At 40.8% G+C, this 53,352-nt stretch overlaps 2 protein-coding genes across 3 annotated transcripts; one reads left to right on the forward strand and one right to left on the reverse strand.

Moving 5' to 3' along the window:
• Window positions 1–1,420: 1,420 nt before the first annotated feature.
• Window positions 1,421–32,586, forward strand: LOC110530928 (protein crumbs homolog 1-like). The gene is made up of 8 exons (XM_090183052.1): window positions 1,421–1,484; window positions 3,888–4,910; window positions 6,245–6,798; window positions 19,065–19,230; window positions 27,300–28,221; window positions 28,438–28,479; window positions 28,673–28,795; window positions 32,298–32,586. The coding sequence occupies exons 1-8, from the start codon at window positions 1,436–1,438 to the stop codon at window positions 32,584–32,586; spliced, it is 3,168 nt and encodes a 1,055-aa protein (XP_090039178.1). The 5' UTR covers window positions 1,421–1,435.
• Window positions 32,587–42,447: 9,861 nt separating this feature from the next.
• Window positions 42,448–49,122, reverse strand: LOC110530043 (profilin-2). 2 transcript variants are annotated; one of them, XM_021612815.3, is made up of 3 exons: window positions 48,721–49,122; window positions 46,389–46,581; window positions 42,448–44,569 (listed from the first exon to the last, which is right to left on the reverse strand). In XM_021612815.3, the coding sequence occupies exons 1-3, from the start codon at window positions 48,847–48,849 to the stop codon at window positions 44,472–44,474; spliced, it is 420 nt and encodes a 139-aa protein (XP_021468490.1). In that variant the 5' UTR covers window positions 48,850–49,122; the 3' UTR covers window positions 42,448–44,471. The 2 variants fall into 2 exon arrangements, with proteins under 2 accessions (XP_021468490.1, XP_021468491.1); XM_021612816.3 differs by having other exon boundaries at window positions 42,448–44,245; window positions 48,721–49,082.
• Between the last annotated feature and the right edge of the window lie 4,230 nt (window positions 49,123–53,352).

A 53,352-nucleotide genomic window follows, 5' to 3' on the forward strand; every position in this document is an offset into this window, starting at 1 on the left:
TAAGAACACATTTTTATTTACAATGACAGCCTACCCCAGATGTGATACAGCCTGGATTCAAACCAGGGAATGTAGTGACACCACTTGCACTGAGATGCAGTGTCTTAGACCACTGCGCCACTCGGGAGCCCCTATGTCGTTGAAAGAGCAGATGTTCTTCATTTTTTGCATACTCAGTGTTCATGCCATTTCACTTGTTAAGATCAACATAATATCCCAGTGTGAAATCTCTTTTTATCAATGTTTTGTATACTCAGTGTAGAGACACATCAGGGGCCCCCGAGTGGTACAGTGGTCGTGTGCCACTAGAGATCCTGGTTCAAGTCCATGCTCTGTCGATGCCGGTGATGACTGGGAGACCCATGGGGCCGTGCACAATTGGAGCAGCGTTGTCCGGGTTAGGGGAGGGTTTGGCCGGCAGGGATGTCCTTTAGAAACAGGTTAGGAAAACTCCTCTAACCTGCTGGGTAAGTTAACTTAGCAGGTTTGGATAATTAGATTATGGTTAGGGAAAGGTTTAGGTATAGCTAGAGTGCTCTCCTGACCTACTACAAAAAGTAACTTCCAGTCGTAGCTGTACTCTTTTGACAATCGTGGTGACTGCATTCTTCATCTCATCCCCATTCGTCCTTCTCCATGTCTTCTTTGGGCAGCAAACCTTCCTTTTACTTCAACAGTATAGACCCCTTTACTGTTCTGCCCTTATTCTCCCTCATTTCAGACCCACTTGCAATTTGTATTTTGATTATGACATGCTATTTACATACAGTACATTAGGCAACTCAGTATGTCAGCATCAACAAATATGAATTAATCAGCATAAACGTAAAAACAAGGCCTCAGTTAGATTTAATGACGTCATGCAAATTGGCTCCCTATGTACAGTGCGCTACCGCTGTGTTTTACTGTACAGTAGGTTTGATTCAACGCCTGTAACAGTGTTGCATTATGGAACATGTTTTGGTGACAGAAGTGCCACAGCGAGACAGACTCGAGCCATATTGCCTCCGCTGGCCTCTGGCCAATGCAGATGCTGCCTCAACTGGCTAAACGCACACTGCTTTTAACAACTAGGTAAGAGACGGGTCCTCCTACTCCTAAATATATGTGAGGTAGGTTCCAGTCTATTATGTAAGCTTTCGTGTTGCTAGAATGGAGATGTTCACCATTGCTCAAATTAGTCCTGTAAACTCCTCCCTGGACAACACTCGATTTGTAAGACATTTTAAGTGCATTAACTTAATCCAGAATAGGCTATATGGCTTGTAGTGATCCCAGCATTAGACTGGACTGGGCAGCCATTCATGTATGGGGGAAACACAAGGGAAGAAGCTGATATCTGTTGTTATGGTTTCCAAACCACTTCTATGAAATGCAATGGAGTCATATGTCGATATTTCAATTTTCTTCTGATTAGGAGGACTTGGCAAGGACCATGTTGAGAATCAACGTGTGTGTTTGGATTTTGTGGTTGTGCTACACAGGTAATTTTGCTCTCTTGTTCATGCCCACTGGACACAGACGTCAGTTCTGATTTACATCTAGCTTTGATTTACATTTGGTTGAGTTGTCAACTAACGTGAATTCAAGGTTAAAAGTTGGGTGAAAAAAAGAAAAATCCCCTTACCTTGATGACTTTTAAAAAATCCAATCAGTTTTCCACATTGATTCAGCATATTTTTTTTAATGATATGGAAACAATGTTGACTCAATTAGTTGTTGCCCAGTGGATGTTGTTTGTTGTTTGTTCTGTGAGGTCCCATGCTATATAGTTTGCACTGAATGTTACAATGAGCATATACAATTGTGTCATCATGCTAATGTTTACATTTACAGTTGAAGTGGGAAGTTTACATACGCTTAGGTTGGAGTCATTAAAACTCTTTTCACTCCACAAATGTCTTATTAAAAAAATATAGTTTTGGCAAACAATATTTTTAGGACATCTACTTTGTGCATGACACAAGTAATTCTTCCAACAATTGTTTACAGACAGATTTTTTCACTTATAATGCACTGTATCACAATTCCAGTGGGTCAGAAGTTTACATACACTAAGTTGACTGTGACTTTAAACAGCTTGGAAAATTCCAAAAAATGATGTCATGGCTTTAGAAGCTTCTGATAGGCTAATTGACATCATTTGAGACAATTGTAGGTGTACCTGTGGATGTATTTCAAGGCCTACCTTCAAACTCAGTGCCTCTTTGCTTGACATCATGGGAAAATCAAAAGAAAACAGCCAAGACCTCAGAAAAACAATTGTAGACCTCCACAAGTATGGTTCATCTTTGGGAGCAATTTCCAAATGCCTGAAGGTACCAGGTTCATCTCTACAAACAATAGTACGCAAGTATAAACACCATGGGACCACACAGCCATCATACTGCTCAGGAAGGAGACGCGTTCTGTCTCTATGAGATGAACGTACTTTGGTGTGAAAAGTGCAAATCAATCCCAGAACAACAGAAAATGACGTTGTGAAGATGCTGGAGGAAACAGGTACAAAAGTATCTATATCCACAGTGAAACAAGTCCTATATCGACATAACCTGAAAGGCCACTCGGCAAGGAAGAAGCCACTGCTCCAAAACCGCCATAAAAAAGCCAGACTACGGTTTGCAACTGCACATGGGGACAAAGATCATACTTTTTGGAGGAATGTCCTCTGGTCTGATGAAACAAAAATGGAACTGTTTGGCCATAATGGCCATTGTTATGTTTGGAGGAAAAAGGGGGAGGCTTGCAAGCCGAAGAACACCATCCCAACCGTGGCGGCATCATGTTGTGCGGGTGCTTTGCTGCAGGAGGGACAGTTGTACTTCACAAAATTAGAAGGCATGAGGAAGTAAAAGGGGAAAGAAAAGTATGTAAAAGTCTTCCTTCATGAGGAAGTAAAAGTATGTGTATATATTGAAGCAACATCGCAAAACATCAGGAAGTTAAAGCTTGGTCGCAAATGGGTCTTAAGGACAACAAAGTCAAGGTACTGGAGTGGCCATCACAAAGCCCTGACCTCAACCCTATAGAACATTTGTGGGTAGAACTGAAAAAGCGTGTGCGAGCAAGGAGGCCTACAAACCTGACTCAGTCACACCAGCTCTGTCAGGAGGAATGGGCCAAAATTCACCAAATTTATTGTGGGAAGCTTGTGGAAGGCTACCCGAAATGTTTGACCCAAGTTAAACAATTTAAAGGCAAAGCTACCAAATTCTAATTGAGTGTATGTAAACTTCTGACCCACTGGAAATGTGATGAAAGAAATAAAATATGACATAAATCATTCTCTCTACTATTATTCTGACATTTCACATTCTTAAGACGGTGAATTTTTACAAGGATGTATTTGGCTATTTTTACAATGTATTTGGCTAAGGTGTGTGTGTGTAAACTTCCGACTTCAACTGTACCTTTTTAACCTAATGATGTATTTTCTATCATGTTGAAACTAAATGTAACAAAATAAATTACAAGTATCTATTTCCAGAATTAAAGTTATATTTATTGTTTGATATCGAACAAGTAATGAACGTGTGCAAGTACGTGAACATGTTTTACCAACCAATAGTGTCATACTTCCCTAGATGAAGTAATTAACTAGTTAAGTGTGAATATGGATATAATATATGGATATATTATGAATGAATATGGATATATTGGACAATAATGATGGATGAAGATTTGTTTACAACAAACTAGTAATCACTGGCATGTCATGGGCCAAACCTTTGGATTAATGTTTCTTAGTATGGCCAAATTCACATGCAAAAAAATATATAGAATTTGTCCATTTCCAATATAATATGAATGACATATCAATTCCAAATAGATGCAAAATGAATTGCCAACTGGTTATGTTATCTGATTATGTTTACCTATCTACACAGGTGGTCTCTGTGAGGAGGACACTTATGCATGTGAACTGCAACCGTGTCAGAATGGTGGCGTCTGCGAAAGCCAACATGGCGGCTACAGGTGCCTCTGCTCTCAACAGAGCCAAGATGGCTTACTGTACGGAGGCGAGAATTGCACAGTCGCCCTCCTGGGCTGTGACGGCAACCGCTGCAAGAATGGTGGCATCTGCTCTCCCTTCTTCCTGAACTACCGCCACACCTACACCTGCGCCTGCCGCGCAGGCTTCACCGGCTCCATGTGTCAGACGTCAACCATCTTCTCCTTCGAGTCCAGCGGCTACATGTATGTGGAGACCCAGATATCGGACCCTGAAGTCCCTCTCAACGTCACCTTTAGCTTCAAGACGGACCGGCCTGTCGGCACCCTCCTCCAGCGCCGGGTCGACGACCTGCTGCTCACCATCGAGCTGGTAGACAGCCGCTTACGCCTCAGCATGCTAAGAGCTCAAGGGACAAGAACCCCAGTATTTCTGGAGCTACCGCCGAGTGTGGCGGACAGTCAGTGGCACACGGTGGAGGCCTGGCTGGGCTGTGAGGAGGAGGGGAGCAGTGTGAGGCTGCTTCACTCCCCCTGCGCTGAGGTGGGCTGCACCAGGGAGTTCCCCGCCACTGAGACACCCCTGCTGGAGCAAGGCTCCGGCCTACGAGAGCCCAGCTCGGTTCGCCACAGCCTCTCTCTAGGAGGGGTGGGACTGGGCTGGGGCTCCGGTGGGGTGGTAGGGGAAAGGGATGCTGAGGCTGCAGACGCGCCTGATCCACCTGGTCTAGCTGCTTACTTCCTGGGCTGTTTCCGGGACGTGTTTGTGGAGTCACGGCTGGTAGTGCCCGCTGTCGCCAACTCACCAGCTCAGGTCAACGTCACAGCCGGGTGCAACGACAGGGACAAGTGTGACGACAGCCCGTGTCAGAACCGGGGGCATTGCATAAACCAGGGATGGAGGAGCTATGTGTGCGAGTGCTACAGACCGTACGAGGGGACAACGGACTGCGCTGAGGGTAAGGCCTGAGGGATGTGGTGTTGCGCTTGCATGTCTGAAAACACTGTAAATGTAGCAGCAAAACACTTGAACAGTGCAACATATGAAAACAATGGGCATAACGAAGCAGTAAAATGATACAATATGATATCTATTCCATTTCAATGCAATAATCTCACATATCCTATTAGAGCCAGTGTGCTTATCATGGAGCTCTGATAAATGTAGCTTACGACAAAACGTTCAAACACAGAAAGTAGGGATCATTTTGGACTTCACTAAGGACTCTGGTATGAGTTTCATAAACTAATCACCTGAGGTCAACAGTTCAGCCTCAATAGAATCACTCCAAAATCTAAATGGCTGACATCCTCCTGTGGCACATAAGAGGTGGATAAAAGTAGCCTGTGGTAGACTGCAAAGGAGCTTAGAGAACTAGCTAAAATAGCATGTATAATACACACACAACCATGTAAACACACACTTACACACACGTACACCTGACTCTAGGATTAAGGAAATGTTTAGGGATTAAGGACCGCCTTCACCTGACGTAAAACAGGGTTTCCCAAGGACTCTCACAACAATCCTCTAACGCAGGGGTGTCAAACTCATTCCATGGAAGGCCTAGGTTTTTATTTTGTATTTTCAATTAAGACATAGACAACCAGGTGAGGGGAGTTCCTTACTAATTACTGAATTTATTTCATCAATCAAGTACAAGGGAGGAGCGAAAACCCGCAGACACTCGACCCTCCGTGGAATGAGTTTGTCACGTGCTCTAACATGATAGGTGGAAATAACAGTTCTGCGAACAGGTCCACTTCACCTAGAATCAGGGATGGGCAACTGCTCGGGACCGGATTGCCCCAGCTAACACAACTGACTCTAATAATCAACTAATCATGGTCTTAAGTTTAGAATGCAATTTGTTTAATCAGGTGTGTTGGTTGGTATCACTTTTTACCTAATCTGGCCCTTGAGGACTGGAATTGCCCATCCCTGTGACTTGAAGGAGTGATATAAACATATCAGGGTGATACCAAGTCAAAGTTTGGGGCAATTTAATTTAAATTCATGATTTGAAAACTTTGAATTCACTTCCTGATTTGACTCAGTTGAAATGGAATTGGCACCAACTCTTTTACCCAGGCCAGTAAACAAAACCAAAAAAAGGCACTAGCACACAGTAGTTCACCCGGAGATCGAAAGGTAGTGGAAATCATGCTATTGTATTTTGACTCTCTCTCTCTCTCTCTCTGTTAGTTCTTCATCTATCCATTTAGTAATTGGTAGGATAGTGTATGGAACTTTATTAATTGTTAAACTCTCTCTCTTTCTGTACCAACACAGAGTATAACCCGGCCAGGTTCGGCAACGAGGATGCGGCGAGCTATGCCGTCTTCTCCTTGGATGACCCCCCGGGTCCAGGCACCATCACCATATCCATGTTTGTGCGCACGCGGCGCTCGAACGGCCTCCTCCTGGTCCTGGCCAACAGCACCAGCCAGTACCTCCACCTGTGGCTGGACGATGGCCGGATAAAATTTCAGGTGAACAACTTAGAGAGCCTGTCGGGTCGAGTCGTGGTCAGCGACGGCCACTTTCACTTGGTGACGGTGCGGCTGGAGGGCGACTTTGTGACCCTGTTCCAGTCAGCCCATAGCCAGGGAACCATTCCCGTCCGGCCCGTGGTGGCTCAGCCAGGGGACCTGGTCTACGTCGGGGGCCTGGCCGACCAAAGAGCCTCGGCCTCCTTTGGGGGTTACCTGAAAGGCTGTGTCCAGGACTTGAGGATTAACAGTAAACGGTTGCAGTTCTTCCCCATACCAACCCCAGTGGCCTCGTATGGCCTGGTGGAGCTGGTCAATGTCACACAGGGATGTACCAGTGACGACGCCTGTAGCGTGAGTAGCTGAATATACAGTATACTATACACATACAGGTATTTTGCCACAACATAGTTGCGCCATGAAAATACGCGTTTTTAAACCCAGAGTTCCAAGTGGCCAATATTTCCGGGGATGCCCGCAAAGCAGACCAAACAGAACAGACTGGGATTTGGGAAGCCAAAGGGAGCGTGAAAAATAACTTCCTTAGTGTGAAGGCCACATCTAGTCGTACAGCTAAATGTCCCTATGCTTTTTTTGTGGGAGGGGGTTGTATCAATGTCAATCAAACAAGAGATAGCGGTCACATGATTTGCACAGAAACAAAACATGAGCATGAAGGGGGGATTGACAAGCAGTTCAAGATACAACAATTGAGAGATAATATTACATGAGGGGTACCTAACAAATGTCTTTGATTTAACCTGCCCACTAGAGTTGTAGCTGTGCCATGCAGTTTAGCTGTGGATTTCTCTAGAATAAGAATGTCCAAAATGTACATTTTCCAGCAAGATTTCAAATAAGTATTTGGGTCAACAACAAAACATGTATTGCCTTTTTGGCAGCAGTTAGGGCACACATTAACAATTTCAATTTCATCTAATCCAATAGAATGTCAAATATTTCCTAGTAGAAACAGACCAGGGGACATAGGTACATTTACCTTTTATCAAGGTGCGAAAAAGGTATTTAACGTACTGTATGTCCAGAGGTCAGAGACCACTGGGCATTCCCGAAGCGTATGTACATAGCTCCGGACTGAACTAAGAGTGCAACCGTTGCAGAGATTATTGCCAGAGAGTTTAATCTGTTAAACTAATCCAATCATTTAGTTAGAATTTTTGCACCCGTTATTGAAATGGTTGTTTCAGTTTAAATGGTTTCGTAGACTGTTCCTAACCCTAGCAATCATTATGAATGCAGGTTACAGGTGAATACAAATTTCAACTGTTGGATATCCTAATTCTGGCTGTGTTCCAATATGAACTACATATCGCTTTACAATCTAGCATAATGTGACATGCAGGTAGGGTTGCAAAATTCTTTAAAATCTCCCAGGTTTTTCAGAAATCCCGATTGGAAGATTGGAAATCCTTCAACCTAGAATTTTGGAAAGTTTGGGAAAGGTACTGGAATTTTGCAACACTACTTGCAGGGCTGATGTGGCCTGTTACTTTGAGTTTCAGGCCACTGTATTAGGGTAAAGCTAGGCTTCAAAATGAGGTCTTATGAGATATATAATAATAATGATAATATTCACCTGGGAACTCACTTGGTGAAGGCCACAGGATTGAAAATGAACAAATTCAACAACCATGACTGTCACTATCAAATACAGTCATGGGTGGTACTACAATTCACTCAAGGTGTGGCTTAGTGGGGGCGGCAGATTTTTTTTTCACGCTGATACAACTCAAACCCTACAGGATCACAGTGGGCATGTTTACATGCTCAGTAATCATTTGGTATTAAACTGATTATGGAAGTAGGCAGATTATGCAATAGTCATTTAAACAGCTTACTCTGCTTAACTTAATTGGTGTAAAGGCAAAATCGAAGTAAGCATACACTGATAAAAACATCTAGTTTTCCGAGCAATTTTTTAAAATTATTAGGACAGGCGGGGAACTCCAGTACAGTTGGTGGCGTTAATGCACAATAAGATTGGATGCCAGCTGCCCATAAACTCCACAAAATGAAGGGGCGAGGGCGACAATGGTAGCTAGCTAGCCGTACACCGGTAGACAGTGTCCTTTGTCCCCACCTGTCGGGCACTGTTTTCCAGCAGTTATGTTTACGATGGCGAGGGAAGGTGTTCCTCAGGCAGGAGTGAAGAACACTGTGTACTAACTTAGCCAGCTAGTCCAGTACACAGAAGGTGGGTGCGAGTTAGTTAGCTAACTAACATGCTAGCTAGCTAGCTAGCACACAGTATAGCAAGCTAGCTAGTTAGCTACCACACTGTCGCCTCAGCGTCCCACCTGCTGTGTTAGCGGGAGGCAGGGGCGGCCGGTAGTGTCCTTTGCCCCTGGCTGTCGGGCACTGTTTTCCCTCAGTTCTGTTAATGATGGTGAGAGCAGGTGTTCGGCAGGTGGGAGCGAAGGACGCTGTCTACTGCTTTCGCTCCTACTAGTTAGCAAGGGAGACTCCAGAGACGAGAGCAAAATAACTTAGATAATACTTTTATTTCCCTTTTGACCTACAGTACCAGTCAAAAGTTTGGACACACTTACTCATTCAAGGGTTTTTCTTTATTTGACTATTTTCTACATTGTAGAAAAACTATGAAATAACACATATGGAATCATGTTGTCACCAAAAAAGTGTTAAACAAATAGATGTTTTATTTTAAATGTGATTCTTCAAAGTAGCCACCCCTTTGCCTTGATTTGTTTAACACTGTTTTGGTTACTACATGATTCCATATGTGTTATTTCATCGTTTTGATGTGTTCACTATTATTCTACAATGTAGAAAATAGGAAAAATAAAGAAAAACACTTGAATGAGAAGTTGTCCAAACTTTCGACTGGTACTGTACATTCAAAAGTGTCACAAGCATGAAGACGTTGTGCGTATACCCACATGCAGGAACGCCCCTGCACACTATTCATTTGATCTGTGCTTGTGCTAGCACTAGCCGAGCGAGCCTACCTCTTTAGCTTGAGTGAAGTGAGTTCAAAACAACTGAATGTATGTGTCTTAGTAGTAGTTTTCACATACAAACTTTACATGTCCGAACTTAGAATCAAATATGCTTCCCAAAAATAACATGGCCGCTGTGGTAGAACGTTTATTTTGATTGCCAATATTCTGCATTGAATAGAGTGCCATCAGGTAGCCTGATTTCATGTGTCCATGTAACAGGATTATAAGGGAAATCGTTCTTCTTGCAAAGCACGTAAACATTTTAATCAAACTATTATATTAATCTAACTATTCACAATAATCACATTATTGTGTGCATGTAACAGTACTCAGTAGCTGCTATTGGTTTGAGTAATGACTAAAAAATCACTTAATGTAACTGTACTCAGATATATTTAGTGAAACAGGTTTCTTGAATGGTTTTGAGTAATGACAGGGCCGATAACTACTACACGTGTGTCTCAGGTCTCAACCGCTCTCTTTGAGCTCTAGGCTAAAGTCAACACAGAGGAAGAAAGAATGCTTCTGAATTTTTGCTTTGAGTGTAGTTAACTGTTTTGCATTTACTGATTTATATTTGAGTTAAGGCTAATTGATACAATTGAGGTAATCCCTTTCCTACATTTAAAGTGAAGTTAGTCATTTCTATATTGGATAAACAGTTCTCGATCATGTAAGATTTTTACTTCACTCACCAAGAAAGTGTATTTGTTATATCTCAATGACCAATGTTAATATATTGAGTCTGAACACCAAAGGCCTTTCAAGAGATTATGGTAAGAGTTGCGCATGATGACGGGTAGCCTGGGAGGGGGAGCGGGAGTAGGCGTGACAATTACATCCCGTTGACCGCTTCAATTTACTTCCAATCATTCCTAAAGGAGCTCAACATTGTTGACAGGTGGCGACTAAAAAAAAATCTGCAAAGATTACACCTTCTCTGCAAAGCGAAAGACCTGCTCTCGCATGGATTACATCTTTATTTCCATACATTTATTTCAAATAGAATTACAGAATTTTTAGACCTAAACTCTGAAACAACAAATAATCCTCATAGCCTTTGGGGAGTCACTAAATGTTTCAGGAGCTTGTACTTCATTCTCCAATTTCAATAGACACTGTTATTCTGAAATTGCTTGTTTGGAGAAAGAAATAGCACATCTAGAACCATTACAAAAATCACAATTCCAAATAGACAGAACTAAACAACTAGCCTCTCTAAAACCAGAATATGAAACATTCCCAAATGCTAAATGTGAATTCTTATACTTACAAACTAGACAATCAAATTATGAAAATGCAGATAGACCTAGCAGGCTCTTGGAGCTAAAACAATCTGAATGTCTAGCCTCTATCGACGCCATCAAAGACTCTAATGCTCTTCACCCTCCCAAATTAATCAGGTGTTAATCTCTACACATCCAAATCTTCTTAAGATCCTGATTTACTAACCTCATCTGAACTACTTGAGATTTCCATCTCGTTACAACAAGCGGAAGAAGATGAATGTCCCATTTCAATCCATGAACTGAAATTGGCCACCTTAACTATGCAGAAAAATAATAAACCCCAGGCCTGGAGGTATACCTCTAAAACTCCTGTTAGCACTTTGGTATTTAAATAGCCCATTATTTTTAAATTCAATAAACTACTCTTTACAAATGGGTTCTTTCCACTGAGACCAAAAAACAGCTCTAATTTCCCTATTTCTTCCCTCTTGAATGCTCAAGCTATAGGTAGGCCTATTGCACTTTTGAACAGCGATTTTAAAATCTATTCTAAGGTGCTGACAAAGAGATTGGAGAAGCAGGTGCATGGTTTGATCCATTTTGATCACATTTTATGAGAGGCAGACTCGTCTGAGATAATATCCAATGTCACTTTCATGTTATCGACTCAGCTCCTGTGCATAATCTTCCTGTGCAGTGCTGTTCCTCGGTGCTGTCCCTTGGCTGCTTAGAATGGACATACTTATGGGTTGTGTTAAAGTGTTTTGGGTTGGGATCCTCTGTCATTCACAGGACTCTCTACAACAAGCCTTTTGCTCGAGTTCTCACCGGTTGATCCACTTCTCCGCAGTTTAGGGTGCAAAGAGGCTCAAGACCAGGTTGTCCATTATCCCCAATTTTATTTGCCTTGTCTCTTGAGCCTCTTGCCCAGGCTGTGCGACAAAGTCCAGAGACCTATTATTATTAAAGGTACTGTCCAGCATATTTCCTTGTATGCAGATGATCTAGTTTTCTTATCAGATATTTCTAACTCCATGTCATTCTCTTAAAATGGCAATCAGCAGTTGAAACAATAACAGAGCGCCCCTGTTTCTGTAAAAAGCTGAGGGATGGGGCTAAGAAATGTAAGCACTCTCATATTCATAGACGGAGCTATGGATGCAAAGACTGGCCATCCCTGTTATCAAGATTATAGTTTTAACCATGTTTTTATAGTGTTTGTTTACATTTACGTTGCTTACAAACATTGGAGTAAAATATATTTTTGGTTCTGATGGGCTTTGACAGTTGAACTAAGCTCATGAGGCAATTATGAATTATATTCTTCAAGAATCAATGGGTGGGTGCACATTGTTAATTCACAAGTCCCCACATTGTTAATTCACAAGTCCCGAAAATGGCTGTAGCAATTGCAGATTGCACCTTTAAATTATTTGAACCTTTTGGTTTCTTTTCAGGATATAATATAAATTGGTCCATTTTATAGCCCCTAAATCCTGCAGCTGAGGAGTATTCTCTCCCCACAACACACACTCTCCAATTAAATCCAATAGGTTTCACCTATCTGGGGATCAAATTCTAGCCCACTTTCCAACTAATGGTACAAGACAATTACTCAGCTACTATTGGGAAAATTAAAGAGGACTTGGCCCACTTGTCTCCCTTACATATTACACTTCAGGGTAAAATGTCAGTGATTAAGATGAACATTCTTCGTTGCTTTAATTTTGTATTTTCTATTCTTCCCAATTCACCCCTCTTCAATTTTTCAAAGAATTGAATATATTGTGCAGGAATTTCATCTGGAAAGACAAACGACCCAGAATACCCTGCAGCGCCCCAAACCGTTTGGTGGACTGGCTCTACCTAACTTTAAATAATTACTTTTCTTTCCATTTGAGATTTCTGAAAATCTGTCTAGATCCCGCTAATCAAGCCACATTGGGACCCAATGAAGAGGCTTTAATAAAACCTATTAGACTACAAGTATTCTCTGGCTGTAAACAAAAATCTACATGTCTCAGAATGGGTCCAATAATTGCTAATGCAGTTAAAGTGTGGCGACAGGCCAATGCCCATCTTATGATCTCATTCCATTTTCACAGTCCTCTTCACTTATGAAACAATAACATAATCTTATCAGGCTTAAAACCATTTGATTTTCCTCAATGCTCTAGTAGAAATATTTTAACCCTCAGTGACATCTTTAACAATTCAGGTCTTCAAACTTTTTAAGACCTCAAAGAATCATCTTCTCCGAAGGCTTTTAGAGCCGAGCAGAGCCTGGGATTCTCTGATTCTGGTTAAGACTTTTGAATATTCCCAAATCTATTGGCCTGGTCTCCACTCTCTACTCCAAATGTAACTCTACCGACAAGAGTGCAACTGCGGTCACTTCCATCTGGAACAGAGAACTTCTAGGTTGTTCTGAGAACATTTGAACTGAAAGGTGATATGGAACAATGATTTCTCATCAGAATACTTATCTCACCAGTTAATTCATTTAAAATGTATTCACAAATATTATACACCATATCGCCGCTTCCAGATTGATCCGTTTAAAAACATATATACACTGCTCAAAAAATAAAGGGAACACTTAAACAACACAATGTAACTCCAAGTCAATCACACTTCTGTGAAATCAAACTGTCCACTTAGGAAGCAACACTGATTGACAATAAATGTCACATGCTGTTGTGCAAATGGAATAGACAACAGGTGGAAATTATAGGCAATTAGCAAGACACCCCCAATAAAGGAGTGGTTCTGCAGGTGGTAACCACAGACCACTTCTCAGTTCCTATGCTTCCTGGCTGATGTTTTGGTCACTATTGAATGCTGGCGGTGCTTTCACTCTAGTGGTAGCATGAGACAGAGTCTACAACCCACACAAGTGGCTGAGGTAGTGCAGCTCATCCAGGATGACACATCAATGCGAGCTGTTGCAAGAAGGTTTGCTGTGTCTGTTAGCGTAGTGTCCAGAGCATGGAGGCGCTACCAGGAGACAGGCCAGTACATCAGGAGACGTGGAGGAGGCCGTAGGAGGGCAACAACCCAGCAGCAGGACAGCTACCTCCGCCTTTGTGCAAGGAGGAGCAGGAGGAGCACTGCCAGAGCCCTGCAAAATGACCTCCAGCAGGCCACAAATGTGCATGTGTCTGCTCAAACGGTCAGAAACAGACTCCATGAGGGTGGTATGAGGGCCCGACGTCCACAGGTGGGGGTTGTGCTTACAGGACGTTTGGCATTTGCCAGAGAACACCAAGATTGGAAAATTTGCCACTGGCGCCCTGTGCTCTTCACAGATGAAAGCAGGTTCACACTGAGCACGTGACAGACGTGACAGAGTCTGGAGACGCCGTGGAGAACGTTCTGCTGCCTGCAACATCCTCCAGCATGACCGGTTTGGCGGTGGGTCAGTCATGGTGTGGGGTGGCATTTCTTTGGGGGGCCGCACAGCCCTCCATGTGCTCGCCAGAGGTAGCCTGACTGCCATTAGGTACCGAGAGGAGATCCTCAGACCCCTTGTGAGACCATATGCTGGTGCGGTTGGCCCTGGGTTCCTCCTAATGCAAGACAATGCTAGACCTCATGTGGCTGGAGTGTGTCAGCAGTTCCTGCAAGAGGAAGGCATTGATGCTATGGACTGGCCCGCCCGTTCCCCAGACCTGAATCCAATTGAGCACATCTGGGACATCATGTCTCGCTCCATCCACCAACGCCACGTTGCACCACAGACTGTCCAGGAGTTGGCGGATGCTTTAATCCAGGTCTGGGAGGAGATACCTCAGGAGACCATCCGCCACCTCATCAGGAGCATGCCCAGGCATTGTAGGGAGGTCATACAGGCACGTGGAGGCCACACACACTACTGAGCCTCATTTTGACTTGTTTTAAGGACATTACATCAAAGTTGGATCAACCTGTAGTGTGGTTTTCCACTTTAATTTTGAGTGTCACTCCAAATCCAGACCTCCATGGGTTGATAAATTTGATTTCCATTGATAATATTTGTGTGATTTTGTTGTCAGCACATTCAACTATGTAAAGAAAAAAGTATTTAATAAGAATATTTCATTCATTCAGATCGAGGATGTGTTATTTTAGTGTTCCCTTTATTTTTTTGAGCAGTGTATATATAATTTATCTTTGTTTAGCATACGATTGATTGATTAATCACTCAATGTACATGTAAAAAAAAAAATCTACCTGCAGTGGAGCATGCTGGGAAAAATACTTTAAAAAGAGAGTTGGTGTAACTTCTCATTTAGTTTTGAGTCAGTACCACAAACATTTTAAGTAATAATGTATTTTCATTGACTTGGGTTCAACTTACTAGAAGTATTTGTATAAAAAATGCCTTGGAGTTTAGTGGCATAATACAAATATTCATTGACATTTTGGAGAGGTGCAATTTAATAAGAAAAAAATATTACACGGGTTTGAGTGAGAGGTCTAAGTGGTGTTTCCTAGTGGCCACACACCTCTCCAAACTGTGCACAGTTCAGGCTAATAATTTCAATGCACTTTTATGACCTAAGGAAAGAGCCTCAACTATAAGGTGCATTTTTTTTGCCATTAAGGAACTGAAGCAAGCACCCTTGTAGTTTTTTGTTTGGAACACAGCCCTGCCACTGGGCACTAAAGTCAATTCAACATCTATTCCACGTTGGTTTAACGTCATGTCATTGAAATGACTTGGAAACCATGTTGATTCAACCAGTGTGTGCCCAGTGTGATGCGTCACCACCATCACACAATTACTGTTGTTGTTTACGCAATCCAAAAATGTTCCATTATTAAATGTTCCAACATGACTAGCTAAGTTATAAAATACAATCTTACAGTTTTTGGCTTTCAAAAGGCACCTCAGACAGACAGATTGTAATGTTGGTGTGCATAGAAAGGAGTCATGAGTGCATTCAAGTGGGTGTTCCGTGACAAATTTTCTTCACAACATGACAAACAGGCTCATTGTGTTCAAGACAACCCAGGGTATAACGCATGTTATCCTTGCAACTGTGTATCAAACATGGTGATCATAAATGTTGATAACGACAATGACATGAGTTTTCAAATATTGGAAATGTGAAGTGCACATTTGGATTCATGGGTGTGTGGATTGCTTGTATGACATCAAAGTGGTATTCATTATAATCCTCAACCTCTCATCTTTCAGAACACATTTCCCTCACTCAGACAACAAATGTGCAAATGTAGCGGGAGGGAAAGGGGGCATATTCTTGTGGCGCACGGTGCTGAAGTTTATAGCGGCTGTCAGTCAAAACCCATACAGCGCTGTGAAGCAGAGCCCTGACTTCATGTATAGCATGTTACTGTACAGCTACTACGTTTCAAGTCAGGCGCTTCTCAATGACCAAATCTGACACTTTAAACCCGTATGTATACAGGATGACTGGCTGAGAGTGGAAAGGGCTACACAATAAAAACAAATGTACCAACTTTTCCGAAAATGGATATAGCGCATTTCGTAATGAAACTCTTCATTTGTTACATCCTCGCAGCTCTTTTTTGGTGTGGTGCCATGTCTGCAGCATGTTTGCCAGGTTTTCTTGTTAGAGGGCGTGTCCCTCATTGTCACTTCCTATTATCCTGAATCAAGGGGTGTCGGGTGATACCACCTCCATCCAGCATGTAGGGGAAATGGATTTCCCCATCTCAAAATATGCTAGAATGCACTATTTAAAATGGATGTAATTAAAACAAATCGTGTTAATGATAATGCATAACTAAAATCATATTTATGGTAAAAATGTTAAAAGATTAGATCCTTGGATGAAATGTGTGTGAATCTTCACAGCCTACCCGCCTCATATTTTTGGAACTGTCCGAAAGGCTTTCGTTAAACCCTTCATTTGAGTTGCTCCTGGTCTGCTATTTGTATCTGTATTTATTATGGATCCCTATTAGCAGCAGCTACTCTTCCTGAGGTCCGGCAAAATTAAGGAAGTTATACAATTTTAAAAACATTACAATACATTCATTCATTAGAGAATTCACATCACACTAAGTGTGTGCCCTCAGGCCCATACTCCACTACCACATACCTACAACACAAAATCCATATGTGTGTGTGTATGCATGTGTCTGTGCCTATGTTTGTGTTGCTTCACAGTCCCTGCTGTTCCATAAGGTGTATTTTTATCCTTTTTTTAGAATCTGATTCTACTGTTTGCATCAGTTACCTGATGTGGAATAGAGTTCCATGTAGTTATGGCTCTATGTAGTACTGTGTGCCTCCCGTAGTCTGGTCTGAACTTGGGGACTGCAAAGAGACCTCTGGTGGCATGTCTTGTGGGGTATGCATTGATGTCAGAGCTGTGTGCTAGTTGTTTAAACAGACAGCTCTGTGATGAAGTCAATATCTCCTCTACTTTGAGCCAGGAGAGATTGACATGCATATTATTAATGATTGATCTCTGTGGCTGGCCCTGTTCTGAGCCAATTGAACATAAGTCCCTCTTTGTGGCACCTGACCACACGACTGAACAGTAATTCCAGGTGCAACAAAACTAGAGCCTGTAGGACCTGCCTTGTTGATAGTGCTGTTAAGAAGGTAGAGCAGTGCTTTATTATGGACAGACTTCTCTCCATCTTAGCTACTGTTACATCAATATGTTTTGACCATGACGGTTTACAATCCAGGGTTACTCAAAGCAGTTTAGTCACCTCAACTTGCTCAATTTACACATTATTTATTACAAGATTTAGTTGAGGTTTAGGGTTTAGTGAATTATTTGTCCCAAATACAAATGACTTTTGCAGAATGACTTTTGCTATGTAAACCTCAGTTAAGCTTAAGATCAGTTCACTTGTATTTATTTACAGACATTATACTGTATGTATTCTATTTTATGCACATTATGGTTTTGATTATCTTACTTTGTAAATACACTATATACAAAAAAGTATGTGGACACCCCTTCAAATTAGTGAATTCAGCTATTTCAGCACACCCATTGCTGATAAGTGTATAAAATCAAGCACACCATCATGCAATCTCCATAAACAAACATTGGCAGTAGAATAACCTTACTGAAAAAATCAGTGACTTTCAACATGGCACAATCATAGCATGCCACCTTTCCAACAAGTCAGTTTGTCAAATGTCTAAACTGCTATAGCTGCACCGGTCAACTGTAAATGCTGTTATTGTGAAGTGGAAACGTCTAGTAGCAGCAAAGGCTCAGCCGCGAAGTGGTAGGCCACACAAGCTCACAGAATGGGACCACCGAGTGCTGAAGCGCACAGCTCGTAAAAATTGTCTGTCCTTGGTTGCAACACTCACTGCTGAGTTCCAAACTGCCTCTAGAAGCAACATCGGCACAATAACTCTTTGTGGGGCGCTTCATGAAAAATGGGTTTCCATGGCCGATCAGCCTAAGATCCCGATGCGCAATGCCAAGAGTAGTCTGGAGTGAAGTAAAGCTCGCCTTCATTGGTCTCTGGAGCAGTGGAAACGTTCTCCGGAGTGATGAATCACTCTTCACCATCTGGCAGTCCGACAGATGAATCTGGGTTTGGCGGATGCCAGGAGAACACTACCTGCCCAAATGCATAGTGCCAACTGTAAAGTTTGGTGGAGGAGGAATAATGGCCTGGGGCTGTTTTTCATGGTTCAGTCTAGGCCCCTTAGTTCCAGTGAAGGGAAATCTTAATGCTACAGCGTACAATGACATTCTAGATGATTCTAGAATGTCACTTGCCAACTTTGTGGCAAGTTTTGGGGAGGCCCTTTCCTGTTTCAGCATGACAATGCCCCCTGCTCAAAGCGAGGTCCATACAGAAATGGTTTGTTGAGATCGGTGTGGAAGAACTTGACTGGCCAGCACAGAGCCCTGACCTCAGCCCCTTCGAACACCTTTGGGATGAATTGAAATGCCGACTTCACTAATACTCTTGTGGCTGAATGGAAGCAAGTCACCGCAGCACTTTTCCAACAACTAGTGGAAAGCCTTTCCAGAAGAGTGAAGGCTGTTATAGAAGCAAAGGGGGGGACCAACTCCATATTAATGCACACGATTCTGTAATAAGATTTGTTCAACAAGCAGGTGTCTACATACTTTTGGTCATGTAGAGTAATTTAAGGTTTAGGAAAATAAACCCTCTAATATTTCTACCATACTCAGTTCAGTCTTTCGTTGCCTGCTTGGTCTGTCCCTTTTCTCTCATTTCTGAGCATGAGCTTAGCTTGCTAATGACATCACTTATAAGTGTGATTTAAGGATGTCTATTGGAGAAGCAGATCCTGGAACTCTTCATTCATATTCTCTTTGACAACATATTTGCCCCATGACACAGCACAGTTGCCCCATGACCCAACACAGTTGCCCCGCCATGACAAAGTCAACTGCTTGACAGAGTTATTGTTTGTCTCCTACAGAAAAACCCGTGTCTGAACAGCGGAGTGTGCTACTCCATGTGGGACGACTTCATCTGCAATTGTCCTCCCAACACTGGAGGGCGTTGCTGTGAGGAGGTCAAGTGGTGTGAGCGGTCTCCATGCCCCTCGACTGCAGCCTGCCAGTCCCTCTCCCAGGGCTTTGAGTGTGAGTTGTTAGTTCGAGAATCCCTTCCTCAACAGATTATAAAGAGATTATCAATCAAATTCCATTCTGCAGAATTCACTATTACTGACAGCAATGTTTCCAAAACCTCTCCTTGAATACCTCCAGAGAGTTCAAACTAATTGACCTAATCCAGTATCATCACACGTGATTCAATTACCGGTAGCTCACTAATCATCAAACCCTTTATTAGCTGAATGGGTCTGCTTGATTAGTTGAATTAGGTCTGCTTAATTAGTTGGATCAAGTGTGCAGTACATGAATAGATCAAATACGTGAAACTGTCTGGGGGTTCTCAAAGACGGGTTAGGAAATACAGACATAAAGCAATTGCTTCTCTGTATTTGGCATATTGTGTATAGAGTAGGCTATTATGTCGGCCTATTCATACTGTCAGTGTGTATCCATTGAATGGACTGTTGGCTATTCTGCCTTTATAGACTTATTTGATGGAGTGATTGTGAGACCCAAACATTTTTGCAAATGCGTTTTTCCAACACTGACAAAATACATCTAGCTCTGGCTCTGTTTCTCTGTTTCTTTTTGTCTACATAATCACTACAACACAAGCAAATAGAGGATACGTCTAGGTTTAAGGAGAATAACTATGTAGTGCATGGATCAACTAGATTCAGCCGGGGGGCGATTTTCTTCTTGAGCAGATGGTCAGGGGGACAAATTGACTGCAGAGGCCCAAACAGATATAATACTTGACTAAAACAGTTGAGTTCAGGTGCATCCTGTTTCCATTCATCACCCTTAAGATGTTTCCACAGCTTGATTGGAGTGTACCTGTGGTAAATTCAATTCATTGAACATGATCTGGAAAAGCACACACCTGTCTAAATAAGGTCCCACAGTTGACAGTGCATGTTAGAGCAAAAACCAAGCCATGAGGTTGTAGATTTGTCCGTAGAGCTCCGAGACAGGATTGTGTCGAGACACAGATCTGGGGAAGGGTATCAAAACATTTCTTCAGCATTGAAGGTCCCCGAGAACACAGTTTGGCCAAACTGGCCGCCAGGCCAAACTGAGCAATCGGGGGAGAAGGACCTTGGTCAGGGAGGTGACCAATAACCCGATGGTCACTCTGACAAAGCTCCAGAGTTCCTCTGTGGAGATTGGAGAACTTTCCAGAAGGACAACCATCTCTTCAGAACTCCACCAATCAGTCCTTTATGGTAGAGCGGCCAGACGGAAGCCACTCCTCAGTAAAAGGCACATGTTAGCCCGCTTGTAGTTTGCCAAAAGACACCAAAAGGAATCTGACCATAAGAAACAAGATTATCTGGTCTGATTAAACCAAGATTGAACTCTTTGGCCTGAATGCCAAGCGTCTTGTCTGGAGAAAACATGGCACCATCCCTATGGTGAAACATGGTGGTGGCAGAATCATGCTGTGGGGATGTTTTTCAGCGGCAGGGAATGGGAGACTAGTCAGGATCGAGGGAAAGATGAACGAAGCAAACTACAGAGATCCTCGATGAAAACCTGCTCCAGAGCACTTAGGACCTCAGACTGGGGTGAAGATTCACCTTCCAACAGGACAACAACCTTAAGCACACAGCAAAGACAATGCATGTATGGCTTCAGGTGTTCTTGAGTGTCCAGAGCCCGGACTTAAACCCGATCTCTGGAGAGACCTGAAAATAGCTGTGCAGTGACGCCCCCCTCATCCAACCTGAAAGAACTTGAGAGGATCTGCAGAGAAGAATGGGAGAAACTCCCCAAATACAGATGTGCCAAGCTTGTAGCGTCATACCCAAGAAGACTGGAGGCTGTAGTCGCTGCCAAAGGTGCTTCTACAAAGTACTGAGTGAAGGGTCTGAATACTTATGTAAATGTGATATTTCAGTTTTGTGATTATGGTGTATTGTGCATAGATTAATTTAATTTTAGAAAAAGGCTGTAACGTAACAAAATGAGGAAAAAGTCAAGGGCTCTGAATACTTTCCGAAGGCAGCGTATATGGTTCCTTACCCTGAAAGTAGTCTATGGGCCAGGAGAGACTGTAATCCATGGCTCTGATTTCTTTAAACAGCCACTAACAACTTCAGACAACTTTAGCTAAGGCTAACCAAAAAAATCAGTTGGAGAGATGCAACAACCATTCAATGTTCAAAATGTCATAGTCCTAACTGAAAGGTGATTTGGCCCAGTTGTTGAACATTGCACTTGCACCCATCTCTCTCATAGATTTTTGGTTGGCAGTGGCTAAAATTAGCTGAATAGAATGTTAATAGAATCCATTATAATGAATTCAAACCATGGTTTACAGTCTTTCCTGGCAGATACATCTACTGACTAAGGTCTAAAATAGAGAACTTATCCTTTAATTCCCAATTAAACAACCTGTCTCAATCTGGAAGTACTGCAACCTTTGCACCTGGTGCAACCACTTAGTAAATCCAGACCATATGGATGGATAACGCTGATAACGTGTCATGTAAGGTTCCCCCCATCCAGTAGAGCTTACTGATGTGTACTGTAACATACAATGTATATAGGTGCAATCTGTAATTTGATTTCCAGTCAACAGCCCACTTGTTGTGTCTTAACAAATTGTTTGCAATTTCAACCTGTTCTATTTTCAAATCCTAGTGCCAAGAGTGGTAATTTACCTGTCATATGAGCTTTGAGGTTGGGGGGGGGTAGCAATATTTGAGTTGTGTCCTTAAAAACGTGTGCCAATTTCAGTATGTGCTGGTGAGGATATTTAAGACCAACCAAAAGCTGATTTTAGCAGTTGCCTATGGCATGGATTTTGACAGCGGAAGCGCAGCCTATCCAGCCGTGACGCACAGTGCCCATATGCACAGGGAACAAGAGAGATGTGCCTTTAATTGTTTAATTTGATTAAAAACCAAGCATAGCCTCCATTCCTCTCAATGAAGGCAGTTGATTTTGTCCTGCCCAAAGCATTCGCCAAGTAGTCAAGACTATCAATACAGGGTTTGGCTTGTGAGACTGCTTTGAAATAAACCTTAATCACCAAAGCTTTATTAAAATATCAAGTTTGGGAGCAGCAAAACAATTGTTGTACATTATTTTAGCCAGCTCCTGTTATTATTTTGGATGTTTGTCAAATGGAAGAAGAGATGGATAATAAAATAATCCAGTGACACTCCTATTTAGAAACATTTAAGTTATTTTCCTGTAACAATTGCTTGTTTTACGTTTAGTTTGATGCCTCTGGTGTCTTTCTTATCCTGACCATAAATTAGGCAAGTAGCCTATCCATTAAAGGTTTCTAAAGGGTCTACTCAAGGCTCTTGCCATCATGCTTTTGCATTATTCACATAGGAGGTGGCAATTTTTAGCATGTAAATCTTGGTGGGGCAAACAAACAAAAAAATGTGGGATGCATGCCAGCAACACAACAAAACACTAAACAATACTTTAATTGCACTATAACGGTGACAAACGGTGCCCACAAACTGTTAGGGCCTACATAAAGCTGTCCCAACAGCAGTCCCCACATCTTACGACTACTACACCTGACTATCAGAGGAGCCTTGTCTGGCAGCGAAACAGTTAATTCAGGCTCAATTACTTTAAAATAATATATATAGCTGATATGCCTGACTTGCTTTAAACAAATGTGGTTTCTACTGACAATTGAGATTTACAAACTATGGCATAAGGAGACGACAAGCGGACAGAGCAATCCGTAATTTCAATTAAGACATTAATGAGCGAGCTAGGACGGACGTAGTCAATATAGCTATTTGGTTAGAAATGTCCAGCGACATAAATCAGAACATGGGCCATTCTTACAGTGTTCTCCCTGTACACCAAGTCAGAACCGTAGGATAAATAAAGGGGGCATATAAGCAGACAATGAGAACTCTTACAATATTTGATTGCATTTCTCAAAAATAGGTTATAGGCTACATGTGCACCACCAGGTCAGAACAGTAGACGAAATTAAGAGGGATAAATAGACCAAATTATTAGGGTGAGGCACATGGGCTACTAACATCTTACTACACAATATACATTTAATGTTAGTTTCTTAGCTACAGAATACATATCTCCCTAGCATATTACATCATTGATGCAGCAGCATACAATACATTTTTGGACTCACCTTGCTGTGCTGTGCTCACATGAACAGGAAGGTGTCGCGGCGGTACTTCGTGGGCAAATTCTGTGATCAAAGTCTGGCATTCTTTAGATTTATGGTGCTTTCAAAACTGGGAACTTTGAAAAAAACAAGGTTGAATCATGATGACGTCATTGCTCTTCAGGTCGTAGCTCTAGAAAGAGGCTGGATTTACAATTCCGATTTGGATGACCGTTCAAAATGTATTTTCCCAGTCGGAGCTCGTTTATTCCCGACTTCCCAGTTGTCTTGAACTCACTGAAGTCAAGTTTTCGAGGTCTGAGTTAATATGTTTTGAGAGCGACACGAATCATGCTTCATTGACAGCATGGCCAATGTTGAATGTTTATCATTTTAAACTTGGAAAAGAGTCCCTTAATCCCAAATTTGAGACCACACAGCCACTGTCACGGATTCCTTCCAAACCACTCATTGTTAAATTTGCTATTTCCAACTTCTGTAATGTTTATGGCCAATGAGCAACATTTTATCTATAATTTCTCGTCATTATTTATCTTCATATAAAAAGGATTAAAAAGGATTGCTAGCTAATATATTTGATTTAACCAGCTAGGCAAGTTGAGAACAAGTTCTCATTTACAATTGCGACCTGGCCAAGATAAAGCAAAGCAGTTCGACACATACAACAACAAAGTTACACATGGAGTAAAACAAACATACAGTCAATAATACATTAGAAAAATAGGTCTATATACAATGTGAGCAAGTGAGGTGAGATAAGGGAGGTAAAGGCAAAAAAGGCCATGGTGGCGAAGTACAGTGCCTTGCGAAAGTATTCGGCCCCCTTGAACTTTGCGACCTTTTGCCACATTTCAGGCTTCAAACATAAAGATATAAAACTGTATTTTTGTGAAGAATCAACAAGTGGGACACAATCATGAAGTGGAACAACATTTATTGGATATTTCAAACTTTTTTAACAAATCAAAAACTGAAAAATTGGGCGTGCAAAATTATTCAGCCCCTTTACTTTCAGTGCAGCAAACTCTCTCCAGAAGTTCAGTGAGGATCTCTGAATGATCCAATGTTGACCTAAATGACTAATGATGATAAATACAATCCACCTGTGTGTAATCAAGTCTCCGTATAAATGCACCTGCACTGTGATAGTCTCAGAGGTCCGTTAAATGCGCAGAGAGCATCATGAAGAACAAGGAACACACCAGGCAGGTCCGAGATACTGTTGTGAAGAAGTTTAAAGCCGGATTTGGATACAAAAAGATTTCCCAAGCTTTAAACATCCCAAGGAGCACTGTGCAAGCGATAATATTGAAATGGAAGGAGTATCAGACCACTGCAAATCTACCAAGACCTGGCCGTCCCTCTAAACTTTCAGCTCATACAAGGAGAAGACTGATCAGAGATGCAGCCAAGAGGCCCATGATCACTCTGGATGAACTGCAGAGATATACAGCTGAGGTGGGAGACTCTGTCCATAGGACAACAATCAGTCGTATATTGCACAAATCTGGCCTTTATGGAAGAGTGGCAAGAAGAAAGCCATTTCTTAAAGATATCCATAAAAAGTGTCGTTTAAAGTTTGCCACAAGCCACCTGGGAGACACACCAAACATGTGGAAGAAGGTGCTCTGGTCAGATGAAACCAAAATTGAACTTTTTGGCAACAATGCAAAACGTTATGTTTGGCGTAAAAGCAACACAGCTGAACACACCATCCCCACTGTCAAACATGGTGGTGGCAGCATCATGGTTTGGGCCTGCTTTTCTTCTGCAGGGACAGGGAAGATGGTTAAAATTGATGGGAAGATGGATGGAGCCAAATACAGGACCATTCTGGAAGAAAACCTGATGGAGTCTGCAAAAGACCTGAGACTGGGACGGAGATTTGTCTTCCAACAAGACAATGATCCAAAACATAAAGCAAAATCTACAATGAATGGTTCAAAAATAAACATATCCAGGTGTTAGAATGGCCAAGTCAAAGTCCAGACCTGAATCCAATCGAGAATCTGTGGAAAGAACTGAAAACTGCTGTTCACAAATGCTCTCCATCCAACCTCACTGAGCTCGAGCTGTTTTGCAAGGAGGAATGGGAAAAAAATTCAGTCTCTCGATGTGCAAAACTGATAGAGACATACCCCAAGAGACTTACAGCTGTAATCGCAGCAAAAGGTGGCGCTACAAAGTATTAACTTAAGGGGGCTGAATAATTTTGCACGCCCAATTTTTCAGTTTTTGATTTGTTAAAAAAGTTTGAAATATCCAAAAAATGTCGTTCCACTTCATGATTGTGTCCCACTTGTTGTTGATTCTTCACAAAAAAATACAGTTTTATATCTTTATGTTTGAAGCCTGAAATGTGGCAAAAGGTCGCAAAGTTCAAGGTGGCCGAATACTTTCGCAAGGCACTGTACCTGCTGGAGCGCGTGCTACAGGTGCGTGCTGCTATGGTGACCAGCGAGCTGAGATAAGAGGGGACTTTACCTAGCAGGGTCTTGTAGTTGACCTGGAGCCAGTGGGCTTGGCGACGAGTATGAAGCGAGGGCCAGCCAACGAGAGCGTACAGGTCGCAGTGGTGGGTAGTATATGGGGCTTTGGTGACAAAACGGGTGGCACTGTGATAGACTGCACCCAATTTATTGAGTAGGGTATTGGAGGCTATTTTGTAAATGACATCGCCGAAGTCGAGGATTGGTAGGATGGTCAGTTTTACAAGGGTATGTTTGGCAGCATGAGTGAAGGATGCTTTGTTGTGAAATAGGAAGCCAATTCTAGATTTAACTTTGGATTGGAGATGTTTGATGTGAGCCTGGAAGGAGAGTTTACAGTCTAACCAGACACCTAGGTATTTGTAGTTGTTCACATATTCTAAGTCAGAGCCGTCCAAAGTAGTGATGTTGGACAGGCGGGCAGGTGCAGGCAGCGATCGGTAATGTTGACATGATCAGGCCAATCAAACTACTGTACATATAATGTGATTTGATGTCATTTTAGCTGTGGCCAATGACCTTGAGCCTTCTTGAATGGCCACTTCTGATGTAGCACCCAAGGGGCTAGAATTTTCGAAGTCTACCCTTAGACTTGGCAGTGACGTAGTGTCACCATGAGTGACCCACCACCACAGAAAGCATTGAGCTAGGCTGAAACACCTACATTTTGGAGCTGCCTTTCTCAAGAAAACAAACAAGAGACCATGTTTGTGTGCGGCTTTATTAACTGAATGAAATATATTATTTTTTTACATTGTTTTCCAACTGATATCTGACGTATTAATGCCAAAATAACATGCAAAACAGGCATTTTTTGCTGAAAATGTGAGTCTACCCCACCTGCCCTGAATGACGGGTCGCCACTGCACATAGGACAGTGCATACTCCATTCGGCTTGTATCCATCCCCATTTCCAAAGAGTGCGTCTTATCCAGTTACCAAAGACGCACTCCTCCAAACATATTCAAATTTTTCAGTCAAAAAACATCATTAACGGTAGGCTTAGCCTCGTTGAAGCCAATTACAACAATGTTGATTGTCAACACTTCAAACATATTGATCAAATGCTGGATGTTGCCATCACTCATTACTGTAACCTATGCTCTTTAATACATCTTAGTATAAATCCACAATGGACTAGGACAAGAATATTCCGTGTCCCCGGCCGAATTAGAGTTTATAACGGCGCAAAACCGTCAATAACTTACACAACCTGAGATAAATGCATGCAGTATGAAGCCAAGGAATGCCTTGATTGGCAAACCCTCATCATACCTACAACTTGTTTATTCATCAAAACCCAGCCATTTCATGCCACCGCCAGCTATTGCGCTCATAATTCCGGCTGTGAAAATAGAACAATTATTTCTGACACACCCGGGGCCTATAGCGCTACCGGCAGCACTAGGTTTATGTTAAGTTTGTTAAAATAGAACCCTACGTCTTAATTAACCCTCTGCTGTTTTGCATTCCAGGTGTGTCCAACGTGACCCTCTGGAATGACAGCATACTGTCCTACAGAGGCAATGAGAAGATCAGCCGCCACCTCAGCAGCATCCTCCTCAGTGTGCGAACCAGGCAAACGGACACCACGCTACTACATGCCGAGAAAGGCTCTGAGTTCCTCACAATCTCCCTCCAAGACTCTCGCCTGGTGCTGGAGCTACAGGCAGGCAGTGGCGAGGCCTCCCCCAAGCTGACTGTCCAGAGCCAAGGCCTTCTCAGCAACGGCCAGTGGCACACAGTGGAGATCTCCATGGAAGCTCCGGATCTACAGACCTCCAGGTGGATCATGGTCCTGGACGGGGGAAGAGAGGGAGGAGAGAAGGAGGTGTCTGAAGCCACCTCTGGGAGCCTGGACTTCCTCAGGGAGGGAGTGGACATCCTCTTGGGGGGTTTGGGGCCTGAGGCTGGGGGGAACCTGGCTGGATGTTTGGGCCCCGTCCAGATCGGTGGGCTCCCGCTGCCCTACTATGGTGACACCGACCTGAACCTTCCCAGGCCTCAAGAGGAGCAGTTTGTGAGGATCCCCGGTGTCGCCATCCCACGATATGGCTGCTGGGGAGCCAGTGTGTGCTCGCCCAACCCCTGTCTGAACCAGGGGGTATGTGAGGACCTCTTTGACCTCTCTCTCTGCAGGTGCCCGTCTGAGTGGATTGGGCCACAATGCCAGAATGATGCGAACACCTGCGCTGTCAAGCCCTGCGTACATGGAAACTGCACTGTCCTAGGGGAGGGTTACGTATGTGCATGTGAGCCAGGGTACGAAGGGGCCAGGTGTGATAAAGATGTGGATACGTGTGAGAACAACAAGTGCGGCCCAGGGGCCACCTGTCTCAGGGGCCTCCAAAACAACACCTGCCTCTGCCCTAGGAACATGACCGGGCCCCTCTGCAAGTGAGTCTCAAACACTCCCCATTTTGCCCTTAAACCCTAACCTATCTACAATCCCCATTCAGCTAACATAAGGCTAAACGCTAAGAGAACATGTCCAGAGACAAATATGCAAAGCACAACAAAACCATCCAAAGCTATGATTCAATTGTGTGTGTGACATATTACATAAAAGGGTGATGTGAACACAAAATGACCCTTAAAATCATTCTCTTTCAGTGAGAAAGTTCCAGAAGTCCCGTGGTACATTGAAAAGATACCGTAAGAAATTTTTAAGTTCTTTCAAGTCATTTGTAAAAAATAATCTTGTCTCAAGCCAATACAGGTTCACGCAGAGTGACTAGACACATCAACTGAGTCAACTAGATAACAATCCTGTTTGAACCATGATGCCAGCTATCAGACTCTTAACTGTCATATCTCATTCTTATACATTTGTGTCGCTCTACTCTAGATACCCCAACCTGCCCGCATCCATGTGTCCTGGCCACAGATGGAACTACAGCTGCTTCAACGGGGGGAATTGCTCTAAACTGGACAACACCTGTGATTGTCTGCCAGGTTTTATAGGGCAATGGTAAGCCATGGCTGTAAACAATAGTACATCTGTAGTAAACGCTTGCATCAATGAATCTTAATGAAGCCGAAGTGTAATTTAAATGTAATTCAAGCATTCTTGAAGATAAAGACAATCCTTGTCCTGAGCAGAGGATCCCAATTTCAATCTCCAAAACTCCCCCCAAAACTGTAACTGGCAAAAAAATACGAAAACGGTTCTTATATAGTTCATTGCACTAACCCCCTGTGACTTTAAACTGTGACTCCTTAAAGATGTGTCCCGTGGTTTGGTCAATGATTTTTCTTAAAATCCTAAATGACTGAGGAATGAACAGGGTCAACTATATCATGAGGACCCCATCTTCATTTCCTGATTGCATATAGTGTAACAAGACGAGACCTCATAGGGTCAGATAAGTTCTCTACTTGTGATAGATTTAAACAAACCATATTGATATCACCATGGTCAAAACCATAACCTGTCAACTCCATCTCCCTTGAAGATTAAGATAAAATATGAATTATCAACAGAATTAGCACTGGAGCATTATATAGTGGTATAAGTCAAACAAAAATAAGTTTGGAGATTTGCATTGCATACATTTGTATGACATATTTGGATAATCTAATATTAGAATTAAACAATCAAGGCCTTTAAACACATTTATTGTTGGACAATAAATGTGAAAATGAAATGCCTTTTATGGTGTCTGAAAGAGTTTACATAAATCCAGGTAGGTGCATTTTATAAAAACATTTTAATTGGGAGATTGTTACCTTACACAGTGGGATAGCTGATACTTCTGGTCTAATTGGTCTATTGCACCAATGTATATTAATAATAATAATCTTATTATTAAAATATAAAAGTAATAGAGTTATATTTCATGAAATCCCCCGTCTGCAACAGGTGTGAGGTAGACTTTGATGAGTGTGCGTCGTGTCCCTGTGAATACGGAGGCTACTGCCACAACCTCGTCAACAACTTCCGCTGTGATTGTGAGATCAACTTTACAGGTGACCAGTGCCAGATCGATGTCAATGATTTCTACCTGTATCTGGCCCTGCTGCTGTGGCAATACATGTTCCAGCTCACATCCTACCTCCTCTTGCACCTCGACGATGCCCCCGAGATTGATTGGGTACACCAGCTGATGGACGGCAACTAAGGGCCCATTGGGAGCCAACATGTGCTACGAAGAGTTGATTGAGTTTTCTGGGTAGATGTTACCCCCACCTCCTAGACACAGTTCTAGGATCAGTACACCCTTCCCAAATCCTTACCTTCACCATTAAGGGGTACATAGAAATCCTATCCTCAGTATTTCCTGGGGCATCCCACTCCCAATTAGCTAATCTGGACAATTTAGAGGTGAAGTGATACTGTACATATTTCTGTACTGTATGGTGTATCAACATGGCTTGCGTTAAACAAGTCAGCCAAAGAAGGTGACGTGATTAGAACAGATTAAAGTTAACGCTTCTAATTAAGTGACCTGCAGCTCTTCCTATTACCATAGAGTATGCTCATTTTAATGTCTATATCCATCCAGATCTGACTTTCATACTGAAAGCCCATCATGGTAGAAGGCTGTTTTTCTGTGCCTTACAACAAGAAAATATTTGTGGGAACAATGTTTTTTCTAAAGGTGTTTATGTTTTCTAATTTAAGAAGATGAATGTTAATAGAACCCCATTTGTTTGTTTGTTTGTTTGTTTGTTTGTTTGTATGTATGCATGCATGCATGGATGTATAACTTGTGTATATATTTTGTACATACTGTACCTATTCTTTTGAGTTGCGCGCCGGTAAAACAGTGAGAACATCTATAGTTGTGAAATGTTGTTACTAGCAGGTCATTTATAATAAGAAACAGAATATTTGACACAAAAGCAGAAAGCTATAATCCCAATATGTACTGTACATACATAATATGTAAAGGTGAAAATATGCATAATAATAATAAAAAATAATAAATAATAATAATAATTAAAAAAACTGAAACCATATCATGACCAATACTTGGCATCTATAAGGTCTTATTTATGCATACATGTAAGCAATGACATGAGAAATATATATATTAGCACTGAGTGAATCTAAATCAAACTTTTATGTTTATGTTACTTAATAATATTACTCTGTACATACTTTCCATTTGTATTATTTATTTATTCAGGAAAACCCCATTGAGACCATGGTTTCATTCCAGAGGGTGCCCTGATCACAGTAACCAGTACAATGTATAAATAAAACACCAATCAATACAAAATACCACATTTATGAAAAACAGCTACAGTCCTCAGCTACTACTTTCTCAATTAACACCATAAACTGTCTGAGCAGCACCAGAAAATCTAACTGTAACGAGTTTTGCAAATTGTTCCTGCAGTGAGGCTAAAAACGGATTTGCCTAAATCGGTGGAGACCCGAGGAACCTCAAATGTTAACCAACCCTGTGAACGGGTTTGGCAACTCATGTTTTTATACTTCTTCAACGAAGTTAGGAAAGCCATAGGCTTGTGTAGTAGAGCTTTGTAAACAAAAAGGGAATAGTGACAATGGAAAATTACTTTGTAAACATTTTCGGGTTACTTCCTTGCAATTCCGATAAAAAAAATGTAATCGAGTTATTAAAGAACAAATCTCAGGAATTGCTGTGATTCATTTCTATTAATTGCAAATCCTGAATTTGAACAAATTTGCACACAGGTTTTCATACAAAAACAAAACAATATTGACATCCTGATTTTGTCTAAAGTAATGGTTAGCAAAATTAGGTCAATTGAGAAAGCACACTTTCTTTAACCTCAATATAAACTTGTTTTTACATTGGATTGTTGTTTTTATCTGTGTAGATTATGTATTTTGGATGTTTTCAGTGTATTTTAAAAGGCTTTCAGACAATGTGATTAATTACGATAAAAATAAAACGAGTGGACTAAAATTACAAAAAGTTAACTGATCAACTCTGACAGCCCTGATAATAACATATTCCATTTAGCAGTCACTTTTATCCAAAGCAATTTACAGTCAGTCATGCCAATTTACATTTCCTAATGGGTGACCTCAGAGGGAATCAATCGCACGATCCTGGCATTGCAAGCGCCAAGCTCTACCTCTACCAACTGAGCCACACAGAACCACATATTGTGATACCTTAACCAGCCTTCTCCTCAAGAATTCATATGTCAGGTGTTTAAATCACATTTTTTGATTTGATGTCTCCTAAAATAAATCATTTAAATTTGTATATTGACTTGTTTCAACAAGGAAAGTGGTCTGAGGCAGTCATAGAATTCAAGAACAAATTTCTGATGAGAAAGAATGATGAATGGCAAAATGTTTTGTCAATTTATTTTACGGCCACTACAAGCACCAATCTGTCTGTTTTGTAATATCGTACCAATGTATATGCATAATAATATTATTGACATAATATTAAATTAATTCATATTTAATGTTCTTATTTAATTAATAAAATAACAATGTATTTAATTAAATTCCCTGTCTGTAACAGGTGTGAGGTAGACTTCGACGAGTGTTTGTTAAACCCCTGTGATAACGGAGGCTACTGCCAAAACCTCCCCAATGGCTTCCACTGTGAGTGTGGGATCAACTTCTCAGGCGACCAGTGCACGATTGATTGCAATGACTTCTACTTGTACCTGGGCCTGGTGCAGTTGCAATTCATGCTCCAGCTCATTTCCTACCTCATCCTGCACATTGATGATGGCCCAGAGATAGACTGGGAACACCAGCAGATGGACAACGACGAGGAGCCCATTGGGGCCAACATGGATGACTGAGGGGCTAATGGAGCCAACATGGATGACTAGGGGCCATTGGGAGTCAACATGGACATCTAGGGGCCATTGAGAACCAACATGAATGACTAGGGCCATTGAGCGCAAACATGGACAGACTGAGGGGCTAATGGAACCAACATGGATGACTAGGGCCAATTGGGAGTCAACATGGACAACTAAGGGCCATTGAGAACCAACATGGATGACTAGGGGCCATTGGGTGTCAACATGTGCTATGACGAGTTGATTGAAAGTTTTGCGTAGATGTTGCCCACACCTCTTAGACACAGGTCTAGGATCAGTATACCCTCCCCATATCCTTACCTTCACCATTAGGGGGTGGAATGGAAAAACAGACCTCAGATCACATCTAGGGGCATTCCATCCCCTTTTAAAAATGTCACCTAAAATGACACACCCAAATCTAACTGCCTGTAGCTCAGGCCCTGGAGCAAGGATATGCATATTCTTGGTACCATTTGAAAAGGACACACTTTGAAGTTTGTGGAAATGTGAAAGGCATGTAGCAGAATATAACACATTAGATCTGGTAAAAGATAATACAAAGACAAAAACTGTACTTTTGTCATCTTTGAAACGCAAGAGAAAGGCCCTAATGTATTATGATTTTGGCAACTAGGTGGCAGCCGAGTGTGTGCGCGCGCGCACAAGGTTTTAGACTGATCCAATGAACCATTGCATTTCTGTTCAAACTGTTGTATTAAGACTGCCCAAATGTGCCTAATTTGTTTATTAATAACATTTCATGTTCAAAATTGTGCACTCTCCTCAAACAATAGCATGGTATTCTTTCACTGTAATACAGTGCCTTGCGAAAGTATTCGGCCCCCTTTGCAAGGAGGAATGGGAAAAAATTTCAGTCTCTCGATTTGCAAAACTGATAGAGACATACTCCAAGCGACTTACAGCTGTAATCGCAGCAAAAGGTGGCGCTACAAAGTATTAACTTAAGGGGGCTGAATAATTTTGCACGCCCAATTTTTCAGTTTTTGATTTGTTAAAAAAGTTTGAAATATCCAATAAATGTCGTTCCACTTCATGATTGTGTCCCACTTGTTGTTGATTCTTCACAAAAAAATACTGTTTTATATCTTTATGTTTGAAGCCTGAAATGTGGCAAAAGGTCGCAAAGTTCAAGGGGGCCGAATACTTTCGCAAGGCACTGTAGCTACTGTAAATTGGACAAGAATTTAAGCTTTCTGCCAATATCAGATATGTCTATGTCCTGAGAAATGTTCTTGTTATTTATAAACTCATGCTAATCGTATTAGCCTACATTGGCTCAACCGTCCCGTGGAAGGGACACCTATCCCGAATAAGTTTAAGTTAATGTGGACGATTAAGAGTAAAGGGACACAGTACATATTTCAGTACTATGTATATCAGAGTCAGCCAAGGAAGGCCAAGTTAACTTTCATCTGTTCTAAATAGAATGACATGCAGCTCTTCCTACTACAATACAGTATTACAAGAGAAAGATCAGTATTTTGACAATTAGTTGTAAATGTTGTAGTTGTAAATGAGAACTTGTTCTCAACTGGCCTACCTGGTTAAATAAAGGTGAAATACATTTTTTTTTTAAATGTACAACTTAATGTTAGATTGTTCCTCACCCTGAAAGTGACCATAAATTACAGTTTCTCCTGGCCCATAAACTACTTTCAGGGTGAGGAACCATCTAACATTAAGTTGTAAAATACTGAACTTCCCCTTTATTGTCTATAGCCATATAGACCAGATTTTCATACTGAAACTCCCACATGGTAGAAGGCTGTTTTTGTGCCTTACAATCTGAATACATTTTCACTGAACTTTTTCCAAAGGTATTGCATGTTTTTTGTTGTTGTAATGAAGCAGAATGTTGATATAAACCCCATTTGATATTTATGTATAGCTTGTGCATTTATTGCGTATATACTAGGGGTGTCAAACGATAATTGTATCAATTAGAATTAATTGCACGATTTACTGTAATTATTAGCGATTAATTGCTCATTCTGAATTTGCATAAATTAAGCTGTAATTTCAGATTTTTCATACAAAGAAATACTACGAGAATATTGATGTCTTGATTTTACTTCAAAGTTAGCAAAATCAGGTAAATTGAGAAAGCGCACTTTCGTAAAGGCCCAGTGCAGTCAAAAATGAGATTAACTCCACCACTACCACATATCTACAGTACTAGATCCATGGGTATCTATAGTGTGTATGTTATTGTGTGTGTGTGTTTATGCATGTCTGTGCCAATGTTTGTGTTGCTTCACAGTCCAGTCAAGGTGCGACAAAACTATGGCCTGTAGGACCTGCCCTGTTGATAGTGTTGTTAAGGCAGAGCATCGCTTTATTATAGACTTACTTCTCCCCATCTTAGCTACTACTGCATCAATATGTTTTTACCATGACAGTTTACAATCTAGGGTTACTCCAAGCAGTTTAGTCATCTCAATTTGCTCAATTTCCACATAATTTATTACAAGATTTGGTTGAGGTTTAGGGTTTAGTGAGTGTTTTGTTCCAAATATAATGCTTTTAGTTTTAGAAATATTTAGGGCTAACTTATTCCTTGCCACCCACTCAAACTAACTGCAGCTCTTTGTTGAGTGTTGCAGTCATTTCAGTCGCTGTTGTAGCTGACGTGTATAGTGTTGTGTCATCCGCATACAGTCACTCTGGCTTTACTCAGTAAAAATTGAAAAAAGTAAGGGGCCTAAACAGCTACTCTGGGGAATTCCTGATTCAACTGGATTATATTTGAGAGGCAAGACCATTCATTGCATTTAGAAAGTATTTTTCTACATTTTCTTATGTTACAGCCCTATTCTAAAATTGGTTAAATAAAAAATGTTCCCTAATCAATCTACACATAATAACAAAGTGAAAACAGGTTTAGAAATGTTTGCTAATTTATTAAAAACAAATAACATAAATACCTTATTCACATAAGAACTCAGAACCTTTGCTATGAGACTTGAAATTTAGATCAGATGCATCCTGTTTCCATTGACCATCCTTGAGATGTTTCTACAACTTGACTAGAGTCCACCTGTAGTAAATTCAATTGATTGGACATGATTTGGAAAGGCACACACCTGTCGGTCTATATAAGATCCCACAGTTGACAGTGCACATCAGAGCAAAAACCAAGACATGAGGCCGAAGGAATTGTCTGTAGAGCTCTGAGACAGGATTGTCTCAAGGCACAGATCTGGGGAAGGTTACCAACAAATGTCTGCAGCATTGAAGGTCCCCAAGAACACAGTGGCCTCTATCATTCTTAAATAGAAGAAGTTTGGAACCACCAAGACTCTTCCTAGAGATGGGCTCTCGGACAAACTGAGCAATCGGTGTAGAAGGGCCTTGGTCAGGGAGGTGACCAAGAACCCAACGGTCACTGATAGAGCTCCAGAGTTCCTCTGTGGAGATGGGAGAACCTTCCAGAAGGACAACCATCTCTGCAGCACTCCACCAATAAGGCCACTCTTCAGTAAAAGGCACATGACAGCCCACTTGGAGTTTGCCAAAAGGCACCTAAAGACTCTCGGAACATGAGAAACAAGATTCTCTGATATGATGAAACCAAGATTAAACTCTTTGGCCTGAATGCCAGAGGTCATGTCTGGAGCAGACCTGGCACCATTCCTACACTGAAGCATGGTGGTGGCAGCAGCATCATGCTGTGGGGAGGTTTTTTAGTGGCAGGGAATGGGAGACTAGTCAGGATGAACGGAGCAAAGTACAGAGAGATCCTTCATAAAAACCTAGAACAGGAAAATGATCCTAAGCACACAACCAAGACAAAGCAGGAATGGCTTCGGGACAAGTCTCTGAATGTCCTTGAGTGGCCCACCCAGAGCCCGGACTTGAACCCAACCGAACATCTCTGGAGATACCTGAAAATAGCTTTGCAGTGACACTCCCCAATCAACCTGACAGAGCTTGAGAGGATCTGCAGAGAAGAATGGGAGAAACTCCCCAAATACAGGTGTGCCAAGCTTGTAGCATCATACCCAAGACTCGTGGCTCTAATCGCTGCCAAAGGTTCAACAAACTACTGAGTAAAAGGTCTGAATACTTATGTAAATGTGATATTTCCAGTTTTTTTTTATAGAAATTTGCAAATATTTCTTGAATTGTCATTATGGGATATTGTGTGTCGATTGATGGGGGAGGGGGAACGACGTAGCGTAACAAAATGTGGAAAGAAGTGGTCTGAATACTTTCCGAATGGACTGTATATTGTGTTCCTTAAAGTTATTGAAAAGAGCAGAAACTCTGAACTATAGTAAATAGATGCCAATACTAACTACTTACAGGTTATTGAAAATGTGCTGTTTTAGTATTTCTCCAGTATGTTTCATCAAAGAAAAAGCCTCCACTTCTATCTCAAAGATAATAAAACACAAGAGTAAATTATTAAGGTCCGCAAAAACACTACAGTAAATAATACAGTATACCATAATCTGTACTATAAACATGATTTATACTATAGTTAACTGTAAATACAACAGTATACTACAGTAAATATTACAGTATTAAAGTCCACAAAAAGCTACAGTGAATACTACAGTGAAGTCCACAAAAACACTACAGTGAATGCTATATTATACTACAATCATGTCCGTAAAAACCTAGCAAGATTCTTGCTTGAGAAATTACCCTTTGCTAAGAAGCCATTTTGTTTCTTTATGATAATTGTAATTGAAAACAATTACAGTAAGGTACTTAAAGTGTTACCCAGAAATGATTTGATATTGCGATTAAAAATGGCTGCATTGGACCTTTAAACTCAAAGTCAACTTGTTTTTACATTGCATTGCTGGTTTTAGCTGTATATATTATGTATTTGGGTGCACTAAAATTACAGAAACCCTAATGATTAACTCTGATAGCCCTAGTATATACACATAATTTTTTATCAAAGATGGTACAAAAAAAGAGCTTGTTTTTATTCTTTGTATTATCTTTTACCAGATCTAAAATGTTATATTCTGCAACATTGATTTAACATTTCCACAAACTTCAAAGTGTTTCCTTTCAAATGGTATCAAGAATATGCACATCCTTGCTTCAGGTCCTGAGCTACAGGCAGTTAGATTTGGATATGTTATTTTAGGTGAAAAATTGAAAAAAAGGGGTGGATACTTAAGAGGTTTTAAGACATGTTTTTACTAGCAGATACTATATAATACTGTATATTCTACAAAATCCATTATCACACCATAAAATATGCACAATAAACTAAATCGATAATTTTTCAATTAATGTTTATGCTACTCTAATATTATTGTGTACGTATACGTAATAAATACAATACAGGAACTGGAAAATAACTTTTATTGGATTGCTTAAAGTAATGTGCCAAATACAACAAATGTATAAAATATTTGTTTTAATTACTGGAGAAATCCTTAAATCAATCAAGATAAGCGCAACATCAGCTGTTGAGAAGAACGCAACAGCATGTCAATATTTAGAAATGTTTTATCATATCATTATGATTAGAAACTGGCTGGTTCGTGCCCTGAATGCTGATTGGCTGACAGCTGTGGTATATCAGACCGTAAACCACAGGTTTGACTTCTCAGGTTTTTACTTCTCTAATTACGTTGGTAAACAGTTTATAATAGCAATAAGGCACCTCTGGTGTTTGTGATATATGGCCAATATACCATGGCTAAGGGCTGTGTCCAGGCAATCAACATTGTGTTGTGTATAACAGCCCTCAGCCGTAGTATATTGGCCATATACCACACCCCCGCGGACCTTATTGCTACCATAACTATCCCTCTCCTAAATGAAGATTTGAGCTCATTTTTATTTGTAAATTGACTCATACTCAAAAACACAAATTGGGAATATACAAAATGTTGGTCAATTTACGCTCACCTCACAATATAATCACAAATCTGTGCATTCGCATGTTTAGTAAACGACAGCCAATATCTGTGTCTTGTAATATTGTACCAAAGTATTTGAATAACAAAATGTATTTATTTATATAAAATATTGATATTATTTACTTCATGAAATACTATACTTAAAAAAAATCCCCCTTCTGTACAGGTGTGAGTTAGACTTCGATGAGTGCTCATCAGGCCCCTGTGATAACAGAGGCTACTGCCATAACCTCCCCAATGGCTTCCACTGTGACTGTGAGAGCAACTTCTCAGGCAACCAATGCACAGTCGACTGCAGCGAGTTCTACTTGTACCTGGCCCTGGTGCTGTGGCAATACATCTTCCAGTTCATTTCCTACATAATCCTGCGCCTTGATGAGGATGGCCAGGAGATCGACCAGGAACACCAGCAGATAGGGGCCAACATGGACGATTAGGGTCTATTGGAGCCAACATGTATGACAAGAGGCAATAACAAAATTAAAATAAATAATATACGTATATACAGTACCAGTCAAAAGTTTGTACACACCTACCCATTCAAGGGCTTTTATTTTTACTATTTTCTACATTGCAGAATAATAGTGAAGACATCACACATACAGAATCAAAAAATGTATTTTTTATTTGAGATTCTTCAAAGTAGCCACCCTTTGCATTGATGACAGCTTTGAACACTCTTGGCATTCTCTCAACCAGCTTCATTAGGTAGTTACATGGAATGCATTTCAATTAACAGGTGTGCCATGTTAAAAGTTAATTGTGGATTTGGTGTACTTCACAAAATAGATGGCATCATGAGGCAACAGAATTATGTGGATATATTGAAGCAACATCTCAAGACATCAATCGGGAAGTTAAAGCTTGGTCGCAAATGGGTCTTCCAAATGGACAATGACCCCAAGCATACTTCCAAAGTTGTGGCAAAATGGCTTAAGGACAACAAAGTCAAGGTATTGGAGTGGCCATCACAAAGCCCTGACCTCAATCCTATAGAAAATGTGTGGGCAGAACTGAAAAAGCGTGTCTGAGCAAGGATGCCTACAAACCTGGCTCAGTTACACCAGCTCTGTCAGGAGGAATGGTACAAAATTCACCCAATTTATTGTGGCAAGCTTGTGGAAGGCTACCCGTAACGTTTGACCCAAGTTAAACAATTGAAAGGCAATGCTACCAAATAAGAATTGAGTGCATGTAAACTTCTGACCCACTGGGAATGTGATGACAGAAATAAAATCTGAAATAAATCATTCTCTCTACTATTATTCTGACATTTCACATTCTTAAAATAAAGTGGTGATCTTAACTGACCTAAAACAGGGAATTTTTACTAGGATTAAATTTCAGGAATTGTGAAAAACTGAGTTTAAATGTATTCGGTTAAGGTGTACATCTTCAACTGTACTACCCTGTCTTGTCACAACACAACTGATTGGCAGTAAGGAGGAAAACCGACTTCAACTGTATATTCAGTTCTCTCATCAATAGCTATTGAACCAAGCATGGCATGAAAATGGTACATTCTGAATCAGGGGAGGATGGAGAACAATCAAAAAGTCCCCCCCAAAAAAGTGTGGATTGTTCTCCATCCTCACCTAACTCCATTTAATTTACCCTTACAGGACAATCTGGGAATTCAGGCACATGTTCACCAGCATATGACCTCAACTGGCATTCAATACTCTTCCCATCTGCATACACTTGCCACATGACCAAATATTTTGCAATTATTACACTGAGGGGATTTGGGCACGAAGGATCTCATAAAGCAGAACGTTACATGAGAAGGTAGAGACTCTTCATCAAAGTATGGATGAAGTGAATTTCCCCAACCACTCCTCCCACTTTTTCAAGTATTTCGGTCTCTTTCTGTGACCAAGTTTACATGCACACCGTATTCCAGATATTAGCTCATACACCGTTTAAGGTCTTATTCGGGATACGCTTTTCACATGCACCTTTGATATTCCACTCACGATTATCTCCCTGTACCATGAATAAACAGAATATTCCTCATTTAAATTCATATGGGTTAAATGGAATAGTAACTGAAATAGACACTGACACTGACTGTAGGCCTATAACTTCTCACATGTAGCCTAATATAATATTAAATGCTGCAGAATTATGCATTTCTTGAACATTTGTTGTATAATTGAACTTCATTTTGTCTAGGGACCAGGAAATTATGACTTCTTTTTTTCATCTCTTGAGAAAATGCAAATGTGCATGTAATGTGTTATCTTTGACACTTATGCAAGCAGACAGTATTTCAACCACAAAATGTGCACCCAAGACAAACTGAAGTCTTAACAGAAACGTGTTTAATCGTTTTATCAGATTTTCATTTCTTTAAAACCTGTCAAATTTGATGACATTTGGACATTTTGCACAGGAACAATCTTTCCACTGTTTTGGAGTTATTCAGTTTTCTCCCCAGTCCCTAAACGAAACAGACAACTTTACCAACGTTAACTAGATTATGAATGCATTAATTCTACCGATGTAAGACATTCTTGTGAGCACTACTTTACTTACTAGAACTATAGTTGACAAACAAATGGCCTAATAAATGTCGGAAATTATAAGCAGAAACATATCTAAATTAGGGGTGAAAGTAGCCTAAGCCAGTTGGCTATAAGGTCCAATAAAGTGTATAGGCAAAATAAGTTATGGAATTACTATGGTGGCTCGAAATGTGCAGGTATATCCTACTTTTTAACGTGATTGGTTTGAGATTCCGATGAAAACACCATCACGTGAAACTGAGTATGCCAGACTGCAAAAAACAACAGTAAACAGGATAAGGTGTTGACATGCAACAGTATACCATTTAAGATCAGCCTATCACAGGCATCTTATCCGGGTTTATCATAACCGGGATACAAGCTTTTTAGGGTCATTGTAAACGGGATAGGATGTTTATATGCGTCAACTCAAAAACAGAATACTTGAGTATCCCGAATAATAACAGGACATTGGTGTGCATGTAAAGGTGTTCACTGTCACCAGATTCTGGGTTTATACAGCTGTAAGGTTACTTGTGGGCTGAAGATAATTACCGACCCGACTTCAGAACTCCCATTCACAGGTGTCTCTAATCAAATGACCTGTGTCACATTCAGGAGGGTAAATTTGTTGTATATAGCTAAAAGTCCCTATTCTACATGAGGCATGTCTTATCTACATTACAACCTATATTTCTATCCATGTGAAAGCAACTGATAATATGATGAATTAGTGGTATTTCTTTGATGTACATGCTTAGAATATTTTCCATCAAGGTAACTGGTCAACTGAGGGGGAAGGTGTTTGTGCATTGACAAGCACACCAAAGACTGCATTAACGTTAATCAATAAAGACAGCACCTCAACAAGCCTATTTTATACCATAGCCCGCAGAATTTGAAAGATGACTTTGTGCTGAGATCAAAAACGAAATAAAAGTTAAAATGTGGCACAGACTCGCCTGTTGATTGATGTTTCAGCATTGCCTCAATGACGAGTTCAGCGTTTGACTTGACACGTACTAAATGCATGTGCAGTTACAAGCCTTAGCGGCTTGAGAGAGTAGAGTAGATTTAGCTTCAATCATAATATACCCCTCAGCTCTGAAAAATACCTGATGTGTAAAGATCGGTGATTGGTTGAAAGACTGAATTAGGCATGCATGAAAGCCATAAGCAATTTTGCTTTCACACGAAATCCTCTCAGGCTGTTTACACAGACAACCCAATTCTGAACGCCTGTCCAATTATTGTCAAAATAGCTTTTGGTCAAAATACCAATTAGTGTAATAAGATCAGAATTGGGCTGCCTGTGTAAACATAGAAATTGTAAAGTGTCTTGCCTGTTTCCCCACATTTCTATTTGAGCACTTTCACCATAAAGATGGATTAAAACCTAAACAGAACTTTATCAGGAAATAAAGCACAAACACAGGTTGACAGTTCTGGTTGGAATAACTTTTATTTGATCTGTCTGTAAACAAGGTGATTTATCAATTTATGGCATTTTCCCCCAAACATGTATCAAAATGCAATAACTGACTGAATCCAAATGCATAGGGGAAAGAAAAATCACTAATCAGTGTGAAATGTGTAGTTCTGGACATATTCCACAAAGCCTTTACAGGAGGAAAGAGCCATAGTCCTTGCTGGGGCAGAAGTTCAAAATCTAACTCACAGTAGCAACAAATCAGATCTACGTTATGGCACAGGATAGTTTTCTTTGAAAGTTTTCACAAGACAACTCACTAGTGTTCTTATTCCAACCAACACCATTTTCCACCAATTTAGTGTAAACACTTTCAATGTTGTTTTTAATATACTGTTAAGTAGTGTGCTGACAGTTGCTGATACATCTTTGATGAGTAGAGCACAAGGCAACTCATTCAAAGAGTTTTGCCCAGCAGAGCTTGGGTTTACGGTCATTCACTAAGAATACACTCATTACCAGTTGTCCAATGAGACTGCAATTTCACCCGTTAACAAATTAGCAGTAAATCAATTAGTTTCTAAGTAATCTAAAGAAGCAGTAAGTGTTTTAAAGCCATCTGAAGTATAGTGTCTAATGACTGACGAAATGAGGGCAACAATCTTTCACAATGGTTTGAAGCTATTCTGAAAATCACCCTGACAGACAATTGGTCCTATGGAAAATAACTTGCCAAAACATGGTTTGTAGGGACGATACACTGCGCAATGTCAGCAGCGTGAAATAAAATTGCAGGAGCTGGCATATCCTAGATATGTGCCTGAGCTATTGCAAAGATGGAATGTCCATGAGGACTTTAAGACGTATTGAAGGTTCATGGGAGGAATATATATATATTTTTTAACTCAGCAATGCTGATCTTATCTGCCATTACTTTCAAACAATATTCCAACACCACATCAATGACTTGTAAGACCACATTCAAGTTACAACAGCAAAAGCAGTTGATGGAAGATAATGCAACCTAAAGAAAATAAAATCGAAATAGTGGGCTGACTCAGCTGAGGGGGTCCAAAGTATGTTTAGAGGACTATGCTGGAGGAAATCTTTACCTTAATGGATGTATGTATCAAATGACAATGCAAGAAGGACTGAATTAAAATAACATTTCTGGATGGAATATAAAGGTTTGGGAAAGGCGACTAAAAGATATGCATGCAACTTTCAAACCCTGACATGCTGAGGAAAGAGACCACACCAGACGGTCATCGCTTCAAAATTCTGAAAATACATTTTCCTATGCGAAACTGTCTGCACCATCGAACGACGCAGCCAATTAAGGTATGCTTCCTCCTGTCATTTTCCAATTACTAAGTATTTGTTTATACAAGCCAAGTCCAAATTTGGTACACAATTTAATTATATTTTTTATGAATTTCTTTGCACATTTCCCTTTTGGTAAATATACATTTCAACCATTTCTGATGAACATGTTCTTACTTTAGTGTCAGAAATAGGGTACATAGTGTTAATGCTCTGAGAAAGAATGGTGAGGAAAAGGGACAAAAAAAACATGAATGAACAAAAAATAAAACAAAGGGTGTACATAAAAATGGAACTGGGGAAGAGTACTAATGTGTCTGCTAACTAATCCTCAAAGTACTGTCAACACAATGGAGGTGAGAAAGATGATGGGTAGAGGCTGCTTCAATATCCAGACTTCCTCAGGTGCTCAGCCATGGTAAATGCTTGCTTGTTGAGCTGTCCGCCATGGACCCCTTCCTTTCCCATGACTAAAACTAATGCTGGAGCACACAAGGAAACAAAAAGAAAAATGAACAAAACTGAAAATAGTCTTTTTCCCCACTAAGAGTGGGGATAAAAGTGACATAGGATGTTCCCACCACGACCATTACTCTTCATTGCTATTAAAGTTTCCACGACATTTGCCTGTTTGCAGAAGAAATCTTAAAAGCAATATTTATTCTCTTCTTTTTGTCCCTCAATTTTAACTAAGCAAGCTTGGTGACACTAGAACCCCGAATCCCTCAAGTATTTTGCCATTGAGTATGCCTTCTTATTCAATCCGCCTCCATGGACCCCTTCTTTGCCCATTACAAGAACCAAGACTGAAAGAGAAGAAAGGAAAAGGGAAAAGTTTAGAGTATTAAGAGGTTAAAGAAAAGGCAGTCACGTGAAGGAAAGGTTAGTAACAAAATGGAGGTGTACAGTTGGCACAACTGAAGATAAAGTTATGGCTACTTGTTTTACATTTGTATTACAGGGAAGAGCATGCTTGCAGGGAAATACCCATAAAGCCTTTGTCAGTGGTCAAAACACCTACAATACTACAGCCAACTATTATGGTATGATTTATCCTTTTTGTAGGAGCAAATAAAGTATTTACTATAAGCTCTAAAGCTTTACATTAAACCAAGTAGACACAGTAACTCCAGAGAAAAATCTATCCTTCACAAGTTCACTGAATACTTGCATACAAGTTCAATGCACACTTGCAAATGTGGAGGACAAATGTTTTTAGAAACTGGTCAACTGTACAGACACCAGGTAAAAGCCAAATTGACTCTAAAAAAGGCAAGTCAAAAAGATTTCTGCCCCATAGGAGTGTATACAGGCCAGGCTCGTATAATCTCTGGTTTATTAGGCTACTTTTATCAGGGTCATCATAACCACTACCGACCACCTGGTTTACCCCACACACACACACGACCTTCCATCTGAAGAGTAATGTGAGGGATGTGTGTGGTGTTTTTAGAGCCACTTCTTCACTGGCACCCGAGTCAGGATTATTAGTGACGTTAGAGGCAAAGTTTCACAGGGTGATTGGACAGTCACCTACCATTTCTCTTCATCCGTCTTGCCCAAAAACATTTGAGCCAGAATATTATTATCTCATGTAGCATTTCAAAACGTGACAGACTGACTTGAAAACAGAAGTCAATGGACTGCTAGTTTATCCAAAATTAAGCCGGCTATAAACCCATACTGCTTGCAATCAAGTCCTCAACATGTGAAGAGACATTGTAGGCTACTGTCCAGAGTGACAAGATGGCTAGGAATAATATAGGCATTAAACAGACTACCCAAAGCATGCAGCTAAAATGTTAGTTAGGTTGACAACCACCCAATAGTTAAGGAGCAGCTTAAGAAAATAATCAAAGGTAAAGACCCTCAGAGTTGTTGATTAGACTCATATGATGACAGACGATCAGAGTAAAGGGCTCAGACACACCAATAGAGTTAGCTGACCAAGAGCACTTAGCGCCTCAAAGTAATTTGTGAGCCCGAGTACACACTGATTTCACATGTAGCATCTGTGAAAAATGTCTGGAGCCAGAAATCTACAGCACATTGAACGATCGGCATACGAACTCTAGATCAACATTCTGTGCGATGTGTGCAAGCCTCAATGACCACAAAGGCAAATTGACTTAGTAGGTAAACCTGGGCTTTTTGTTTCTTTTCTCATGTCATTTCTGAACCTCAACACACTAAATAGAATGAAGCCTAATGCACCATTAGCATTTCTCAAACAAAGTATGGATCCAAGGAAGTAACATGAACTTTGCCACAATGGACATCTTGCCGACCAGTGAGAATTTACCAGTTCTCCAATTTCTGTCTGCTGTGGCTTACAATGTCATACCTTAAATTGTACCCCTCATCTAAATTGATGGAACAAATGCACACTTCCCTCTGCAATATTTCATGCTCAGACTAACAATATATTCTGCTGTTTTTTTTTATTTTAAACTACATATACTAATATGAGAACAGAGAGCATTAGAGAATAAATAACCACCAACAATCTGCAAGATGCTTGCGTTGATTAAGGACAACACTTGAGTATGTTATAGCCACAGATACATCCTAGAATGTTGCAATACCTGACTTTTTTTACCACTATAAAAAGTGGTCACCCTTTACCTTTGCCAGCTTTGCCTACAGTAATGTTGTACGTTGGCTCTCCTCCTTGACTCTTTGTCCTGATGTCCATTGTCCAGTCCCCTTCACTATGGAGGCTGTCTCTGATGACCGAGCACTTCTTTGAACCCAAGGCCATGCCGTTGGTGAAGAAGCTAGTCCTGTCCTTTCCAATGAGGACATCAATTTCTTGAGGCTGAAAAACAGTGGTAGTACACAGAAAGTTCATGCAGACATGTTACCTTTAGAAATGACATGGGCCACTAAAAGCTTCTATGGAATGGGGTGCTCATCTGGGTTTAAGTCATATTTTAAAGGGCGACGGTATCTCCCGAAAAAGAGCACAACAGAAGTATTCTAATGCACAGGTGATCTTTTATTAATTTAAGAAAACTGCAAACCTCAACCTGTCTTAGTCAAATCTTGATTTTATTGGTGGTTGTGGTACCACTTTTTTTACACCACCCTGGTCCTTTCATAACACACAGCTGTAGTAATCACAGGTGTATTCATGTTTGCCAAAATTGATTGTTAATTTATACAGTTTGAAGGGGAGTATGAATGTTACTTTTGAACCAGTGGCGGTCAGTGACGTTTAAGACGAGGGAGGAAGATTTGTTTTTCTTCACGAGCATGTCCATATTTCATGGCTCTCAGTCATATTCTAGTCATTCAGTTCAATGTAACATCAACATTTACAACGAAGCTGAACACAGGTTGAAAGAAAAATTTGACGTGACAGACAGTCACGCCTTGCACTCTTGCCTGCGTCTAGCTAATCCAGGGTGTAATCAGTCCAACAACTGCAAACGAGTTTCTATCGGGCAAATTCCAGAATATTTATCTCCATTTGCTACCATTTAAGACCCCCCCCCACCACCAGAATGACTACACTCCTGGTCACATGTAAATACAGATCACTTTCATAGCAAAATATTGCTCTCTTGCTTCTCCTTCATGTAAGATATTAATTGGTTCAAAACTGTTCAACTATCATCTTTCTCTCTCCGAGTCAACCACTGTGCAGTGCTACGTGTAGCTTATGCTTTCAGTACTAGGTTCATTATCTGATCCTTTGATTGGGTAGACAACATGTCAGTTCATGCTACAAGAGCGCTGACTGGTTGGAGGACGTCCTACGGAAGTGGTCATAATTACTGTGTATTTCTATTAAAGGGGTAAGAACCATGAGCCTCCTAGGTTTTGTATTGAAGTCAATGTACCCAGAGGACAGAAGCTAGCTGTCCTCCAGCTACTACCCTACAGAGCGCTGTTGAGGTTACTGTAGACCTTCATTGCAAAACAGTGTTTTAATTATTTGGTGACGTGAATATATTTTGTATAGTTTTAACTTTATATGTTTTACTCTTTGAAATTCACTGATGGTCCTCCCCTTCTTGCTCTAGGGAGCCTCTGTTTTTAACACATGACGAATTACCAGTTGGTTTGATTACACCTGGGAATATGGTTCAAGTAGTACAGCATTTAGCTAATCTGATGTCAAAATGCAATAACTGGTTGCAAACTTATCTAGGTAGTTAGCAAGTTTACCCATTGTGGATGACATGGGGAGCAGCCATCTTGGTCCTGATTTGAGCAAACCGTTTAAGCATTCTTTCAGCTAGTTAGCTAAGAAAATAGCTAGCTACCAAGTACATTTACTTATCCAGACAGTTAGATATGATAAAAAGTCGAAATGTATGCACAAATATTGGCTAGCGTCTCCAATTCGAAACATTAGGTAGCCAACTTGGCTATTAGCCAAATAACTTTATTCGTTTATTCGTGTATACTAACGTTAGCTAACGTTGGCAAGACAAGTCTTAATTTACTTACCTAGCCAACTAACGATAGTTGGCTATTGGCTAAGCTAGCCTAGTAACGTTAGTGGGTCGAATATATGGCTCTGACGTTAGCTAGCTTCAGACAACGACACTCATTCATTGTCTAACGTCGGCAAGCAGACTGCTAGTACATAACGCTACCTAACATTGATAGCAGCCAGCAAATATTGCATAATTGGCATTCGAGTAGTTGTTTGGTTATTATTGGCCAACAAATCACAGTGTACCAATTTGACGTTAGCAATAGCAAACTAGCTTGCTGACTTATCGACTTTGCTGGCCAAAAGGGGATATGCGGTGAAGCTAGCTAACGGTAGCTAGCTACTGTACTAGTTAACTGGCTAACATTAGGTAGCAAGCTCATTCTTTGCTAGGTCCGGCGAGGTTGTGATTATCCCAGGCAGCATTCATTCTGATTGACAAATATCCACTAGTGGCATTCATTATTTATTTATTTATATATAACAATTGGTTTCCCTTTCATTTCTTACCGTTATGTTGCTAAAAGTACCACCGGCATGTGCTGCCCAAACGTATTTAGCGTCCGTATACCCAACAATGGCGGAATCCTGACAGCTGCCGTCGGCCATCAGGTTATCCACGTAGCTTTGCCAAGACATTTTTGAATTTGTTAAAAATATACAGCTTCCTATTCACTCAAATATGTCGTTTCTAGGACAAGACCTTCACAGCCAATGTTGCACTGCTTACGGGTCAATTTAGTGTCTCCAACTATAGCTACCCCCACTTCAACGTTAACACACGTCTTGGCTCGAGCAGGAAAGAAAGCCAATGTAATCATGCAGCGCCTGAGCGTAGTCAGTATCAGATCCCTCCGCACAATGTGCTCACTGGCACTATATACTTAAAGGGGCAAAATAATTTTAAAACATGTCCTCACGAGTTTGCAACGCTTTGGATTATAGTACTTGTGTGATTTGTGTAATATTCTTCTCGAAACTATATTGTGAGATAAATTGAGGAATGAATAGACAGGGTGAGTGTCTGTAGAACATTGCTGCAGTAAAGCAACATCTTTCATGATTTGAGGACCTCTGTATCTAGCCTTTTTGGGGGCTCGTAGAAAGATGTTTTTAATTTCCTGCAATTCTACAAATTTTGCCATGGGCATATAGAACATTTTGCAATTTTAAAGCAAGTTTTCTGCAATTGTACACATTTTACCATGGGGAGGAGATAACAATTTGAGTTACAGCTCATTTCCTGCAATCATACCCATTTTGGAATGACTTAAGGAGGAGAAAGGAGAAAGAGACAGAAGAGGTATCATAGATGGAGATCAGGGTGCCTTGTGAGGATCCGCTGACGAGTGGCTAATCTGCCTTTGCCATCGGTCCTATTGGCCAATGTGCAACCGCTGGACAATAAATTGGATGAACTAAAAGCACGTATATCCTACCAACGGGACATTAAAAACTGTAATATCTTATGTTTCACCGAGTCATGGCTGAACGAAGACATTAATAACATACAGCTGGTGGGTTATTCACTGTATCGGCAGAATCGAACAGCAGCCTCTGGTAAGACAAAGGGTGGGGGTCTATGTATATTTGTAAACAACAGCTGGTGCATGATATCTAAGGAAGTCTCTAGGTTTTGCTTGCCTGAGGTAGAGTATCTCCCGAGTGGTGCAGCAGTCTAAGGCATTGCATGTCACTACAGTCCCTGGTTCGAATCCAGACTGTATCACATGCAGCCGTGATTGGGAGTCCCATAGCGTGGCGCACAATTGGCCCAGCGTCGTCCGGGAAGGCCGTCATTGTAAATAAGAATTTGTTCTAAACTAACTTGCCTGGTTACATTTTTAAAAATCATCCCATGATAAACTGTAGACAAAACTATATACTTTTTCTTAAAACTGCATTGTTGGTTAAGGACTTGAAAGTAAACGTTTCACTGTAAGCTCTACACGTGTTGTATCCGGCGCATGTGACAAGTAACATTTGATTTGATTTAATATGATATCTGAGTGAAAATGACTAATACAGCCAATGTTGGCCCCCTGGAGGTAAGGGACCCTGCATCCCAGGTCGGGATTTGTCCATGCCCATGATTAATACAAGTTTAGATGGCTGGCTAGACTAACTACTTGTCACACCCTGATCTGTTTCACCTGTCTTTGTGATTGTCTCTACCCTCCTCCAGGTGTCGCCCATCTTCCCCATTATTCCCTTCCCATTATTCCCTGTTCTCTGATTGTCTCTTGCCAGTTTGTCATGTCAACCAGAGTTTTTTGTCTCAGCACCTGCTTTTCCCAGTCTCTCTTTTTTTCACTCTTGCCTGTTCTGACTCTGAACCTGCCTACCTGCCCCTGAGCCTGCCTGCACCTTTGCCCCACATCTGGATTAATGACCTCTGCCTACTCTGAGCCTGTCTGCCATCCAGTACCATTCCCCCACCTCTGGTTTACTGACCCCTGCCTGATTTGACCTGTCTAGTGCCTGCCCCTGTTGGACTATTAAACCATTGTTATATTTAAGTTCTGGGTCTTACCTGCATACCTGAATAAATCATTGACAGTGTCACCAGTAAAGCACCATCACACCTCCTCCTCCATGCTTCATGGTGGGACGTTTGCATGCGCAGATCACCTACTCTGCGTTTCACTAAAACATGGCAGTTGGAACCTAAAATCTCACATTTTAACTCATCAGCCCAAAGGACAGATTTCCACCGGTCTAATGTCCATTGCTCGTGTTTCTTGGCCCAAGCAAGTCTCTTTTTATTATTGGTGTCCTTTAGTAGTGGTTTCTTTGCAGCAATTCAACCATGAAGGCCTGATTCACAGTGTCCTCTGAACAGTTGATGTTGAGATGTGTTTGTGACTTGAACTCTGTGAAGCATTTGTTTGGGCTGCAATTTCTGAGGTGCAGTTCACTCTAATGAACTTATCCTCTCCAACAGAGGTAACTCTGGGTCTTCCTTTTCTATGGTGGTCCTCATGAGAGTTAGTTTCATTATATTGCTTGATGGTTTTTGCAATTGCACTTGATGAAAAAGTTCTTGAAATGTTCTGGATCGACTGACCTTTATGTCTTAAAGTAGTTACGGGCTGTCGTTTCTCTTTGCTAATTTGAGCTGTTCTTACCATAATGTGGACTTGGTCTTTTACCAAATAGGGCTATCTTCTGTATACCACCCCTACCTTGTTACAACACAACCGATTGACTCAAACACATTAAGAAGTGAAGAAGTTCCACAAATTAACTTTTAACAAGGCACACCTGTTAATTGAAATGCATTCCAGATGACTACCTCATGAAGCTGGTTGAGAGAATGCCAAGAGTGTGCAAAGCTGTCATCAAAGGCAAAGGGTGACTACTTTCAAAAATCTCAAATATAAAATATATTTTGATTTGTTTAAAAGAATCCACCCCTTTTTTTCAATTTTCGCCTAAAGCCTGTGGCTCAGGCCCTGAAGCAATTATATGCATATTATTGTTACAATGTGAAAGAAAACACTTTGAAGTTTGTGGAAATGTGAACAGAATGTAGGAGAATATAACATGAATGTAGGAGATCTGGTAAAGGATAATGCAAAAAACAACCGTTTTCTTGTATTTTTTGTACCATCATCTTTGAAATGCAAAAGAAAGGCCATAATGTATTATTCCAGCCCAGGTGCAATTTCGATGTTGTCCATTAGATGGCAGCACTGTATGTGCAACGTTTTAGACTGATCCAATGAATCATTGTATTTATTTTCAAAATATTTTATCATGACTGCCCAAATGTTCCTAACACTTTTTTTTTTTGGTTACTACATGATTCCATTTGTGTTATTTCATAGTTTTGATGTCTTCACTATTATTCTACAATGTAGAAAATAGTAAAAATATAGAAAAATCCTGGAATGAGTATGCATGTCCAAACTTCTGACTGGTAATGTATGTACAGTATAGAGAGATTACATTTTTGGGGGGCCAAATAATGTCCCCATGCCAAATAGTGTCCCCTTCTACATCACAGTGGGATTCGATAAATTATTAGCGTCTGTTGCTATATGAACGGTGTGATGACCTAATGTTGGATGTCATTAAAGCCTAAATTACATTATTTTCATCATCGCTATGCAAACAAGGCTGATTTCCAATTTCGCTGTTTAAGCATGTCACATTGGTATGAATGATTCGGGAGACAGGAATGCGTAATAAGGTTTTTTATTAAGCCCAAATTACGGCGTGCCGTGTAAAGGCATGGGGACGAAGACCAAACAAACACGTAACAAAACACAGGGTATAAACCCAAAACAAAACAGCGAGGAGTACCTCGAATAAATAATACACTCGCACAATGATTAACCCACGGTACGAGACCTACAAACCTGACTCAGTTACACCAGCTGTGTCAGGAGGAATGGGCCAAAATTCACAGAACTTATTGTGGTAAGCTTGTGGAAGGCTTCCCAAAACATTTGACCCAAGTTAAACAATTGAAAGGCAATGCTACCAAATTCTAATTTAGTATATATAAACTTCTGACCCACTAGGAATGTGATGAAATAAATAAAAGCTGAAATAAATCATTCTCTCTACTATTATTCTGACATTTCATGTTTTTAAAATAAAGTGGTGATCCTATCTTACCTAAGGCAGGGAATGTTTACGAGGATTAAATGTCAGGAATTGTGAAAAACTCAGTTTAAATGTATTTGGCTACGGTGTATGTAAACGTCCGACTTCAACTGTATATACAAATAGTAATCAGTGGGAATAGGGGACAGGTGTGCGCAATGAAAATGTCAGAGGGATCCATGACCAAGCAAACGCTTATGCCTGGAACCGACCCTGCCTATATGGTCCATTGCACAGTTGCTTTTTGCTACATTGTGTCACAATCGGATGGCAGACCTGTAGGATCTATAGAGAGGTGTGTATACATGTCATGAGGAACTTTAGCTTTTGATTGTTGAACCAGATAACATGATTTAACCAAATATGTTTGGTATCCATTAGTGGGAGTTAGAGGTTAGTTACAGAACCTTTTCGACCCATCTTACCTTGGCGATACTATCTTCGTTCTCGAGTCTGCCAGACATGTGTTTTCTAAAATGTCTGTGTCCAGTTTCAGGTGGTGCGTTTGAATTTATAAATTGATCTGTT

Source organism: Oncorhynchus mykiss, chromosome 8 (assembly GCF_057628025.1).
Source record: "Oncorhynchus mykiss isolate SJ-2025 chromosome 8, ASM5762802v1, whole genome shotgun sequence".
NCBI classification, from domain to species: Eukaryota; Metazoa; Chordata; class Actinopteri; order Salmoniformes; family Salmonidae; genus Oncorhynchus; species Oncorhynchus mykiss.

Bases quoted from the DNA above. Each gene is read 5' to 3' on its own strand.
- LOC110530928 (XM_090183052.1), top strand. From the start codon at position 1,436: ATGTTGAGAATCAACGTGTGTGTTTGGATTTTGTGGTTGTGCTACACA. The intron at 6,799-19,064 runs GTGAGTAGCTGA...TGTCTCCTACAG, and splicing joins CCAGTGACGACGCCTGTAGC to AAAAACCCGTGTCTGAACAG. The intron at 28,796-32,297 runs GTAAGCCATGGC...TGTCTGTAACAG, and splicing joins CCAGGTTTTATAGGGCAATG to GTGTGAGGTAGACTTCGACG.
- LOC110530043 (XM_021612815.3), bottom strand. From the start codon at position 48,849: ATGTCTTGGCAAAGCTACGTGGATAACCTGATGGCCGACGGCAGCTGT. The intron at 46,582-48,720 runs GTAAGAAATGAA...ACTGTTTTTCAG, and splicing joins GTACTTTTAGCAACATAACG to CCTCAAGAAATTGATGTCCT. The intron at 44,570-46,388 runs GTAAAGGGTGAC...CTTCTCTTTCAG, and splicing joins TGTAGGCAAAGCTGGCAAAG to TCTTGGTTCTTGTAATGGGC.